At 36.6% G+C, this 72,089-nt stretch overlaps 1 pseudogene; it reads right to left on the bottom strand.

Annotated features, from left to right (window-relative positions):
* Positions 1 to 37,315: 37,315 nt before the first annotated feature.
* Positions 37,316 to 38,008, bottom strand: LOC137240620 (uncharacterized; annotated as a pseudogene).
* Positions 38,009 to 72,089: the final 34,081 nt, after the last annotated feature.

The following is a 72,089-nucleotide window of genomic DNA, read 5'->3' as shown; positions in this document are numbered from 1 at the left end:
TCCTACACACTTTTCGTGTCTTCCATGGTAGCTTTATGCATTTATGCATACTTTTTAACAATGTTCCCGTTACATAAATCCGTACTCAAGGCTCGTGTGCTCGTGAAATTTATGGCTCATGTTTGAGCTTCGTGCGACCAGAAGGTCATCGTGCAACATTGGATAGGATTTGTGTTGTCACATCCTCCTGAATGGCAATTACGTACATTGTTGTGCAATAAAATGGCAAAAATTTAAAAAAAATTTAATTATATTTTTGAATTCCAGCCAATTCCTTTGGAACGATATGACAATCAATTTTAAAGTTTCTAGGTATAGTTTTTTAGAAACTGAGCATGCAGTATCAACGCCTATTTACTGTGGAACGTGTACGGAATATTGCTTTTTTGCATTGTCGGAAATATGCAGGGGCGTCAAGCCATGTTACGGAATTCTTGTCTGTTTGTCACAGTTCTAGTTTTTGGATAAAAAATCGATAAAAATCTATAGCTTTTCGATATAAAATCGATTACTTTTTGATAGTAAATTGATAAGAAATCAATAATTTTTCAATAAGAATCAAAAATCGAGACCGGAGGCTTCATGTAGTATAAACGTATGTGGCCTGTTCACCAAGGCTTTGGGGAACAGAACGCTCCTTTTGAAAACCGCACTCCTGAGACGCTTGTTAAGGGAAAGTGTTAAGTACAAATGATGATTAATAATTTTACAAGTTTACGCAGTGTTCGAACTGCATTCGATCTGTGTCCTTATTATCTTGCAGACCAATTTTAAAGTTGAGACGTTTATTTTGATACGACTGCTTCTGATGCTACTGAAGTAGTCTAGCGGCTATGACGGGAAAAATTTGTGATGCTACTGAAAGCAACAATGTAACCACGTAGTGCATACAGCCATGGGGCGACGTCAATTGGCCTCAATTAAGCCACCTCGTTGGCGTTGAACTTTGCCTTTTGGGACTTCTTTCGGCCTTCCCTATCATCTATGCGAAGGAGGCATATTTTGGATATATTTTCTTTAAGTCTATCATGGTGCAGCTTCTGCTCCATAGCTGAAGCTGACTTGTAGACGGAGTCTCTTTTCGGATATCAAATCTGCATTTTCACGCATTAGTACTAAACTAGTAGATGTCTAGTACTGAAATAGATGTCGCAAGGTTTAATTGTTCTTTGCCACGTCTATGACATGTTTTGAATAGAGTTTATGTGCGCCTTTACCTTAAAGAATTGATAAGCCAGCCGGGAAGGTACACCTTCCTCATGAAGGGACCTGACATTTTGGGCACATGTCCTTTAGTTGTAGGTCGAAAGTATTAAGCTGGCTGAAGAGTAGCAAATAAATCACTTTGGTCATTCCGAGACCTTTGATTCCAACAATCCCAGAGGTCAGGAAGGCTTGTTGGCTTTAGATCTCTCACACATCGATCCTATTCTTCTCACAATAGCTCGATGGGATGTAAATCGGGGAATTGTGGTGGCCACTCCATGGTATCAAAATCACCTGCGACTTTTTGCGTTCTAAATAAGAAGTACGAAGTTTTGGTGTATGTTTCGGATCGTTATCTGGTTGGTAAATGAATCCACGACCAATCAAATGAATGCCAGATGGTATTGCATGGCATTGGAGTATACTGTGATACTGCTCTCTTTTCATAATTCCTCCAATTTTTTTAGTTGACCAACGCTAGCGCAGCTGAAATAACCCCAAACGATCACTGAGCCACCGCCATATTTCACAGGTGGCATAGTGCAATTTGCTTTGAATCGTTTATTGCCGTGCGAACATATTGACCGCTATGGCTACCGAAATTTCGAATTTTGATTCGTCTTGCCATAAAACTGACTTCCACTGATCAATCGTCCAGTCAATATGTTCTTGAGCGAACTTCAGTCTTTTCTGTTTATCTACTGGCCGTAGAAGTGGCTTTCTGATAGCAATGCGTCCAATCATACCGTTTTCTTAAAGCCGGCCTTTGACTGTCGTGAGCGATATTGGTGAATCCAAGTCTTCATTGATCTCAGCACGAATTTGTGATGCAGATTTCCGTCTATTGGCCTTACTTATTGCATATATAATGTTGTCGATTATTTGATTTGTCTTTCTTGGTCGACCAGATCGTTTTCTGTTAATATTTTGTCCAGTTTCCCGATATCTTCTAATGGCCGTATAAACGGAACTTAGAGATATTCTCAAAAGTTTGGCTATTTATCGATTTTTTCTCCTTGTTTTTTTGCAAAATAATGATTTGGGCTCGTACTTCGACGTATACTTTTTTTTCGCTTGACCATTTTCAATCTGGGAGGCTATTTCAACATCATCAGACTGTACTGTAACTATTTTGCTGTTTGTAGTAATATCCGTCCCTATTTTTAACTTTTTTTAGGTAAATGTTACAATTGCTATTGTATAAACCAACACTGTAGCTATGTTGTACAAAGTTAAATACTGCGAATATATTCGTTCATTTCATTATAAGCACTTGGTGGGCACAAAAAAAAAAAAGCCGCCTTTATAAGTATGTACATAGCTGGTTGTGTTTTACTGTGTCGTACTTATTTATGAGCGCGGTATGACCTGCGAGCGTAAATGTCTGCCAAAAAGGAAGCACTTTTGAAGTCATATATAGAAGCGTTCCTTATGCCTTAGTGACATGATATGGCCGTGTACGTGTCGGCTTATTAGTACAAGAATTTCCTTACACGTTTCAATGTAAAATTAGCTCATACGCCTTCGTCCTTTTTAATACACTTTATGTTTCAGAAAACATAAATTGGCATAATCCTTGTTTGTTTTAGCTTATATTCGTACCATGCGTCTGTGAATTGGATTTGTGTTAACCAAAAAAGAAATTATTTTATCAAACACTAAAAATTAAGATTTATGTCTGAAACGTTTGGGCGTTTTAAGTTATCGTAAAAAGCAAAGTTTTAGCAGGCGTTCATTTCCTTAATATTTCCAAGGCGGATGAAGTGCTAGCGTTTAAGTTTGTGTTAAACTTCAATTAGGAACTAAACAAATCCTGCGACCTTTTTTATCGAGTTATGTATGAGGGGTACTTGAGCTACATAAAATGTTCTTAACTTTATAACAAGAAATGGATTCGATTAAAAAAAAGTTAGTTAGACTACAATTACAATATATATATATAAAATTCAAATTATGTATTGTAACGAATATTAGCAACACTAAGGCATACTACCATCTCTAAGCCGATACTAAGCATTCACTTGTATCTAAATAAACAAATCAATCATTATGTCTACACATATGTACATACAAGAAACGGAGAGATATGCACAAACACATGCATATATCTGAGATGCTCACAAAAGTATGCAATCATCGGTCGAAGTATCACTCACATATACACCCGCATATGAGGAGCTATAAACGTGCATCTGTAGTTTATAGCTGGTGGGTTTATAGCTGGTATACAAGTAGTAAATTCTAGAAGAAGAAACGCCCAGAAATATGCGAACGAGACATCACAGAGTATAAAAGGAGTTAAAGCTGAGTAATCAGATCAGTTTGGTTTGAACACTCTATCAGCTGCGAAGTGAAGTTTAATTTTGAAGTAATTTCAAGGCAGTCTAATAAAGACCACTTTGTCATACAGAATGTTGGAGTATTTTATTCAACAATTTAGCGATGCGAACGTTAGTAGAAGGTTGCAAATAAGCGGAATTGCACTAAATTTGTTTCAGTATGTATGTAGGTATATATTGGGTCGGGTCCTAAACGGTTCGACCGATTGCAACCAAATTTTCACCACCCACTAGACATCTTCCAAAGACGGTCATAGGCTAAAAATTATTTCGATATATAAAAGGGACTGGGAACCTCCCCTACAAAAGGAGTTTTTGGTACTGCATAACTCTGAAGGTATTCATGCTAGAACATTGAAATTCAGTAAGGAGTTAAATGAGGTCAATCCCTAACACCACCAAGAAAATGTGGGGTAAAGGATAAGGGGGCGTGGCACCTCCCATACAGTAATATATGGAATTGAAAAAAAAAAAAAATAAATGGGATTTTGCAAAACTATGGCTGCCGTAAAAACATAAGTTATTCAATACACAAAGTTTGATTGCTTAACTGTGTTTGGCTGATATTCCTTTAGTATTCTTCTGGGGTATGTATTCTTTAGGGTTGGTATTTTTGGCTGCGCCTTGAAGAACCGGAAAAAACATTTCTGCCAAGTTTGATATTAATCGATGTAAGAGCAAAAAGAGAAATCACTATGGCAGTTGCTTCCTCAGGTACCGCGGATACCCTTTGTGTGGTGGACATACAGCTCCCTCAGCATTTAAATTGCCACTGTCCGCATACATCTGAAACACCGATGTGCAACATAAGCAAACGGTAAAGCCAAAGTGAGTGTGTGGGATAAGTGCACCATGACTCATAAACAGTCACTGCAAGTTTTAGACCGAAACCTTAAGGATTTGAGGTGTAATTATCATCCCAAGGGTAATGCTTTCCTCATATTTGCTTAAACAGCCGCAGATGAAATAAATTCGTGCTTTTTCGTCTTCTTTTCTTTTGAAATCTGAGAGCCCATTTTGGCGGAAACACTTCAGCAGCAGCCTTTTCTAATAAACTTCTTAAAATTGATTATTGCAAAATTCCTATTTCCTTACTATCAGATTTGATTTCTTTCCTTCAAGTTTCTGCGAAACTGTGACATCACCTGAAGCTTTAGTTCCTAAATTTTTTTCCAAATATTGAATCTATCTGTACAAACTATAAATGGCTTCGAGAAAGCGCATTTTTGGCACCTTAAAATGGGGATGGGAATATCAAGAGGTCCGAGGTTTCTTAAATCTTTTGTTCCATCAGGAAATCCTCCTCATCGATTGGTCCTTAAAAAAGGGCCCATAATATGTATGCTTCGTTATTTGGATTTTCCGCGCTTATGCAGTGGGACAAGGCCTTTCATAAAAAATCTTTTATGAATGTCATTCAAGCAATTCATTTTATTCAAAAACAAAAAAGGTTAAAAACCAAGGATTTCGTTGATACCAATATATGTGACATTTCAATTTTAAATGCCTCCAATTTCTTATCCCTCTCAATGAAGCTCAAGAACGGTCATTAGCTGGGATTCAAGAGATTGATAAGCACAATACAAACATCTGTCGCCTTTTATACTCTTTGGTTTCCTCGTTCGCATTTTCCTAGAATCTACTAGCATTTTCCATGAGCTCTCAAACTTCTCAGTTATAACTAAAATTGCACAATTTTATACATCTTTTAGGCGCTTCCAGAATCTACTAGTCCAGTAGCTCTCAAACTTCTCAGATATATACATGTGTTAGTGCATTGACTCTCCGCTGCTCGTATATGCACATGTAGACGCAGTTATTGTTTCGTTTATGTAAATACATAATGATTGAATTATTGATGTGCATTCACGTCACTGCTTAGCATCGGCTTAGAGATGACAGCATCGCTCAGTGCTGCTAACATTCGTTACAATATAAATAAATATCGATCAACTATTGTACCGTTTGCTTTGAGAGTGCGAGGCCAACATAATTCATAGCATGCTGTAATAATTGTATATGTTTCTATACAAAAATCGATTTGTTCGCTCTTGGGAGCCAAACGAAGCGAAACTGATATGCTTATGGGCCTTAGAGAAAAACTGTCGGAACATTTTTGTCTTCGACACTGCTTCGAATTGTGGGAAGACACACTTCAAAACAAGAGTCCTTGGAAGTTACAACCATCTCTTCAGCGAACACCAGCTCAGAAAGTACTCTCCGGCTATCGCATCGTATCAGAACCAGCTATAGATATGACCCCAAAAACAATCCTCTCGACCTATTAGCGTTGCCAATAAGAAGATATATGGTAAGGATAAAATCAGACGGATGAAAAGCAAAGTAAATTTGTTAGTCAGGAAAGTAAAGAGAAAACGTTCAGGCTTTGGCAAGTCCGCTACGAAAGTTAAGAGCGTTCCAGATGGATAGTAATACTAACCCCAGAACTCTAGAAGATCGTGGTCATCCATATGTCCATTGTGGTGGACATGGGTTTTAGCCATGTATTGGCTAGAATGCGGCTTGCTTATTTAAATTGTGCAATTGCTTGCACTACTTTCGCACGCGCCTAGTTTCTACTTGAAAAAAATTGCTCGGACACCGATTTATTTAAAACGTATTAAAATATTATATAAATTATAATGAAAAGTAGCACTGACTATATACTAATATATTAAATTAGTTCTTGCTAACGTGATATGCGTCCGGTCGGGTTGAAAGCGCGAAAAATCTGGATTCTTTCATTTTGACAGGTAACCCTCATTGTGAATGTTGGTTGTGTTTAATAAGCATTGCTTGCCTTTATGGTCAATCAACACTTACCATAGGGGTTACCTTACACTATACACAAATGCTCTCAGGTTACGGGTATCTGGGTAGCGTTGGTCGAAAGCAACGTTTCCAAAAGGACGACAGGACGGCGGTTATTAAACGTCATTTCACATGTTCAATATCTGAATTGATATTTAAAAATTTTTCTGAATCGGAATACGAAGAAAACTATTCTCCGTAACAAAGCGTAAAAACGAAGGAGTAAGGAGCATATAGAGGGCCTTGACATCTGGACAATTTCGTTGCCTACAATCCAATGAACAGCTAAAAGAAGCAGCCTGCTTCAATTATTTTAATAAGAGAAGCAGAGAAAGCATTTTTAGGAAGAGCTTTATAGATGTGGATTGCTCTTGACTACTGGGAATAGCGGGTTTTTGGTAGAAACTCCTGAGTAGCAATTAACCCTAATCTCCTAAAGTGTGCCTTTCAGTCTCACTTTGATATTTAAGTATTTATTATTCCCGCACCAAATAATATTTTAATTTGAAATTTTGGGCATTCCTTTATTTCCTTTATTAAGACGTATTTACTATTTTTTGGATTGCGTACGTATTTTTACCATTTTCTTGCAATTGTAACGTTAATCTTAAAGTGAGCCTGAAGGACTCCCTCTTCGTATAGTAGGCCTATCATTTTTAAATAACATGAAAATTTGAGTTCGTAAAATGCAGAAAGTTATAGCAGGCACTGCATTTTTGAACTTTTGCAAAATTTCAAATCAAAATATTATTTGGTGCGGGAATAATCAATACTTAAAATTTAAAGTGAGACTGAAAGGCTCACTTTAGGATATTAGGGATTACTTTACAAACAAAATTTTTTTAAAGCTGTGTATTTAAAAATTTTTTAAAAATGAAATAAATATGATTGGAAACGTTTTGGAATTCGGTACTTCATCTATACATATAAAATAAATAACCAAAACTATATTTTTAAGCAATTTTCTCTATACGAGCTTCGGAGTCTCACTTAAGGATTTCTGTAACTTTTTAAAATTAGGAGATTAGGGTTAAGCTGAGTTCTCATAAGCTTCTGACACTTGCAAAGTGAACGAAACTATTATACAACGTTAGCCTTGAGTCGTCATACAAATTCTTAGACTACTATGTACACATTTAGGATATTTTTTAGATCTTTACCATTCATCCTGGCAACATTTAGAGAAAGTGATAAGATTTCAGTTTTCTATATGAGCTAAATACGTTCTGAGCCGCAAAACTCAAAGGGCAGTCCGCGTAAAAAAAATACTTGGCGTAATTTACTAATTTGCGGCATGCTCCTTCTTAATTTGTAAACCTTTTAATGAAAATGAAATATTATACATACGTGTCTCTCAATTTTGATATATCTTGATAAAATTTGGTGAGCGGTTTTAATTTTGGTCCCCAAATAGACATTTGCCGGAATCGACCACATCGGACCACTAAAGCATATATCACCTGTACAACCGATTTTTCAGAAGAGGTTTTTTTTTTGAAATATCCTTCTTTAATTTGCCAGATAAAAGCTTTGAATTTCACCAAATGCTTACGTAAACGGTGTATTCTGTTGTTTGAAAAATCGTAGAGATTGGTCTGACAGGATGTTCAAGATGGCTACTTTTTAGCATTTTGGCAGCGTTTTGACAGGATGTTTAATATGGCGGGTGGTAGAAACTGATACAGGATGAGATCACGGTAGTCACTTTAAAAATCAGGTGACCCATTATATTTGTCTTTTTTACGTCTATGCAGAAGATATCACAGTTATCTTACCCACAATGCGTAAAACTTTATGTGAGGGCTACCGATCTATTATGTATTTGACATTTATCGAAAAGAACGCTTTAGTATGTATCTCTGTACTCTATATACATATATCTTATACAGCCGCTTAATCGGATATTACGAATAGAATAAGATTGTTGCTATGCCCCTATGCCCCTATGCCTATGCTATGTAGAGTGAGAGGTATGACGCCGAGGGATGGGGCCTATCTGTTTTATGCCGAATACTAACGGCAGCGGTGTTTTCACTGATATTATGTTTGTAGCAGCAATACACCCGGCTTTGGCTTACCAAATCACTTCCGAATGGTGACCGAACTTAGACAAAATTTTATTTTCTAAAGGCTGATTTTGTTCTGGCCGGGCTGAAACCCAGGACTTTCGGATTGGTATGACGAACACCAGTCCACGCAGTCAACACAAATTAGGTCCCTATGGATGTTGACATACACATGTATGAATATAAGGGTTTTCCTTATATCAAATTACTTATTTTCCAAACGTACCCTTTCAAATAGATATACCAAGCACCAAAATATCACACATAGATTTTGGCCGTGGTCGGGGCGATTGCGGGTGCCACACAGGAGTTAAAGTTATAATGCCTCTGTGGAGACTAAAAAAATTAAAAATTAACTTTTTGTTTTATAATTCATAAAATCGAAAAAACTATTGTTGCGATATCACATATGAATTATGGTCCTGAGTCGAATCGCTTAAGATGTATTGCACAGCGGTTGAATTTCGTATTTTAATATACATATCGTAGCGAATATTAGCATCACTGTGTTGTTAGTAAATAATCACATCAACAAGTACAGCAAGCAGCCAAACTTATGTACATGCACACACATAACCAGCAGCTCGAATTGAAGCGATATCTCACGCACACACATGTAGTCATCAGCCGAAGATGTTGAGGCTGAGCCCAGGCCAAGGGGTACCTGCCGGCAAAAAGTGAACGGCCTATTAATTTAGGTTAGCAGCGAATACTAAAATAAGCAGCCCCTAACCAAGAGCGGCTGGCGAGGGGGGTTTGGCTTAAAGGACCTCATGCACCTTGTGAACCTTCAGTGACGGGGCGAGTAGATGCTGCCCGTAATTTAAGCATCCACAACCCACATCGAGGCTGCACCGAGGGAATACCTTCCCAAGATAGGGAGGCAAGTACGCGGCGAGGGATACAAATTCAGGAAGGAAAAAAGCTCAATTCTTAATTATTAAGAAAGCTTATATTTGAAAGCTTAGACTGGGCCCAGTAAAGTCTTAATTAAGGTATACTGGAACAAAAATTTGGATATGTTTGCTATGGGCTGGCGAGTGTGACATTCCGAATTCTTAGTACACGGCTTGACACCCCATCAAAAGGAATTTCCGGCTAATGTGACATTCGTCTCCGTCCCGTTAAAACCTTGGCAGGCCATGGGGTACGTTCGAAGTCCGTCACCATTAAGTTGGTGGTTCAGGTGCAGTTGAGATTCTCCCGATTAACGTTGATTTGGCTCTGAACGCAATTGTCATAAGGAACTGCGTCAACCTTTACGTAGCCTCCCTGATTTCGCATAAATAACCACGGGATCATTCTAGGTGACTGTACATCCGACTAAGATAGCGGCCCCAAGTGCGGACCCAATCACATAAATGAGTAACCAAAATAAAATTAAAAATCAAGATAGGGAAGGTACATTCAACCCATTTATGGGACGAAAGCTACCTCGCTCCCCAGAAGGACCTGTTTTATCGGGCGGAGGTCAAAATATTTCGTCACACACGGGGACATAACCAAAAGCGGTGTAAGCTAACGGCAGGAAAGAAGCTTCTCCGGCTGTTACTCCAAGGGCAAGACAGGAGAAGGCTAAAACAAGCACACCTTCATAAAGTTACCTCATTAAGAAGGCTGCAGAAGATCTTCAAAATTCTCAGGCCTTAGGAGGGATCGAAAACAAGATGACCAAGCTAGGGAGATCAATTGATGATCTGTTTGAGTGTTCTAAAGGGCGTAGTAATATACACGCTGAAATTAAGCACTTATCCTATATAATCAAGTCATTGTACATAGAGTCCGCGCTGGAGGTAAAGGACATAAAGAAGAAAATAATTTCGAGTGATACGGCTAAAGATGGAAGCTCGTCACCCCCAGGAAAGAGACCGAGGAAGAATTCGACAACGGAAAATCAAGTAGTCAATCCCATGATCTCAGCCAGTGATATTACACCAAGACATGAGGAGAGTCACAAGCGAGTAAAATCGCAAGCGTCACTGAACCAGAAAAAGGTCGAAAGGACAGAAGACGCCACAACTCAAAAGTCGGAGAGTGCAGGTAGCCAAACCCAAAAAGGCGATTAGGAAGAAAATGATTAAAGCCTGGCCGGATGCAATCATAATTTCGAAGGCTGGAGATGCTACGTATGCTGACATACTGCGAAAATTGAGGAGTTGCGATGAACTAAAAGCCCTAGGGGTGATGTCAAAACTATTAGAAGAACGGCAAATGGAGATTTGTTGCTGCAGCTTAAAAGAGCCCAAGAGGGAAAAACAAGCACGTACCAAGCGGAGATTAAAGCAGTGCTAAAGGAGTCAGCGAAGGTCAGAGCAAAATCTCAAGTGATCACGCTTCAGTTCAGAGACCTCGATGAAATAACTACGCCGGATGAGATTTGTGATGCGATCCATCAGCAATGTAGGATAGAACGGCCTGATTCAACTGTCATAAAAAGTTTACATACAGGGTACAGCGGTACAAAATCGGCACTTGTAAGCCCTCCAGCGGATGATGCTAAACTTGTTCTAAAGGCGCAAAGAATAAAAGTAGGATGGGTATCTTGTCGAATTAGAGAGGTGAGACAGGAGAGATACTGTTATAGGTGCTGGGCCTATGGACATATAGCACAGAAGTGCAAACAGAGATTGTTGCAACTCAATTTAAACCACTGTGAAGCAGCCCAAGACCTCTTATCCCAAAAAATGTTTGTAGGAGGATTTGACTTAGCGGTACTCTCTGAGCTATACAAAAATAAGCATGAGCAAGGCTGGCTCACGGACTCGGCTGGGAAAGCCTCAAGTTGGATACCAGGAAGACTTCTTCCGCAGGGAAAGATGGCACCAACAGTGGCAGGATTCACGTAGGCAAAAATCAAAGGAATATACATATTTAGTTTCTATGCACCTCCGAGCATGAGTAGCATAGAGTTTGAGAACATGATTGTTGGGATGACCATACAAGCACAGGGTAGACACCCGCTTATAATATGTGGAGACTTCAATGCATGGTCAACTGTATGGGGTAGTAGTAGAACTATCGATAGAGATAGATTTCTCCTCGAAAGCCTTACAACCCTGAGGCTAGAACTTCGAAATGAGATAGGAATATGTACATTCGACATTGGCAATAGACGCTCCATTATAGATCTCACGTTTGCTAGTAGCGAAATAGCCAGACAAGCAAAATGGTCCATCAGTAACGTCTACACACACTGCACCAAGGAACGCCTCCAACCAATTGCAAAGAATAAGATGGAAACAACACCTTTTTGAACCAGAAGTATTTGATGTTGTATGGAAGGATGCCGTAATACGAAGGACGCATGCGGATGAAATTTCGTTTCAAATATCTAAGTCATGGTATGGCGTGTGATGCTGCCATACCCATAAGTCGCGCAAAAGTAAATCGGACTCCGGTATATTGGTGGAACGAGGAAATAGCGGAGAGCGTAGAAAATGCCACAAGGCACGTTGAAGGGCACAAAGGGCACGCTCGTCGCCACGATATGATGAGATACACAATACCTACATAGCCCAAAGAACAACGCTAAAAAATACTATAGAAAAGAGCAAGAGAGCCTGCTTCAAGGAACTGATGGATAGTGCTGATCTTGATCCTTGGGGATCTTACAGAACGGTAATGGCGAAAATTAAAGGGCGGAAATCAGAGCAGCCTACATGCCAGATACTAATGAGAAGAATCGTAGAAACTCCTTTTCCGACACAAGATTACCGGACCTATCAAAGTGAGGTTTTCGAAGGAATGCAAATCCCAGAAATAACAGAGCAGGAGGTACTAGATGCAACACAAAGAGTTGCGGACAGTAAGTCTCCAGGACCTGATGGAGTGCCAAATATAGCTCTTAAATCAGCGATAAAGTCTAGAATATCGGTATTTACGGATGTCTTCAACGGATGTTTCCAAGAAGGCGTCCTTCCTCGCTCATGGAAACGTCAAAGACTGGTTCTATTACTGAAACCTGGTAAGATGCCCGACCAGCCATCTTCATACAGGCCACTTTGTATGTTGGATTCAATAGGAAAGATTCTCGAACGTATTATTAGTGGGCGTCTGCCCAGGTGACTTGTTAAATAGTCAGTTTGGATTTCGAAAATCGTGACCCACGATAGAGCCATAACCGGAGGCCAAAGTAAAAGGAAGCTCTGTGCACTGATAACTTTGGATATTAGAAATGCTTTTAACACCGCGAACTGGATGCAGATAATGACAGCGCTACGAAACTTTAGCACACCTGCTTACCTGCTCCGAATATTTGGTAGCTATGTAAGCGACAGATTACTCCTTTTTGATACGGATGAGGGACCAAGAAAGCACAACATCACGGGCGGTGTCCCTCAGGGATCTGTTCTAGGTCCAACTCTTTGGAATGCGATGTATGACGGGGTGCTACAAATCGACCTTCCCGGAAGCGCGGTAATTGTCGGCTATGCAGATGATATTGTCGTAGTAGCAGTGGCCAAGAAACTTGATCTGCTCCAAGCATTATGTAATAACGCCGTGGGAAGAATAAAGGAATGGTTGACGAACATGGGGCTGGAGATAGCTAGCAATAAGACAGAAGTGGTTCTGGTGAGCTCAAAGCGGACTGTGGATGAGTTGGTCCTAACCATAGGAGATTATTAAATAAATTCAAAGGCTTCCTTAAAATATCTAGGAGTAATCATTGACTCAAAACTAACTGTTAGGGAGCACTTAACGGTGGGGGATAGAGTTTCTAGAGTTAATGGAGCCCTAACGCGAATAATGTCCAACATCGGCGGCCCAAGCGAAGCTACCCATCAGCTATTATCCAACGTAACTAGCTCTATAATATTATATGCAGCAGCAGTATGGCACGTATCTAAAGTGGTCCACCAAAAAGATATACTAGCAGCGTACCGCATTACTGCTATACGAATAGCATGTGCTTATCGGACGGTGTCCGACGACGCGATCCATGTTTTATCCAGGAAAATTCCATTAGATCTACTCTCAGGTGAAATGGACGATCTGTATGGCATTGGAATCAGCCAAACATCTGAAGATGCAAAGAAAAGCGCAAGGTCACGAACAATAGTTAGGTGGCAAGAACGGTGGGAAGATTCGAGAAAGGGCGCTGGACCTTCATGCTAGTCCGGAATATAGCGGAATGGTACGAGCGAAAACACGGCGAACTAAATTACCACCTCACACAGATATTGAGCGGGTACGGCAGCTTCAAGTAATATCTACATAAGCGTGGAATAGAGGAGGATCCTTTCTGTACAAACTGTCCCTCCGAATTGGAAAGCGCAGAACATGTAATGTTTCACTGCCCTCGTTTTCACGGCGAAAAATTGTCCGTAAACAGAGTTTTTGGAGAGGAGCCTTCCATTAGGAATTTAGTTCCACGAATGTGCGGATTGTTGGATTGCTGTGAGCAAGATGGCCTTTATAGTAATGACGAAATTGATGCATACTGAAATGGAGCGCAGAGAAATGCGCATACGAAGTAAAATAAAAAAATAAATAAATGTAAGGCGCGATAACCTCCAAAGGGGTTTTAGGCCGAGCTTCTCTTCCAATTAGCGTCGTACTCCTTTTTAATTTTTCCTACAAATTGGCGGTACGGGACCTTCTTGTTTTTTGCCGACTCCGAACGGCATCTGCGAGGCAGATGGGTTTTCACTGAGAGCTTTTTCATGGCAGAAATACACTCGGAGTGCTTTCCAAACACTGCCGAGGGGCGACCCCACTTAGGAAAAGTTTCTTCTAATTGAAAAACCTCATTTCTAAAATTTTTATGTTGCTTTGCCCGGGGTGTGAACCCAGGGCATTCGGTGTGGTAGGCGGAACACGCTACCATCACACACACACACACACACCCCCCCCCCCCCCCCCGTTATGCCTAACGGTGGTCCCACGGGGTGCCGACACATGAACAGGATTAGCCTGGTTTCATTGGGCCACTTGATGGTAGTGCGCTACCCCAACGTCCAATAAAAAAAGTTGTTACTCACACATACACACGCATATAGCTAAAATACCAAGCAGGAGATACAACAGTTCTAGAAGGTGAAACGTCTGGACCTTAGGAGACATATGCGGACGGGGCAACAAAGAGTATACAAGCAGCGCAAGCTGATGAATGACTAATCAGTTTGATTTAAACACGCTATTAGTTGTGAAGTGAAGTTCAATTGCGAAGTACACGCAAAGTAATCTAAATAAAGACCAGTTTGCAATACTGAATATTGGAGTTCTTTATTTGACAGTTCAGCGATTCGAACGTTAGCAGAAGGTGCATAATTATCAGAAATCCCCAGAATTCGTTACAATATGTAATCTTCATAGCATTATCTGAACATTAACCAGCACCTTAATCGGTTTCAATAGGCAACGTACGTGATATTTTTGGCCTAGATTTTACAGTCTGAAGGGGTGAGACTGAAAAAATTGTTTCTTTGATTTAGGTGTAAGGAGCACCTTAATGCAAAATATCGATTTCTTATAATGGTTTTTTTTTCGCCACCTTTTTTCGCTCTTATTAGAATTGAGGCCATGCTCAAATATTCAAAATCAATTCAATATTTTGTTTTGCCCTCACCGTTTTGCTTCCTCTTTATTTGCTCATCACTTTATGGCCTTAAAGGCATACGGAACAGGATGCATGCCGCCAAACAAAGCAGCCATCTTCTACAATAACAATAACTGACCAGTGGTATGTGAGAAAAGCTTTGCACAAATATATATATACATACATTTATATGTTGATATAACTCAAATAACATTACAAAAAATATCTAAATTTTTACATATGTAAATACATACACGGGCAAATCTTTCTTATTATAAGCAACGGTGGGCGTATGCGCGTTTGACAGGATGTCAATTGTTCACAATTTCTTGCCTGATGCTTTCCTCTCCCCACTAAAATCTCTTACAATGTAGTTATGTGTGTATGCAGATATATCAATTCATTTAGCTGCCCAGCCGACTGACCCTTGGCCTCCCTGCATAGCTTTACTTTGCATTTTAGTGTTTCGCTAGTAAAATCTTTAAATATATTTATTTATTTATTCAATGTGAAAAGCACAAAAAAAAAAAGAAAATATTTACTCTCCCATTGGCAAAATAATTATTGTTATGTTAATAGAGGAAAGTATTGGTCATTTGAATGTTATCTCATGCGTCTTAGTTTCGTTTGGAAACAATTGGGTGCCTTACGCTAGAAAACACCATTCAATGGTTGAGAAAAAATGCGTTTTGTATTTGGGCGAAAAATTAATGAAGTTGATGCGGAGCTGTAATACCTTAAATGGAAATTATATTGAAGTATTATCAGGGTTGTGCAATCCATGGGGACAATTTCCATATTTACGTATTGGCATGTGTAACGGCATATCAACTGAGTTCTCTGCCGTTAAACGTGTGCTGGTATAATGAATATCGGAATGAAGGAAAAAAATAGTTTTCAGCTTCAGTCCATATGATATCAATAAGTAAATAGAGGGTGTTTAGCCTCATATCCATATTCTCAGCTCAAGCAGGTAAATGGACTTGGCCGAAGTGCTAAGGTTGAAAATACTTGCTCAATGTTTTTCACCATTTATATTCTCTATTTCGCAGTTTATATGGAGGGGTGACATAAGGTCAACGCTCATAACTTAAGTTGACCATATGACCGCTTCAAAAGGACATATGGTCAATTGAAGTTATGACCCGATGAAATGGTCTCAACGTCAAGCCTCAAATGGTTTAACATGTTTAATATATTGGCACTATAACCATTCTGCTTTTCTGAAATAGTCAGCAGATGTGGTATGCTATATTGGGGAATATAGCATATAAAGAATAGCGTAAGCACCATAGACACATTCAGTCTTTGTGAGGTCTTTACTAACCGACTAATTCAACTTTAGTGTGAGTGTAGTATGGAGCAGGCTTGAAATAAGTGAAGGCGTAGTGTGTGGGATTTGTATGCTGTATGGGGAAATACAGAGTGTAAGCGTAAGTGTAGTCACTACACTGAGATGAGTTGATATGAACAAAATCGGGCAGGAAATCAATTAATGGGTATTAACGAAGACAGAAAAAAATTTATCTCACGTTTTATTGTAAATAGATGAAAATCAAAATTTTCAATGTTCGGCATTTTGTGATGCAGGTGAGATTATGATCACATATATATTTTACTTAAGGGCACAAAAATTACCACCTTAGCTGTCCTTGAATCTCATTTTTTTAATTAAACTGTATAAAAAAATAGAACTTCATTTGCGTTTTCCAAAAAAAATAAAAGGTTTGGCTTACTTCAGTTTGCAATAAAAAGAGCGATATAAGTATAAAGAGATAGAAAAACGACAATATAAAGGACGGAAAAGGAAATGAAAAGCGGGTAGGGAAAGCAAATATTAGAAGTTAAAAGCGAAGACAAATCGGAAACCGTATAATTCATTTCTTGTCGGCAAGTTATCGGTTATTTACAGGTGTTCAATTGGCTAAATTACTAAAGTTTTATAAACTTCCTATCAAAAATAAAATTCATCACGGAGTTATGAATATTGAACAAGGAGTAATCGATCTTTTATCGAAAATGTATCGTTTTACTATCGGAAAGTGATCGATAAATTACCGAAAAGTTATCGATATGTTTTCAAAAACTATACATTTTTCATGGAAAATTTACTGATTTTTTATCCAAACGTTCTTGATTATTTATCGAAAGTTATTAACGAATAATATCATTTTGCTATTGAAAATTTATCGATAGGTTATCCAATATGTATACTTTTTTTTATCAAAAATATAGCTATATCTTCTCGAAAATCTATCGAATCATTTAATATTTATTTTTAATGAAATGTATACCAATAAAACTTCAATATTAAATCGATGACACCCGTCGATAACAAGCCGATAACAAACTGATAACTCGATATAATTTCGGTTGCTTAACAATTAGATAGTAAAACTGTAACTTGTTGGTCAGGGATTTTGTTAAAACGACCATATCTCAGAATTTGTTTGCAGAATTTTTGTCATTATCGCCGAATCTCATGTCAAAATGCATACCCAGTTAAAGAGTTTTAGAAAAAAATTCTGAGAAAGGACCTTCTTGAACAAATGTCTGAAGTAGGACGTTCTTCAAACCAAACACGAAAAAGGTTTTGTTTTTCAAAATATTTTTGTGATAGGGCATTTTCGCATCTGTAGACGAGATAGGGGGATATTCCACTCAGCAGTTGGTATAATAAGTTACCAAAGCACACTTTTGATAAGACGATAACTTTTGTTTGTAAAAAAAAGGTTATCTCTTTAGTTGAGACATGTTTTCATTTGAAATGAACAACGTTTCATTTGATATGAAAAAAATTTTGGAAAAAAATAAATTCAAGACGCGGTAACCTCCGAAAAAATTGAGGGCCGAGCTTCTGTTCCAGTTTGCGTCGTGCTCTTTTTAATTTTTCTTATAAATTTGCGGGACGAGACCGACATCTTTTACACCGACCCCGAACGGCATCTGCACGGCAAATGAGACTGAGAAGCTTTCATATGGGAGAAATACACTCGAAGTGTTTGCCAAATCACTTCGAGGGGCGACCCAGCTTAGCAAAACTTGTTTTCTAAAATTTGTTTCTAAATCTGTGATGTTGCGACTTGAATCCAAAATCTTCGGTGTGGTAGGTGGAGCGTGCTACCACCATAATAATAAAACTACCCGAATCATTCTCTGAAAAGATGTCGTCATATTGTTTTATCTAGAAACTTTCTTTTCAGAATATCTAAAAATCATGAGATATGTTCGTTAACTTTTTGAAGTGTTCCGGACTCGAAAGTTTCAAAAACTCCTGCGAATACTTTCCCTGTGATTTTTGTGATCAAGCGGAATATGTTATCTTACACGCTTTAATCTATAATTAGCTCTACTCTAGAATGTTAGATTTTTTAGAATATTAAATTCACTTCAGTTCTCTAATAGCGCTGAACTTAAACGGCTGGCGTCGTATTGAAATACAATATATATCCTTTCGAATTTCAAACTCCTCGTTCGACACACAATAACAATTTATTTCCAAGTACTATATTTTCATAGCCTCGGATTGTTACCGCTTTTGTATTTTTCTACGATTTTTGATTAATTTGCTTTTGATCTGACGGCTTTTTGCTACTTCACTTACATCACCCATGACGCGTTCGCCGTGTACCGCTCTCTGCTCACCGCCTCATAATCATTGATTAATAGGCCCTTTAACAGTAACGACGAGTACAATTTCAAGTACTCGTACAGCGATCGGATGTACCGCTGTTTGTTTTATTATTTAGGCATTTTACCTTATTTGCCACAAATGGTGGCACTTACGCACGCACACATTCATACACGAGTGATATTGCAGCTAGCATATTTGTTGTTGCATTTGACGCCCCAGAAGTGATTTTCTATTTTGAGACGTGCACGCACTCAATGGAAAAAGATACAAATGCGTACAAATGTATAAATGTATATGTGTATGTGTATGAATGCATGTGGTGCATAAATATGCAAGTTCTTCAATTCATTTGTACTCGTACTAATACCAATTTGACTAATGACCCAACGTCCGAGATCGATTAATTTTAAATGTCTGTCTTATTTTAAAATCTCTTATGCGTATGTGGCTCATATGATTTTTGTTGTTCTGTTTTTTTTTTTTTTTGTTGTTTTTTACAACAAAATTGTTGACACTTCAGTTCATCAGCTAAATGATAACAAATGTTTGGCAACCGTTGCAAAGTGTTTCTGATCTGCTCCTGATCCTCCTCGTATGTTGTGATTTCCTATTGCTATGCTGGAGTGTTCGGCATTCCTAAATTGCTCAAGCAGATGTGACAGCCGATGAAAAATCGAGCTAACTAATTGTTTAGTTGTTGCATCACATTTTAGAAGAAAATCAATTGTTCGATTACTCTCACTTTACGTGCACTTCGTAGGTAATGTAAATATTTTTCACATTAAATTACATTACGATCGTCAGAAAGCTCATTCAATTAAATGTAAATCCAATTTTTTCACTACTTAATTGAATGGTCGGCAGTAAAAAAGGGATTTATATTATCAGTTAATAAAATCGAAACTTTTTTTAAATGAAACGTATGGTTTTTTTCAATTAAAACGAAGTCACATTGATTCGTGTAATGAAACAAGGACTCGTCGTACCATCGTTCGTAATCCCTTCTGGATTATTTTCGGTTTCGTATCGGTATAATATCGGGACCAATTTGGTAAAATTTCAGGAACACTTTGATATTACTTTAAGATATTGTAACGATTTTACTTGCAAATCTTCTTATTTGCCCTTCTGCTAAGTTCAAATCACTAAACTGTTGAATAAATAACTCCAATATTGAATAATGGAAAAATGGCCTTTATTAAAGTACTTCACAATAACACTTATACTTTGCAACTAGCTGGCTTAATAACCAAACTGATTGATAGTTCAAATGAAATTCCACTATTGCCCGCCAGATTGCGTGCTTAATCAATAACTGCTTGATAGCCCAACTCAAACTGAATTCCAGCGCCTCTACATTTGCTGCCTTTTATACTCTCTGATTTCAACATTCGCATCTTCTAGGCGCTTCCATTTCCAGAATCTTCTAGTCCATCAGCTCTCAAATTTCTCAGCTGTAACTACAATTGCACGATTTTGTAGCTTCTCTCATTGCATACTTTCAGGAGTATCTGAGATATATGCATGTATTTGTGCATTGATTCTCCGCTGCTCGTATACGTACATGGTACATATGTGTAGACGCAATTATTGTTTCGTTTATGTAGATACATAATGATTGATCTATGGAGATAGCAGCACCCCTTAGTTTTGCTAATATTCGTAACAATATCAATATTACTTTCGAGACTATTTCATAACCATTTTAGTAATGTTATATGTTCACTTCGTCACAGTCTTTGGAATCATCTCGAAGCTATTTTGGGGCCAACATGGAACAATTTCAAGATCACTTCGGCATTATTTTATGATAATTTCGAGACTAGTTCAAAAATATTTTGCGACTATAATAGGATGACTTCAATATTATTTTGGGAATCATTTCGATACTATTTCGGGACCAGTGTGAGACAATTTCGGGATCACTTTCGGATTATTTTAGGATTGTTTCGAGATATTGCGAGACCATTCGACACGGTTATATAATCACTTCGGGACTATTTCAAGAATCATTCCGATTTTATTTCTGGAGCAATTTGGTACAATTTTAGTATCACTTTCGCATTATTTTAGGATAATTTCGATACTATTTTGGAAGTATTTTTTTTATTTGTATAGCAATTTTGGTCTTATTTTAGGACACATTTCGAGACCATTTAAAGATTTTTATATGATCACTTCGGGATTATTTTCGGAATCAATTCGATTTTATTTCGAGGCCAAGTTGGAAAATATCCAGGACCATTTCGGATTTACTTGAGGATAATTTCGAGACTATTTCATGTGGGGTTGTCTGTATATTTAACTTCGGTCATCTGATCACTCTAACTTCGTCACTGTCTTCGGAATCATTTCGAGACTATTTTGGGGCCAAATTGAACAATTTCAGGATCACTTCTCCCTTTGAAAACGTTGGATGACTTGTGGTCTCGTTCTCGAAAAAACAACTGCGTAGGTCACCAACAGGCTAAACACTTTCCTGCTAGGACTATGCTAATATTTATAGCTTTGTTGAATCCCTCAGCCTGTGTGGGAAAAAGTTGATACCTACTTTCTAGAAGCCATTGCAAATGAAACACATGGAAATTATTGGGATGTGAACCATGTCAAACCAAAGCTTATAATTTGAGTACATTCCTTCGCACATTTCCAACCCCTCTAACTTGCTAGTGATGTTCTTCTGAGATCAAAAACTGTACTGGGTGGTGCAAGTCATGAAATCAATAGGGTCCTCCGTCTCCTAAAATATGTGTCATTTGAAATAAGAAAAAAAGGGGTTATGCGGTTAAATTGGTATTGAAAAAAAGTGCGCCTCCCAATTCGAACGAATGCACCCATTGGGAAATGACTCCAGATTATGCGCGTCAAAACTATTGGTCAACAGTTATAAAACTTAGTGCCATTTTGAAACAGCTAAATGACTTCGAAGGGATTGTCATTTGTGAAGCTAAGACTCTTACTATAAGGAGTGATGTAGCTGTTAGATCTAGAAGCAGCAAGTGGCATAGGTCCTAGAAAGCTTCTAGCATTTGCCAAATGGACGGGGTTATTTTATAACATAGGTCCTGGTTTTTGATAGAATTTTTTAGTTTGGTCGTTAAAAAAAACTTCTGGTTACACTACGGACTCATTCAGTCTATGTGAGGTAATGATGGACCGGCCAGTTCAAGCTAACCTAAGGTAAATCGACGATCGAGTATCCGTCCTGCCACGTCGTATAAGTTGTGATTTTAGTCAAATGAAATTTGATATCCTCTCTATTTCTTACGGCTGGGTATAAAAGTATAAAAGTATTGGAATTCCACAAAGCACATGAAATCAATTTAGAAAACCAAGAATCAGTGATAATATTTCAGTATAAGAAAAACTTTATTTTTGGGTTTTGTTAATAGCCTTATAAGTTTATTTTAACTTTCTGGTTAATTATTGAGCTCAAGGCCGCAAGGATAAATAAAACACCATGTATTTTGTGGTATTATAATTTATATAATTGGTCGATATTTCGGTTTCAATCTGAAACCATCATCAGGAACAAATGAATGTACTTGATCGAAATACTTTATGAACACAGGGGTAAGGCAAGGCAAACAATCGAACACGCAGTTATGTTATGTAAAATTTCTAAACTATTGCGGTAACCCAAATTATAGTCAAAGTTGTGATGTTAGCAATTTGACTGGTTAATGCTTCGATGACAATTTTGAACAGCTATTGGAACATGTCCCTCACACTAGAATTTGGCATTGCTTATGAACATAAGTGAAAAGAACTGCTAAAATTTAAATTCGATTCGTTCCACAAAATTCAATTGTGTGCCAGGAAGGAGTTAACAAAGGATATCTATGTGTGTATATGACAGGAAGAAAATGTAAAAAAAAAAATTCAAAAAATGTATTGAAGCTGATATTGACTTTCTATTGTTGCCATTAAGCTGGCCAGGAGGCAGGGATAACCTGCTGAGCATCGCAGTTATTAAACCTAATATGCCTGTATGTGCATCTTAATGCTTCAGCGATACATACAAAGATCCAGAAATAAAATTAACTCACCAATGCTAGGCATTTTCACACCGAAAGAAATGAAGACAGTAAAATCAACAAATCAGAATTGATGTTCTTAAATTAACAGTTATTCAGAAAATTTATCGCATTATCGTTGAATCAACCAAAGAAGGTATCACCTTCTTTGACTCAACAGAAGAAAAAACTCAAGTTAACAATATTCTGCAAAAATGACAGATTGTCAATCAGTCTAACTAACTCTTTTGTGAAAATAATAGATTTCAATAGCGAAAAGTTGTGAATATTGAGTGTGTAAAATGCATCGGCGCTCACTCCTTTGTTCATATGACTATCGTGCTACAGAAATTACTGCTATATCAACAGTTTTCAATTGTATTTTTACGGTGACATTAGCTGTGTTTTTTACATGTATATACATATGCACTTAAACTTTATATGGATAGCCAAGTGCATATGTTTATCTATACTTATAAAATTGCTAGTACATATAAATTTCAGTGTGCATTATACTCAGTTGCAATTGAGATGCGTCTTTCCATTTTATCTCTATACTATTCTCAACTGCTATGCCCGAAAAGTGTGTGTGTCCACGATTCATCGCATTGACCAAAAGAGGTTCGGGTCTCCGCTATTGGGCACAACCCGTTTTGTAGCGAGTTATTTAACGACTTCAATAATTGTCGCTAGATGATAAGCATTTTTTTACCCGCAACACGGCTATTAATAATTGTTAGCTAACACACCGGAGGTAGGCGGCCACCGTGGTGTGATAAACGCTTACCGTACCGGATACCTTGGGATCAGAGCCTAGAGAAAGCTACATGAAAATCTTTAGAAAATGTTTTTTTATTTGTATTGGCTTACATAAGATCAGGGCTGCTCAAACCCTATTCAATTATAGCACTTTTTTTTTGCCCTGAAGAATATGCACAGATGCAAATTCACACTTTGAATATAAAAAAATTTTCATAGCCCCATATGCTCTTACAAATAAATTCGATTAATATGAAAGTGTCTGAATTTCATATAAAAATGCAAACAAAAAGCACTTCTATATGAAGCCAAGGCACTTCGGTATGATATCCAAAAATGAAATTCAGACACTTTCATATAAAAATGCAAAGAAAAAGCACTTCTATATGAAGCCAAGGCACTTCGGTATGATATCCAAATTTAAACTAATAAATTGGACACAAAAATTTTGACAAAAATATTGTAATTCAAAATTTATTCACTAAGGGATCAATATTCTTTAAACGTAAAAAATATATATATATATTTTTTTTTTTCAATTTAAAAAAGTTCCAGTGTACATATAATTTTGTATATGTATTGTGATTTGCACTTCAATATACAAAATTTTGAACAGTTGGTGAAGTTTTTTTTTATTTTATGTATTTAATTTTTTTTTTGTCGATTAGACTTAAAATGGTCAACTCGGAATCAATAATTTGATCGAAGTTTATTACACAGCGATGGATAAAAATTAACAGAAAAATATATTGGATTGACTCGTAACTCGTTTGATTTGGCCAGTTTTTTTTCAGTGTAAGTGCTTGTTCAACTGCTTTCACTTTCACTTCTTCAACTTAAACTCCTTTTATTCAGCACAAAATCATCAAAAAAAAAAAAACAAAGAAATAATAGTTGACAACTCAACGCTTTTACAAATGACGATTTTGAAGCATGTTAGCGTAACAAATTCTTCTTTACCCCTATCCCTTTCACAACGCATTTGACACCGTTTTGGAAGGGATTTGATTTTTATTCGTTACAGAGATTTTAACAATTTGATATTCTGTTTTTATTGTTTCGACCTATGTTTGCACCTCAATTTGTCTTCGTGAATGTAAAAAATGTGGAAATTAGTTAGTTGTTTTTTTCTGCACGCGTCCTGCCATGCCACTACCCGCCACATTTTTTTTTTTATTTTGAGGGTATTTGTTTTTTTTGGCTGCTCCTTGAACATCACGGACGCCGCTTATTTGCACTTTCACATGTAAACTGATTTTTGTTCAATTATGTTTATTTCCTTTTTTGCAATCGTCTGGTTGTTGTCGTCGCCGTCCTCTCTAATTTGATATGCTTTGGTTTTCACTGTTTCACTTTCATCAATCACTTGAAATGTCACACCTATTCGCGTGTGTTAACAGGAAGAAAGTTTTCCACGCATATGTATGTATGTAGTACTTATATTCACTATATCTTTTAACTCTCAAAATAAGTTTCAAGAATCCTTTGCAAGGAAAATGTCATCAACAGCAAATCCTTGAAGAATCTTTAGTTAATGTGACAACGATGTGACGGTGAGAAAAATGGTTTAGGAAGATGAGCTTTAACATAAATTGCAGACCATTTCAATTGCTTAATTTTCTTATGGTAATTTTAGATCTCGTTTAAGAGTGAGTAGCTTGAATGTCACGACCTTTGACTATTGGGTAATTTTGGCACTGACGTCACTTTAAAAGAACGGACGTTGGAAGTTTTTCTGCCACATCAAACGCAAAAATTTTGATTTTTTTGTCATTCAAAAAAAGTAAATAATAAATTTTTTATTTGAAAATGAAGATATTATTGAAAACAGAATCAGATTTGGCAAAATTAAAAGACTAATAAGAAATTAAGAGGCAAAGCCAGCAAAATGTAAGTTTTTAAATTCCTTTTTCGTAACTTTGGCGTACCCGTTGCGTTGCCGGTGGATTGAGAACGCATACACAAGACGTGTTTGTTCAAAATCACCTGCCGAAATAACAATTTCTTTTAATTAGAAAGATATGTACTTTCTGAAATGGTAAAAATTTGTGGAAATAGAATTTTACAAATCGAACGTCATTATAAAAAACGGACTATCAAAACATGCGAAAATGTAAGTTTTTGAATTCGCACATCAACAAATAAATCATTATGTCTATACATATGTCCATACAAGCAGCGGAGAGCATAAACACATGCATATATCTGAGATACTCCCAAAAGTAGGAAACCATCGGTGAAAGTATCACTCACATATACACGCGCATATGAGAAGCTATAACGTGCATCTGTTGTTATGTTATAGCTGGTAAGTAAGTAGCAAATTCTAGAAATAGAAACGCCTAGAAATATGTCAACGAGCAGACCAAAAAGTGTAAAAGCAGCACCAGCTGATGCACGACGAATCAGTTTGATTTAAGCACGATATCTGTCGAGAAGTAGAAGTGTTATTGTGAGGTACCTTAATAAAGGCCATTTTCCATTATTGAATAGTGGAGTAATTTATTCAACAGTTTAGTGATTCCAACGTTAGTAGAAGGTTGCAAATAAGAGGAATTTCACTAAATTCGTTACAATATTAAAAACATAGCCATTAAGATATGAGCGTTCAAAGTCAGCTGTTGATGCACCGTAAACGTCAAAACAACGCAAAAGTCGAATATGTTCGGACCTTAAAAAGCTCCCATTAATACTAAGTGGCATATACTTGAAACAACAACAACAACAACACGCAGTTCAAATCATATCTTAAACTATCCCATCCATATAAAACACCGGATCCAACCAATATTTTGGAAACCAATGTATTAGTCAATGATGTCGTACCATAACGCCCTGGCCATAAACCTACCATAGGCACCCAATTGATTTTTTTGGTATTTCCCCATATCCATAACCTATTAATATTTGAGTGGTTGAATCTATTAACTTTTTGAATAGTTTACTATTTATTTTGAGTATGTTTACAATTTAAAATTTGCTATTAATTTTTTTCACTTCTTATTTTATGAAAATTTCAGATTTAGTATTTATTTTGAGTATGTTTACAATGTAAAATTTACTATTAATTTTTTTCACTTCTTATTTTATGAAAATTTCAGATTTTTTAGGTTAAACCGATGACAATATGGTTAAGTAAAAATAGGGCTATGACTAACGGCAACTTTGTCAGGGCCCATAAACACAAATTTCAAACATCACGTTTATATAAAAGAATAAAAAAACCGCGGAAAAGGTGTTTTTAAAAACTAACACAATTTTGATGATTTAATTTTATAGTTTTTACAATATCCAATGCGCTCCACATTTGTAGTTTTACTTCTGATAAGCTGTTTAAAATATCCATTGTTAACATTTCAAAATTAAAATTTTGAGACCTTTTGCGCCGAATTTTGGTCCATGTGCGCCACCTAGCGAAATTTTGTTGTTGCGTTTTTTCGGTGCTCTAAACCACGTGAGTGGTTTCAAGATTGTAACCCAATAGAAAGTGTTCTAAAAATTGATTGTAATATACCCCGCTCGTTTTGTTTTTCAAAATATCTCCATCTGATCGCCACCTAGCAAAAGTTGGCGTTATAGGTATAAGGTTGACCTCTGAACCACGTTTATTGTATCAGGTCTGTAGCGTTTCAGAAATTGTTCTAAAAGTGCGTTAATTTTTACCATACTGAGTTTTCCGTATGGCAAGCAATCACACTACTCTACATAACATGGGTGAAAAAATACACTAATAAAATAAAAATCTCAATCTCCTCAAAGCCTTAGCGGGATGTAAATACAAGAATGTTTCACTTTGCAAAACTTGGATTGTTTAATTTATTTACTGATACTTATTCTTATTTTGTATTCGATTCCTAAAAAATCGTTTATTTTTATCTGCTGCAGAACCATCAGCATTTTACTGTTTTTATTTTTATCGTATTAGATTTATTAAAGTTTAAAACTCAAATATCTCCATGTGCCACACATTTACCGTGGCAATAAAAAGTAAGCCTATATCTAAAAGTTTTTTTACAATTGTTGGCATTACGTACATAAAAATTTAACAAATAAATTTTTATTGCTAATTTATGCCTATGTATTTTGTAAAAATCAGCAGTCAACTTGTACATGTAAACTTAAATACCTTTAATATAGACATGGGCAAATATAAAACTATTACAAAGAAATATAAATCCCTTATTCTGATACAGGACACGTTAGGTATGCATGTGTATTAGGGTGGTTCTTGTTAAACACATCAATTATTTTTTAATCAGCGTGCTTTGCACACAGAGTATATTAAGTTTGATTGGATAACGGTTTGTTGTACAGGTATAAAGGAATCGAGATAGATATAGACTTAAACTATAGATAGATATAGACTTAAACTATAAATCATCAGTGTCGAAAAAATTTTGATTGAGCCATGTCCGTCCGTCCGTCTACCCGTTAACACGATAACTTGAGTAAATATTGAGATATCTTCACCAAATTTGGTACACGAGCTTATCTGGACCCAGAATAGATTGGTATTGAAAACGAACGATATTGGATGATAACCACACCCACTTTTTATATATATTTTACATTTTGGAAAACACAAAAAACCTGATTATTTAGTAAATAATACACAAAGAATGTTGAAATTTGAAGTGTGGACTAAAATTGAGACTTTTGATAAAAATTTGAACAGATTTTTTAAAATGGGCGTGTGACCGCCCACTTGTGATAAAATCAATTTTAAAAATATTATTAATTATAAACCAAAAATCGTTAAACCTATCGTAACAAAATTCGGCAGAGAGGTTGCCGTTAGTATAAGGAATGCTTTGAAGAAAAATTAACGAAATCGGTTAAGGACCACGCCCACTTTTATATAAAAGAATTTTAAAAGGGTCGTGAACGAATAAAATAAGCTATATCTTTGGAAAAAAGAGCTTTATATCAATGGTATTTCATTTCCAAGTGAATTTTATAATAATAAATAGGAGAAACTTCAAATTTAAAAAAATGGGTGTGGCACCGCCTCTTTTATGACTAAGCAATTTTCTATGTTTCGGGAGCCATAACTCGAAGAAAAATTAACGGATCGTAATAAAATTGGGTACACAAATTTTCCCTATAGTTGAAAACATTTCTAGTAAATATTGGGGGATCTGTTAAAGACCACGGCAACTTAAATACAAAACAAATTTTAAAGGGTCGTAGACTAGACTAATAAGCTATAGCTTAGCAAAAATAGTTTTGAATCAATGATATTTCACTTATCAATTTTTATTGTAAGAGGAAATGGGGAGACATTTTTTTTTTAAACGGGCGGTGCCACGTGTTATGTAGAAAAGTAATTTATATGAAATGAATTGTGTAATTGAAATTCACGCTGAGTATATAATGTTCGGTTACACCCGAACTTATACACCTTTACTTGTTCCATCTCATTCCTTCAAACGGTAATACTAATTCCATTTTCCATTTTTCAGGAATGATAAAGGTGGGGAGAGGCAGGTTGAAGACATGTGCTAAATATTTGCAACCCTCTTTCCATAGGCTTTTAAGCATCGACATGGCTATGCCCTGAGCCCACTGCTTTGGATGGTTTAGCATGACTGATGGCCTCCTCAACCTCTTTGGCGGTGATGGTAATTGGAGACGTGAGGAATTTATGTTTATATGCGCGTCTGTTGGCCCTCCGTCTATCTTTGTCGACCGTGGAATGCATTATATATTGTCGGCAGAAAACGCTCGCGCATTTTTTCTCATCCGACAGCACTTTATCGCCAAAGGCGATGGGAATTTTGTCACTGTGCTTAGACGGATTCGATAGGGACTTTACGGTGGACCAAAGTTTAGCTACACCGGCAGAGAGGTTACAACGGCTTAGGATATCCCTTATTTGGGGTTCGCCGGGATCGAGCTGTCTTATAAGGTCACGTTCTCTCGCTAAGTTTGCGGCCTTCGCCGGAAAATGAAGCCGAATTTCGGGAATTCGTCCGGCGGGAATGAAGCGAGCCGAGACGGATTCAATGACCTTGCGGAAAGCACGCTCCCCTTGGCGGTCATCAGTTGGGATAGGGAGGGCAGCAAAGCGATTGTATGTAAAGGATTTGTATTTGTCCTACTTTCCTTTTTTAAAGTTAATGAAAGTGCGTTTTCCTGCGACGATGAAGTCAGCGGAACGCTTGAGCGAAATAAGTATAAGCAGGTGATCGGATGCCAATGTTACCATCGGCTGCCAGTTGACGCAGTTTACGAGTTCTGCGCTCACGATTGAAATATCCGGCGAACTGTGACGGCTTCCTACCATACGTGTGGGGCGTCTCCATTTGTTGTGCAGAACGTCGCTTCTTCTATTTGATCCGCTAATATTTACCCCCTACTGTCCGCCCGCAAATTTGAATGCCATAGATCGTGATGGGCATTGAAATCGCCCAAGATATTGCGATTGTTGCCAGCGAGGAAGGCGCTGATATTAGGGCTGTATCCACTGGTGCAACAGGTAGCAGGAGGGATGTAGATGTTGATGAATTCTAGGTTTGCATCGGCTGACCGGACAGATAAGCTTTGATGTTCTAAGGCACTGTCCCTGAGGCCGATGTGGGGTTCAAATTGCACAGAGTGGTATACGATAAACGCGAAATCGCCTCCATTTCCGCTCTTGCGATCTTTGCTGTGCACATTATACCCAGAACAGGTCTGCAGAGCAGATCTTGCTGTGAGTTTAGTCTCTTGAATCGCAGCAATGCGGATGTTGTGCCGCTTCATGAAATCGACTATCTCCGTGACCTTCCCAGTTAATTCATTACAGTTTAACTGCAGAATTCTGAAGTGCAACGGGGGAGACGTCGTCACTCTGGGAGCAACTGACGGGTGGCTACGCCTGGGTTGTGAAAGGCTAGGACGCAACTGCTGTTGTGGCCCTGGGACTGGACGTCTATGGTTAAGCATTTAGGTACCCGGTGTATTTGGGTATGCGGCCTGGCAGCATAGCACAATGAAACCCGTCGGGGGGTTGCCGTCGCGGAGACCAGAACATCTAGGAAAGTGGCACCATCCAAGGCAGGAGCTGCATTGGGCGGATGTCGCAAACACATATATTCTGTGCTGGCAAACGGTGCAAAAGGTGGTAGGGACTAAGAGTCTGTTTCCCTAACCTACACGACTGCTGCTGGAAAAGAGAGGGAGCGAAGACGGGGGCAGGGGCTGCTGCATCGGGTACTTGTTGTGGCTTGCTGAGCAGCGGGGCTGCTGGAAGGTAGTAAGGGCGCACTAAGGCGTAGACTACGGGACGCCCTTGGGCGTGCACGCAAGGAGCCACATAAGATTTATAGAAGTTACGTAGACCTTTGGTTTTGGGATATAGCCCAGAACAACCTGTCCAATGCAACCATCCCTTACACGAGACACACTGACAGGAGTATGACCGTCCTAAAAAGATTCTTTTCCGGCAGACGCAGCAAAACCATTTCTCAGGACCGCGGTCAGGAGACGGACCCGGATTGGATTCCACAACTTCCTGGAGCAAGAGAATATGGAGCAGTCCCGCTGCAAAGAGCTGCTGGGAGGCTGACAATTTGTGGGAGGGACGCAAAAAATTAAATGTGGTTTCACTGAAATGACAGTCCTTGGTCGCGAAAAATCCCGAGTCGCTCCGGCACATAGAACCGACTGCCTTGGGAAACTATGATAGTTGGTTGTTATTGCAATGCGGGGACTACCCATTTGTCTTTAAATACATTCACCAAATTTTTTTATTTTTGTTAACCTTCATGTGCCTGATAATCTACAATTGTAGCAATTTTGGGGAAAAAAGTCAAATAAAACAAAAAGTTCTGAAACAACAATGCCCGATGTTTTCAGTAGCTTCCTAGTTATCAATTCTAAGTCGATTAAGAGCATGATATCACTCGAGCTACTATTTGCCTGACCCCCAGACCCTACTTAAAAAACATCATCTTGCAGCCGGTAGTCTACTTTTGTAGTCACCATATAAATGTATGCAAAATATCATTATATTGTTGAGTTCAGCTTGTTGCAACATGATTTTTTGCAACTGTCACTACCCTTGCTTTACCCAAGTATGTTTTCTTTACCCAGTACATACCCTCTAAGCCTCCCTAGTATGGGATAAAGGTTTGGTTTGCGTGCGATGCTAAATCGTTCTATTTACTCGAAAGTAAGATATTTATGGGAAAGAACTTAAATGCTAGTCGAGCGACCAACGTAGGAGAAGGTGTTGTGCAAAGGTTAGTATGCCACTGGGAGAATACCGGAAGGCCTATAGTTTGTGAAAATATTTTCACATCGCTAAACTTAAGTAAGTATTTAATGTCCAGTATTTAATGTCCGAAGGTCATGCTCTTCTTGGTACTGTTCGTCAAAATAAGAATTTTGTACCAAATGAAATGAAGGCTGACCGCAATCGAGCAGAAGAGTCTACCATTTTCAGGTTTCTAGATGGAAAGTTTTCTTTGGTATCTTAAGTCCCACAAAGAGACAGATCAGTCGTAATTCTTGCCAGTACCCCTTTGACAGATTCAATTGTAGTTGAAAACAAAAGCAAGCAACAATATATCCTTGATTACAATACAAACAAAGGAGGCGTCGACGCAATCGATAAACAACTTTCTGCATATTCACCGAAAAGCAAAACTTTGCGTTGGCCTTTGGCCATGTTTTATAACATGCTAGATATAAGTGCACTTGCAACATTCATCATTTACTCGGAAAACAATCCATACAGACACGCGACGAAAGTTCTTACGGAGCTTGGCCAAGCAGCTTTTTATGCCAGCAATTGAACAACGCTCTAAATATCGCGGGTGGTGGGACACATCCAAACACGTAAAGCTATTGAAATAGCACTAGATGGATCCATTGCTGCCACTTCTAAAGGTGATTTATCCATTTTACCTGATATTTCCAGCGACAAACAACCAGCATATCCTGTACGTTGTCAACACTGTGAAATGGGAAATCGTAAAAGTGCACGCAAAATCTGTAGTTGGTGTAAAAAAGCAGTGTGCGATGCTCATGCCGAAACATATACTTTGGAAAAATGCTGTTCAGTTCCTGAAAACTAATACATTTTTTGACTTAATATTATTACCTGAATTCAATATTTTCAAATAAAAACGTTAGTACACACGTACATGTCAAATAATCACCATACAAGTATTTTTTTCTAAATATTATCGTGGTTTTACATGCAGTTACATGCTTGCTACAAATGTAGACTTCCGACCGTGTACGTAAGTTTTATATCCCGGGCACATGAAGGTTAAATGTTTGGGAAAAAAATTTAAGAACTCAACATCAGGACAGACAAGGTAACAGCTGTTTCCATTATACTTTGCAAATCTCTTCAAAGCCTTTTCCAGCTGAAATGGGACTTTACCCGCACTCCTGCGATGATTGGACTATTTACAAACGCAAGCGACCAATCTCGGCTTGCTGTTATATAAATTTTCCCTATTGCCGCCTCACCAAATTGTTGCCGGTGTGTGTTGATTGTTTTCCGAAAATTTATCGATTTGTCATCGCTATTTACTATTTTATTGTGAGTTTTAAGTTATTACGAAAGCATCAGCGCAAGTTCGCCTTTAATCATCTATAACAATGACCCAGTACCCCATTTAATTTGAAAAAAATATATAATAAAATTCAAAAGTACCATTCGTAAAATCTCAAACAAATACAGTATGCCTCCACTAACCCAATTCGCCAAGCCAATATGACCTTCTTACATACATATACATATGTTCATAAAAAGCAATCGTTAAATTAAGAAAAAAAATTTTAATTTTTATCGCACTTAATTTTGTTTTTAGTCAAGATCTTCTATTTTCTGACACAACACATTCGGACCATTTCCCCAATTATAGATTGGCATATTTTCATTGTGTTAAATATCATGTTTATGTACTATATATGGGGTATTCCATCCCATTTCGACCAATTTTGAACTCGACCACTTTGGAATTGGCTGAAAGTTTTTCTTCTTTTTCTAGCTTACGAAAGACGTTTTTCAGAATTTTTTCAAATTTTTTCATCCAACTCAAAAAAAGTTATGAATTTAAAAAAAAAACACCGTTTTTGTTTTCAAAATGCTATAACTTTTTCAAAAATTGACCATTTGGGATCTTTTTTTTAAATTTGTTTTTAAATGTACTTTTCGGAAAAAATACAAAAAAATGTTTAAAGTTTTTTTTTAATTTTTCAGTTTTTCATGATTTTTCGAATTTCGCCATTTTTTTTCTCATAAAAAACTTCAATCAATTCTGCAATCATCCCCACTAATCCCGGAGTGGGCCGATTTTTTTTTATATTTTTTTTATTTAATTGAAAATAAATTTTCAAAAATAAATTTTTTTTTATCAATTTTATTTATATAACAAAAAATGTAAGAAAATGATTTTTAAGTATTCTTTTCTTTATATATTATGGTATACCGGCCTAATGCAGTTGCTGGACAGCGAAAGCGAGTCATTTTAATCGTAGATTACCATAATATATAAAGAAAAGAATACTTAAAAATAATTTTCTTACATTTTTTTGTTATATAAATAAAATTGATAAAAAAAAATTTTTTTTTGAAAATTTTGTTTTCAATTCAATAAAAAAAAATATTAAAAAAAATCGGCCCACTCCGGGATTAGTGGGGATTGCAGAATTGATTGAAGTTTTTTATGAAAAAAAAGTGGCGAAATTCGAAAAATCTCGAAAAACTGAAAAATTTAAAAAAAATTTTAACAATTTTTTTGTATTTTTTCCTAAAAGTAAATTTAAAAACAAATTAAAAAAAAAACGATCCCAAACGGTAAATTTTTAAAAAAGTTATAGCATTTTGAAAACAAAAACGGTGTTTTTTTTTAAATTCATAACTTTTTTTGAGTTGGATGAAAAAATTTTAAAAAATTCTGAAAAACGTCTTTCGTAAACTAGAAAAAGAAGAAAAACTTTCAGCCAATTCTAAAGGGATCGGGTTCAAAATTGGTCGAAATGGGATGGAATACCCCATATGTATGTAGGGTTGTGAGTTTCCACGAAATTTGACTGCTTTCGAATGAATGTACTTCAAGTGCGAATTTTTTTGCTTCAGATCGAACTTTATAATTAAATTATAAGACAACACAAAAAATCAAACGAATATGAGCAGCTGCAAAACTTTAGAGGGAACTTCATTATGGATCATAACAGAAATTCTACTTCGTATTTTTTTTCACAACAACACAGTCACTAGTAAATAGGCTGTCATGTAGCAACCACAAACACATCATGGCCAATGCTTGACTGCCAATGATGGCCATAAAACACTTAAAAATTTCGATATGAGAAAGTAAAGAGCAAACAAGTGATCAATATGAAGGGAAGAGAAGTGGGTGGAGCATGTGCGAGTCTACATACATACATATATGAATAAAAATGTTTATTTATTGAATGTTTCGTGAAATGCAACTTTTTGTGAGCAATTAATAAAATTTCTTGAAAATTTGTATTTGAGGCATCAGAAGCAACAAAATTTTGTTTCCAACAATAGCAATGCAAAAATAAATGTTAAAAAAATCATTCATACATCTGGATCTTGTATAAGTAAGCTAAGTAAGCCAACCTGTGCGTGTCGAGGCGTCAAACAAACAACACTTGAAAACATTAACTGTTCGTATTGATCCTAAGGCATGAGCTGTCTTCACCAGACACCTCTCTTGTATTTGCCTAAAGTGTTGACTGAAGTCCATTTCGGTGCGAATCTTTAGCAAGATTAGGTTAGGTTTAACTGGCCGCTCCGTAAGGAGCTCACATAGACTGAATGAGTCCATAGTGTTACCAGCAGTTTGTTTAACGATCACACTGGAAAAACACTATCAAGAACCAGGACCTATGTTTGAAATAGCACGTCCTCTTGGCTAATACCAAAAGCTTTCTAGGACATACACCACTTGATGCTTCTAGATCTCATTCAGTCCCTTCTTTTAAGCTGTACCCATTTCTAATAGGCGAAGTCTTAGCCTGGCTTAATTCATCCGCTTGTTCATTCTCATCCATTTCCATATTCCATGGGACCCAATATATATGCATGCTTCTCCCTTTCCCGATTCCTTCGAGGTATTTCTATATCCTAACATACTTAGATGTTGTACTATGAGAGATTAAGCTTAAGCTATTTTCCTCTTGCGCAGTATACCGCAGGCTCTACATTTTCTATTACTTTATCTGTATCTGCCGTTTCAGTGCCCTTGCGCAACTTCCCACCTCTAACGTGGCTCTAAGACACCCACGTCCGCCTAATATATAATGACGCCATAATACAGGTCACACCTCCTAGCTTAGGCCTAGACCAATTCCGGACCTTACACCTCCTAGTAAGCAAGATGATATCTGTCTTCTCCGCGTGGGCGCTCAACCTGACATTAGATGTCCAGGTATTTATATCCCAGTGAACCGACCCATCTATAAGGTGTTATCTATTTCTCTTCGGGACTATTTCAAAATTATGTTGTGATCATTTTGGAACTAGTTTTGGTTTACTTCACGGGTTTTTTTTTTCAGTATTACTTGGGGATTATTCTCCGACTGTTACAGAATAGCGTATTGGAACTATTTTTTGAGCCTTACAGGGCCCATTTGATATTGTTTTCAGTACGATATCCGGGTTATTCCAGTTCTATTTCGCGATCATTTCGAAATACAGAATCATTTCGTGACTATTTCATTTATGATTATTTTCGGGATTTATTTGGGCTGTTTCGATATTATTTTTTTAGATTTATTTTTATTTTTTTATTCTAAAGTATGGATCAATGTTTGCACAGGAGCGACAATAATTTTACCTCATTATATATAAAAATACATAATCTTTTGTAGGCCACATTAAAGGTGGTTTAAATACACGAAAGGTAAATTACGGCAGTAATGTCTTCTGGGTCACAGGTCAGAGAATAGCAATTGAAAATTAGTTACCAGAAATATGTACTGGGGAATGCTTTCGTAAAAGTAGGCATAGTAGCAATCATGGGTGTGAAACTGAATGGGTTATATTTCTTCATTCAGATGTTTCAGCGTATCAAACGGGATACAAGCTTAGACTTCCCTACGAAAAGGCAATATATTCAAATATAGTCTCAATTACTGAAATGGTCCTGAATGGATCTCTAAAAATTTCACGAAGTAGTTCCGAAAAGAGACCCAAGATGGTTCTGTATTAGTCCCAATAGATCTTGGAAACAATCCTGGAGTGATATAAAAACCAGTCGCAAACCAATCCTTAAATTGTCTTGAAAAAGTCCCAAAACCACCACAATATGATATATAAACCGAGTTGATAAAGAAATCCTGAATTCATACCGAAATAGTAAGACATAGAATTTAGGTCTGTAGTTAGACATAGATAGTAGCTCTGCAGATCAGCCACTAAGCAACTTCAGCTTTACAGACTCTATGCTATTTTAATATTGGCATGTCGTTGGACATGGGATCCTGGCTCACGTAGCAACCTTAATACCATGATGAATGTTACACCCTTACCCTAATAGTGATTGTGCACTATCACACACCGCAGACTTTAGCGTACACTTATTTTCAACATACCCAATATTATAAACTTAAGATATATTCAACGGAGAGGCTCGATAGGGGCATTTTAATATTGCCACGAAAAAATGCTAGCCGAATTGCGTATCTTACCACTGCTAGAACAACAGGGAAATGATTAATTGGCTTCACGGACGGTAAGTCCATCAAAATTGTAAAGCGATCGCTTCTTTGGTACATCACATAAGTGCAAACATTTATTTAACATACATTTTCGTATATGAGTATATATGCAAATGCATCTAATTTAAAGATTACACAGAAATACACTGCGAAAATACAATAACACCCACTGGATAAGAAAAGGACATACAGCATAAACTTGGTACATAGGCTCTTCGGCTTCGATTTCTCCACTCATCATTCACTTTCTTCTCTCACTTTTTGTGCAACTCACTGATAATGCGGTAAATCGCATGCTCATCACTAATATTGATTTTACCTGCACCAACTTTACTAATAAAAGCCTCCATAATAAAAGGTAATTTTTGTTTGGATGTCAAACGGTGCCAGAGTATGAGTGTGCGCTACCGTTGAAGTTTTGCACTGCGTTTAGTTGACTTCTTATCACCCTGATAAAAACGTTTGAAATTCTCGAACGGATCTTCGCAGAGTTTCTCATTTGAGAGCGCAGCCCAACATAAGGGTAATTTTTGCCATGTCTTTAGCTCCCACCAATTTGGAAATTTTCCACAAGGATTATTACCCATATGCGTATTTAATGTATCCCACAATTTATTTGCGCGCCTCTCAATACATTTCAGTTCGAGTAGTGTTGAAGATGAGCACTTTTCGGCAATTTTTGATACTACGCGCTTGCATACAGCATCACAAGTGCAAACATCACCACCTGCTCGTCTATCTTCACAAACTTGCTATGCACATTCATTTTTGAGACTATCGAGAAAAGTTTGACGTTGTGACCTTTGTTGACATTCGTTGCCTTTCTCTTGCAGTTGATTTGATTTGAAAACAGCTATGCAACAGAGACAACAGTCGCTGTCTTTTCCAAACATTTTGGCCACATCGAATTGTAAAAATTGCAGAATGTGATCGATAATGACATCCATTGTGCCAATAAAAGCTTCAATAATTTTAATTAGGCTAAAATTAACTACGCGTGCATGATGGAATTATTATCATTACATTATGTACGCGTGGTCGCAATATTTTATATTTTTTGTTTTCGTTTATATTTATATTTTACTTATTATAATTTTGATTTTTCTTTAGCTTTTTTTGTTTATCTCACAAAAATTGTCTTATGTAAATTCGAATTTTTATTACGAAATCTATAATCTATCTTCAATATATCCCTTCCTCAACTCGAGGAAATTCACCGATATTTGCAGACCACGCCTGGCAAACAGTCTATTAGGACACTGAGCAGACAAATCGACAGACACTTTCAAACGTCAACTCACAACGGAAGTCCAGACTGGTTTCGAATGCTAAGAGGTATTGCTTTATGCCTTCTTAGACATGAAGAAAGCCACTGAAAAGAGTGCCCATAATAGTGTTAGTAAGCTCCTGTGGAGAAGAGCGGTTCAGCGGTTCAGCAAAAAGGATAGATGCTCTGCCTAGCACATGGATAGCCTAAGTCTCAATTGGGAACGATATGGTACAACTTAGGACTACAAATAGCTACACACAGGTAGAGTTCCGTGATACTAAGGGCATCGAGGTTGTCGCCGGAAAAATCTGAATAGAAAGAGATCACTTTTTTCTGTGCTTGATGATGCAATACTCTAGATTTTAACCCGATATTGGACTGCCTAGGTTAACTTTTTGGAGGCGTGGAAAAAGATCGTTGGGCCAAAATGTTTTGAGAAGTCATACTGTGGATCCTGGAGAAGTAGTTAGATCTGCCAAAGATAATTCTTATTTTTAAGTTAACAAATACGGGTATTTAACGAGAAAAGTGGATGGCGCAATGTTTAAGGCATCTGGGTATCACATTTGATTCCATGTTATTATGCAGGCAACATGCCATCAACTTTGTTTCCTAGGTTACAAAGTAGATACCTAATAATGTACAGACGCATAAGAAGTTATTCTTGAGTATGCCACCCTAAGGTGGGCACGCACTCACGGGCTCGAGGATAGCAAAATTTGATAGTCCATACCGCCAAAGCATACATCTTTACATCGCTAAGAAGAGCAGAGGTATTCAGTCCCTGAATATTGGGAAACCGAAGAGTTTGGCTACCATTGATGCAGCTTTCCAGACACAATATTTCTAAAGTAAATTGATTCCAATATAATTTCCATTTAGAGTTATGGGCGAAAGCGCCAGGTATATATAATGCACTTTTACTTCTTTTTAACACCTGTAGTTTCTCAGGAAGCATGCACACTCTATTACACCCTTGATACTACTTTTGTATGCATATGGTTGAATGGATACCGAGTGCATACAAAAGCACAAGAAAAACGTGTATGCATCCATACGCATGTATGCTTCATACGTACGAACGCACTATCTCTGCGTTGATCAATAGGAATTTATTCTTCATATGTGACTCGGCCTATGAAAAGGTGGCTTATGACTCAAAAAAAAATAATGCAGAAGAAAAATTAATAAGAAACTGAAAAAATGCATTGTTTATCTTTAAGACCTGTTTTTTTTTTTTGAGTCATAAGCCACCTTTTCATAGGCAGGGTCACATATATTATAACAAAAACAATAACATTGAAATGACGAAAGATAAAACATCTTAAAGCCATCAACTGGGTTGGTCGAACTCCAAAATCCTGTAAATAGTCTTCACAACAGTTCAATGACGGCAAATAATCCTTGGCCAAATGGTCAGCGTTCGTGATTAATGCTTGACATATTGCCCCCTATCTCTCATCAGTTATTCATATAATGGAACTCTTTTCGCAAAAAATGTTCTTTCAAGTACATACATTTCGTAAATACAAATAAATTTTTCAAGACAACAAAGAAAAACCAAAGAGTTTAAAATTATATCAATACGTTTAGACAAAATACAGAAAACTGTATTTTTACAAACATACCATCATCGGACACCAATGAATTGTCAGCACGCATACTTTTTGTATGGATAAGTATGTTTTCCATTTAGAAATACAAATCTTACATACTTTTTCATGAATTTGGCATGCATACATTCTGTATTGCATGCACAAATTTATTTCAACTGGGGGTTGGAAAAGATCTCAAAATTTTTGGGAGCGAATTGGAAAATTGGAATATAAAAAGTACAGGGTGACCTAGTGCTACATGAGTAACCTTCTATAATCAAAGCACGAAGGACTATAAAATATATATATTTTGAGCTGAGATTCAACTAAATTGTAAGTTTGGAACTAGTTTACTCATAACGAGATTATATTCATTTACGTACTAAATTCCTAATCCGTAATTAAATAATTAGATTGCGCATATAAATTTTCCCTTCGGTGATGGGTGGTTATGGACCAGTTTTGGAGACAGCGATTTTTTTTTTCTGGTCTTAGAAACATATCTAAGTTGTTATCTCTAAATGGAAGAGACACGTTAAATTTTTGGCAAGTTATAATCTAGTTTCTTGGTATGGAACGTATGTGGACCCGTAGATTAAGCATTGTGTAGTTATTGTAGAATAGTGCATAAGTAATTCATTGAAATGACCATAAGGACAATGAACATAATTGCAGTTGACCCTATGCCACCCCACCAAACTATTCACGGTTTGTTCTAGGTATGGGCAATTCGTTTACTATTTAAAAGCAAATAATTCAAAACTTAATTGGGACTAATGTAATTGTACGCCAGACGAAGTGCTGAGATTTTTCGCTTAAATTGTTCTACAATCACATTTTCAATGGCTAAAAATGAAAATTTACGGTTTATATTTAGAGCAACTGGATAAAGTCGCTGGTGTAAAAATGTGTGTAAATTGTGTTAACTTATATACAAACTTATATAGTACATACATATGAAATGTTTGCACGTAGATATATGGGTTATCACTTTTGTGGCATTGATCTCTCCGACGTGTGCATTTATGGCAAAAAGCTTTTTGTCTGACGAAAATCCATTAAAAAAAGCCAAAGTCAGCAACGCAGCGACACGGAAATGTAAAATGCTTTGCAACAAAGTTCGGCGACTTATAACGATGTGCTGTTTATACCTAGCGGGTACTCACGCTTAGGCTCATTTAACTCTCACTTAGCCTCTAGTTTAACTAGTACTAGTTCTTTGTTATTCCTCTGTCAATATCTTCAGCCATCACTTTTCGCTATACATAAGCATAATTGCAGAATTATCAGTCCACACGATAACATTCCGTATTACAAGCTTCATGGTCTTTCGTCACTATTTATTCAGCTTCAGACCACACGTTAAGTTTTTAGACTATCCTTCAGGCTTGATTTAAAAAAATTTCTTTTCAATATCCAACTGTTTGAATTCTGGTCCTTTTGTGAGGATTAGCTGCAATTTTATTTCAGGTTTTATATGCAGATATTGATGCGTTACACACGTTTTAAATTGCAATTACACGTGTGTATGTGTGTAAGTAACTTTTTCCCATTGGAAAGTTTCCAAAATTAAATTTAAGTTTCTGGTCAAATAAATTTGGCAAGGTAACAAAAAGTCACACACTCACTTTTTATATATTAACAATGAGAGAACTTTGTTGTATTCTTTCCTACACCGCTTAACTTAACATTTGCATAAGTTATTATGAAAGAAGTACACAGTAGTAAATTGGTACTAACGCAACCAAATACCTACACGGGGTTTTAAAAGAAGTTGACTTACCCACTTATTTACTTACTTAATTGCCGCTAAAGCGTTTTACGGATATGTCCGTCCAACAAGTCGCGCCTGTCATTTCTTCGCTGGGTTAACTGACTCCAGTTGAAACTTACATCGTTTCCCATTTGGTCCTTCCAGCGGAGTGTTAGCCGCCGTGTTCCTCTGCTTCCATGGGCATAACATGACCTAGCTAGTGAAGGCGCTGTGTTTTATTCACTGGACTATGTTGATGTCTGCATAGAACTCGTACAGCTCATCATTAAATCTTCTTCGGTACTCGTCATCGTCAACGCGTAGAGGTCCATAAATCTTTCGAAGAACTTGTCTCTCGAAAACTTCCAGAGCCATCTCGTCCGATATTGTCATGCTCCACGCTTCTGCACGGGTATAATAACTGACTCGTAGAGCATGACTTCGCTTTACCGAGAGAGAGCTTAACTTTTCAATTGTCCACCGAGTCCAAACTAGTACTAATTGGCCAGAGTGATTCTTCGCTGCATTTCAAAGCTGATATTATTGTTTGTGTTAACACTGGTTTCCAAATAAACGAAGTCTTTTAATGTTTTGATATTGTGACTGCCACTAGTGTCGTGTTTCCAAGACTCAAAATCCGCTGACTCCTTTCTTGATGACAGCAGGTACTTCGTTTTGTACTCATTCGCCATCAAACCCACCCTCACCCACTTCTTCTTCCAATTTGGAGTAAGCAGAACGTACGGCGCGGATTTTCAAGCCGATGATATCAATTTCGTCAGCATACGCCAGTATCAAATTAAAGAAATCGCACAATATGGACCACCTTGTCTGAAACCTCGATTATTTTCAAACTCAAAGCTCAGAAAGGACTTCTTTCCAATTCTGACTGAGCTGATGGTGTCGCTCATATTGCACAGCCGTTTAAGTGTTGCGGAGAAACCAAAAACAGACATATACATACCGGCATTCGGCAGATCCGTTTCGTGCTGTCGAATGCGGCTTTTAAATCGACGTAGAAGGAATGATTACCAATTCCTTTTCGCAGGTTTTTTCCGAGATTTGCGCATGTTGAAAATCTGGTCGAAGTTTGACAAACTGAGTTTAAAAAAAGATCAATCAGTCGAGGGGCCCGAGGGGTAACGCTCCGAATTGCAATGACTATACATGTTCTATGGAGTTTGCTTATAAGGTCGAGTCTTTCTAACAAGATTAGACCCATTTTGTGGTCGTTGCGAAATTTCCTAAGTCTAAATATAATATCAAGAATCACAATTCTGCAAAATTTGCAAAGTAATATTTACTATTTCTGATTTAGGGCTTACAAAACTTTTAAATGTTCGTCTAATTAAAATGGGCGGGGCCGCACCAATTTTCCAAAATTGTATTCAAGTTTCATCAGAAAGTTAACCACCTGCAAATTTTATCACTTTAAGAGTATTTGGTAATGTATTGTCCTATTTTTTCATTTTTTATAATTTTCGATATTGAGAGAGGAGGCGTAGTTATTACTGTTTTCGAACATTTTCAAATGAAATATATTATAAGTTCATATAAGCTCGTGTACTACATTTGTTGAAGACATCTCAATTTTTTCTAAAGTTATCATATTAATGGACTGAGGAAAGGACAGACGGAAGGCTAGATATAAAATGTAGGCGTGGTTTCCAACCAGTTTCGATCATTCTTACAAGAAACAGTTTTTGTTATAAAAGCGATCCATATACCAAATTTAGTTTTTAAAATTGTTTTTGAAAATTATTTAATTGTCGTGTTTTGTCATACCACTACTGTGGGGAAATGTCAGTATAATTTAGTTAAATACCGTAAAGATATTAAACTTTGAAATTTTTGTTTCCTTAAAGTGTGCGTGGTCGCCGAACCGTTTTTGTCATAAAGTTAACCCCCATATGACTTCCATCATCACTTTCTCTATCTTTGGTACCGAGCTATCGCATTTTTCTATTTTACGAAATTTTCGATATCGAAAAAATAGGCGTGGTTGTCATTCGATTTCGGCCAATCTATTCAGTATCTCGATAAGCCAGTATACCAAATTTTCCAGGGATGTCTAAATTTTTGCTCAAGTTATGGTATTAACGGAAGGACGAACGTGTGGATGGGCATAACTCAATCATCTTTCAATCAATCAAAAATCGTTTTCTATATAGATATGTTTATATCTACATCTATTCCTGCTGAGCTAAACAGGGTGCTATAGCAACATCCTATGTTACAGAGCCCTTCTGCGGACTCACAAAAGGCACACACTAGGGAAACCATAAGTAACTGGGAATCAAAGCAGTTCAGACAACACTAGATTGAATGCACAGAGCAAATGCAGGACAAACTGATTATACTCCCTGCAATGTGAGTTTCAACTCATTAGTCTAAGCATCGAGAACCTACGAACTCTCCCCTTTAGTCTATGAGGCCACCTAAGTAAGTTAAATCTATCTAAAACACAAGCCTGTCGTTTTTGTGAGCTGGAGGATTAAAGGCCGGCTCACATTATTTGCGAATGCGTCGCTCTGGCAAGGCAGAGGCTCTCTCATCTAGGTAGTGGGCCTCTTAATCATTTCATGATATGGAGTAAAAAATCTTGAAAGGTACTTCAATATATTTAAAATTACTTTTCCAAAAAATTTCACAATTTTTTTTTTCTTCAAAAACCTCAAATTAATTGGTAATGTGTCCAATTGGCAAACGAACTCAGCAAATGCAGTTTTCTCTACTGAGCATACATGATCGCATCCATTCGCCATGACGAGCCAGGCACTATCAGCTCAGTCCACACTCAAACCACTTATATGTCATCCTTGCAGTTAGCTGATATTTTCTGTCAAATTTAAGGTAACAAGCAGTTTGAAAATCGTGCCAAAATTTCAAATAATTTGACAACCAGAAAATTTACGATTTTAAAAGGAATTGCTTTTGATAACGTTTGTAAAAAATAATTCAAAAATTTGTGGCCCTTATATTATATTAACCCGCAGAGGTTTTCATCCAATTAGTAGCATCTTGTTTTGAAACAAATCCTTTTAACTTTGTATTATTTTAAGTTATTGAAAAGCTTCTAGAAAGCCTTAAAACATTTTTTACTTGCCTCTTCGCCGTCTTGCACATTTTTACCTCGCTGTGCATGCAAAATTGGTGTCGTAAAATCAAAAAGTGCCATCATAAAAATCATTTTCATCAAATGCATTAAATAGGATTTTGACAAGCTATAAAAATGTTTTGAAGTAAAACTTTTGCACACCTATCCCCGAACGTGCCTATGTACAAAGCCATACGAACTTTGTGGCTTATTAAGCATGTGTAATTTTTTTTTTTTTTTGTGAAATGGATATTTTATTGTTTAGTGCAATGTTTTTCGACATAAAAGAAAGCGGACTATATATTTATGGAAGAATATTCGTATGTGCATATGTAATACATACTATGTATGCTTGTGATCCCAAATATTTCAGGGATTCATCTGTAAGAGCTAATTTGGACCGTAAGGCAAATATTTTCCACTCATTTCGTGACGTTATCTAAGACTTAGTACCTTTTGTGAACAATTTTTTATATTCTGGCTAATATAAGAAATTTCGACACGTCAATATGGCGCTGGTAAATAAATGCCGCACAACAACAACAGCAATATATGCAGAGAGACAACAAACGGCTACGCAAGCATGAATCCAGCAACAAAGAGCGCAGACGACATTACAGAAACTACAGGTACACATGTACTTACATATATATCCAAAGCCAATATGAGATATAGAAACGGGAAGTAAAGAGCAATTATTCGGGAAGGCTGCTCGAGACGGGTCATGATCCTAGCGGTGAAAATAAAAAGCATTTGATATACTGAACATTGGAGTTGTTTTATTAAACATTCAAGTGATTCGAACATTACTAGAAGGCAGAGGTTTATTTAGAATTCCTTGAGACTCTCTACAATATATTTCACATCAAGGATTGATAAGTTTGTGCAGTTGTTTATGTGGATTTTTTTCCAAACGTAAACAAGGACTGAAAGACTAGGAACTGCTTTATTTTTCTATGAATTTTATAAGAGCTTGCTTTTTATCGACGAACCTTACAATTCCATTTCCAAAAAATGCCATGTTACCTTCCAAAAATTAAATCGAGTTTTTATTTGAAAATCCATACACTACAAAAAAGTCAATGGATCAGTTTTTAGGAGGGTCTTGGAAATCTTCCAAATGAACAATCAACAGTTATTTTCTGGTTAGTAAAACCAAACATGAATATGCCTGGAAATCACAGTTTACCATAGTATTATAACTTATGAACTTCGGACACAGATTACTGATAACTTAATATAGATGCCCTCTTCATATACCTATGTAGACAGAATTGACTGAAATACATACTAGAGTTGAGAAAATGTTATTTCGAAATTTTCTTGTGAGTAGTTTCCAATCAGCGTTTAACGAACATATCCCTGTATCTCCTAAAGGCTCATCGAGTTCGTGGTATAATGAAACGGTACACCTATTACGTAATAAACTCTACGCGTAATGTAAGAAGACCCCCTTCACTTGAAAATTTGCGCCCTTTCAGATATGCTAGAAATAGAGCATCTCTAATTACAAAGTATGCGAAGTGGGCGATCTTTGGAAGACAGTTAAGTATTTTGCTAACACCACGTTTCTTTAGGGTCAACAATCGTTGTTTTAGTTTTCGTACTAAGGACAATGCGCCGTACAAGTTATCTCCTGGAGCTTTCATTTGTGCACTTCATTAGTCACGTATGTATATATAGTCAATCTTATTTCTTATTCGTTCAGTGCGGTGAATTGTTTTTTACTCAGCTGAGCAGAGCTCACAGAGTATATTAATTTTGTTCGCATAACGGTACCTCGTAATGGCATAAACTAATTGAGATAGATAATTACATTGAGATAGATAAATATATCAAAATGATCTGGACTAAAAAAGAAATTCATTCATTCCGTCCGTCCGTCTGTCCGTAAACACGATAATTTGAGCCAATTTTGAGGTATCTGAATGAAATTTGGTATGTAAGTTCCTGGGCACTCATCTCAGATCGCTATTTAAAATGAACGAAATCGGACTATAACCACGGCCACTCTTTCGATATCCAAAATTTCGAAAAACCGAAAAAGTGCGATAATTCATTACCAAAGGCGGATAAAGCGACGAAACTTGGCAGGTGGGTTGACCTTATGACGCAGAATAGAAAATCAGTAAAATTTTGGACAGTGTGCGTGGCACCGCCGACTTTTGAAAGATGGTAATTTAAAAGTTTTGCAAGCTGAAATTTGGCAGCTGCGTATGTAATGTTCGGTTACACCCGAACTTAACCTTCCTTACTTGTTTAAATATAAATTTATTTATTTTTTATTTAATCTGCAACGCATCTTTTTCCATTAATTTAAAGGAGTCATCGTTCGGTACTAACCTTCCACGGCTAGAAATTTGACCACGAATTTTAAACCATACATCGGTTTAAGCAATTTCTGAAACTTTTTTGTTTTAATTGGAAACATCTCAGTTTACTGCTATGTTTTTTTTAATTTTCTTCAGTTTCAACAAAAATCAAAAACAGAGACTGGTAGTCACTTTTGGGTTTGAAACAAATCCAATCCAAAAGTTTTAAAAAATTTAAAAACAGAAATGTGTTTGCATGTTTGGTTTTAAAAGAAACCCCAAGAGTTTAAATCGGTGCTTAAAATTAAAAAATTAAAAGTTGCATTTGTGAAAAGTGATGTAAGTCATAGATTCAGTTTCCAAATATATTGTTATATATATGAAGTGTTATGATTTGTTTTTTTACAAAGATGAGATAGGCTCAATAGGTACATCAAGCTACTAGAATCCGTGGCTCGTCGATTCGGCACCAGGCCGCTCCTCTCAATTTTTTTTTTTTTATGGCCGCAAGTGTAGGCCTTTCTAGTTTCTAATTTAAACCCAGTTCTACGTACTCATTTTCAGGAAGATCGGTATAAACAATATTTGAAACCAAATTTGATTTGAACATGATTGTATTTCGAATAAGTTTCATATTTAGGCTCAAACTTTTAACCGTGTGCTTTTTTCCGTTAGGGCAAAAACGTCGCTGATTTTTTATTAAGGAAAGGACAAAAATAATAAGGAGACAAATATACATAGATTAGAAGGGTATGCGAAAAACAATGATAATTATGGGACGATGGATCATTTTCCAAGTCTATACAAGCCAAGTTTTAGGCAGAACAACTTCGGCCGGGTATACTAGTATCATTCTAGTACGTATGTGCATAGGGCTAATTATACGTCTTGCACCATTTGTTCTATTGTCTTTCCCGTCCTCTTCGAAGGGTAGTTTTTTTCTGCCCCATCAAATTGGGGTATCACTTATCCCTTTCCAGTGTTCCATTTCCCACATTTAGTGGCCATCAATAAAAAATTATTATTGTTGTACTTACTTTATGAATGAATATTTACTCCATAATAATTATTGTTTTTGTTATTAAACACGCATATGTATATTAACAGTTAAGGTTTAGAGCACAATGAAGGCAATGAAAAATTTAGCGGGAAATATTTTTTTACTTTCTTTGTACATTCATATGTACATATTTATATATGTGTATCTACATTTGTACCATATGCATTTATAAGAATAAATTATATTCCACCTAAATAGATAATTTGTGGTATCTGCATAAGCCATAACATTTAACTCGTCATGCAACCCAGCAGGAAATATTGACCACTGTTTTGAAAGTAAATTTTTTTTATATTGTTGCGTAATTTTGACTATAACTATATGATCAACTTTTATTTTCTTTGATAAAATTATACACCAATACTTATTTTAATTTTCCCTGAATGATTTTGGAAAAAGTGGAAATAATATGAAAATTTATATTAGAGCTATAAACATATTATTAAGCTGGGTTTACATTTTAGACCTTTATCTACATCATTAAAACGTCCTTTTAAAATAATATTTAGATAGGGGCTAAACGTCTAAGAAAAATTTAATGATGCGATATAAATATTGCCTGAATAATTTTTGTTTATTTTAAGGCGAGCAATGTCCTTCTGAAAAAAAAAAAATGATGCTAACATCCAGAATAAGCCTTTCATGAGAGAGCGGTCTTTCTACTGGTTCTGATGCCGTTGCGAATTTTGTATGCAATTGGGCCATCGTTATATCCGTTTATTAGTTGAAACCGAACTTTAGAAACTGATTGTTGTGGATCTTTCACTCGTACTTTTATGCTGTTCTGATCTGATCAACTCTGTTGGAATTAAGTGAAATTTATATCTCGAGTTCGAACAAAAAATCGCGAGAGTCATTGCACAGTTATAGTAAAATTTAGAGTGATTTGTTTGTTCTTCTATCCTTATATTCTCCCGAAATCCTCTACAAGTGTGAGTGCGTGTTTTAAGCGACACACAAAGCTGCCTTTATAGTCAGCAATGGGATGAAAACTGTTTTATAATTTATGGTTAGTCTTAATCATAATGCAATAAACAAGACAGGTGAAGTCGGTATTACAAAATGGAGTCGCATTTGACAATACTCGCCTACATAAATTTGAGTGTAGCTTCTTGACTTATCTGAAGTATTGATTTTTTCAGTATCATAAAAAATACTACAATAATGATTTCCTGAAATATGAAATAACATGAAGGGAGATAGTCTGCATATCATATATTTTTTGGAAGGGTGTTAATTATTTTCCATAGTAACAATGGAAAAGTGTTAGTGAACGGAACTAAATGGCCGAATCTTCAGAGTATCCCATTGTGCACAACTAAGGAAAAGGGAAACAGACTGTTGACCCTAATGAGATGGTTGACGATCTGGAACAATTTCGTAAAATTGCGAATATCTACGAAAACTCGATATTGACGGTGTATGCTCCCAAGATCCAACATGTATCTTTGTAAACCACACGTTTAAAGGTAGACTAATTGAGCATAAAGAAGTGGCTGGTTTAAACATATATAGCGGCAGAGATTTTACAGAGGGTGGGGCCGTGTGTAGAAGTCCACGAAAGTGGGGAAAGCTTCTGACCGCCATTCACCTGGGAATGGCCAGTGCGATTATTTTGCATGCGGTTCAAGCAGCTCACTACTGCCGGTCGCTTGCGGCCAAGTATCCTCTGGGTAGCCGCTAAACACCCGTTTAGCGGTGAGCTAATGTGAGAAGGCGACAACCTGGCTAGGCCACTCTGACATAATCGGTTTAAGGGCTAGCCGGGGGAGATTTCATCGGCAGCGTCTGTACACCTCTAGGTGCGGCTGCAAGCGGGCGTCTGTCTTGGAGCAAGCGGCTCGCTATATAAACGTGCCAAGTAATATTTTCACCCCCGCTGAGCGGGTTGTGCGCTGGGCTTGGGACCCGCCACGTAAAACCATACTCCAATGAAATATAACAACAAGCCTCGGATAAATACACTCTCTATTGATGACGACCATGGCAAACGTTTGAAGGACAATGAATTGAGGGCATGCACCGGGAACGTCCGCTCCCTGAATGGGATTGGTGCAGATGCCCGGCTGGTTGATGTCCTCGTCAAAGCAAAATCTGACATCACCGCCATCCAAGAAATGCGTTGGACGAAGCAAGGAAGAAAGAAGATCAAAAATTGTGACATATATTGGAGTGGACATGCGAATAAGCGCAGTTTCGGCGTCTGATTCGTGGTGGGAGAGAGACTTTGTCGCCAAGTGCTGGCGTTCACGCCTGTGGACGAGCGTCTCGCCGCTATTCGAATAAAAGCAAAATTTTTTAATATATCATTCATCTGCGCCCATGCGCCGACAGAGGAGAAAGACGATGAGGTGAAAGACACTTTTTATGAACAATTAGAACGCACATACGAGCGCTGCCCCCGTCATGATATAAAAGTCGTGCTTGGCGACTTTAACGCCAGGGTGGGCAAAGAAGGTGTTTTTGGCCCTACAGTCGGAAAGTTCAGCCTACACAATGAAACTTCTCCTAACGGACTGAGGCTGATTGACTTTGCCGGTGCTCGAAACATGGTCATATCAAGCACGAGGTTCATGCATAAAAAGATACATCAAGCTACATGGCTGTCTCCTGATCGAAATACTCGCAATCAGATCGATCACGTTGTGATAGACGGACGGCATGCCTCCAGTGTTTTAGATGTGCGAACGATCCGAGGACCTAACATCGATTCGGACCATTATCTCGTTGCAGCCAAAATACACACCCGCCTCAACGCGGCTAAAAACAAGGAACAAAAAACACAAGGAAAGCTAGACGTCGAAAAGCTTCAATCACAACAGACTGCCAATGATTTCGCAACTCGACTCTCACACCTGCTCTCTGAGGGCACAACTCATCCTGAAGGAATACAGGAGCAGTGGGAGCATATCTCCAAAGCACTTCATACTGCCGCCGAGGAAAAAATTGGTTACCGGCGGCCACGAAAAAACAACTGGTATGATGAAGAATGCCGCGTTGCAACCGAAACAAAGGACGCTGCCTACAGGGCTACGTTAAAAGCGAGCGCGACAAGAGGAGTGTGTGAACGCTATCGTGAGTTGAAAAGGGAAGCGAGACGCCTTTTCAGGAAGAAAAAAGCAGAAGCAGAAAGGCGTGAGTGCGAGGAGCTTGAGCTGCTAGCCACCAGGAATAACGCCCGAAAATTCTACCAAAAAATACGGCGACAGACGGAAGGTTTTAAGACCGGGGCAAACTCCTGTAGGAATGAAAACGGCGACATTGTAACTGATGTCCAGAGAGTGCTTAGATTATGGAGGGAACACTTCTCTGCTCTCCTAAATGGAGGCAGCAATTCACCGCGCAGAGATGAAGAACCCGATCCCGCAATCGATGATGATGGAATATATGTCCCCCCGCCCGATTATGACGAAGTTAGAATAGCAATAACCAGATTGAAAAACAACAAGGCCGTGGGCGCTGATGGATTTCCTGCGGAGCTATTCAAGTTCGGCGGCGAGGAGTTGGTAAGGCGCATGCAGCAGCTTCTTAGCAAAATATGGGCGGACGAAAGCATGCCCGACGGTTGGAATCTAAGTGTTCTTTGCCCAGTCCACAAGAAGGGGGATACTGCAAAATGCACCAACTATCGTGGAATCAGCCTTCTTAATATCGCATATAAGGTCCTTTCAAGTGTATTGTGCGAAAGATTGAAGCCCACCGTGAAGCGGCTGATTGGACCTTATCACTGCGGCTTCAGACCTGGTAAATCTACCATCGACCAGATTTTCACAATGCGCCAAATCTTGGAAAAAACCCGTGAAAAGAGAATCGACACACACCACCTCTTCGTCGACTTTAAAGCCGCCTTCGACAGCACGAAAAGGAGCTGCCTATATGCCGCTATGTCTGAATTTGGTTTCCCCGCAAAACTTATACGGCTGTGCAAAATGACGTTGAGCAACACCATCAGTTCAGTCAGAATTGGGAAGGACCTTTCCGAGCCGTTCGAAACTAAACGAGGTTTCAGACAGGGTGACCCCCTATCGTGCGATTTCTTTAATTTGATGCTGGAGAAAATTATACTAGCTGCAGAACTTAACCGCACTGGAACAATATACTATAAAAGCGTGCAATTACTGGCATATGCTGATGACATTGATATCATCGGCCTAAACACCCGCGCTGTTAGTTCTGCTTACTCCAAGCTGGAAAAAGAAGCGGTAAAGATGGGTTTGATGGTGAATGAGGACAAAACGAAGTACCTGCTGTCATCGAGCAAAGAGTCAGCGCATATGCGCCTTGGCAACCACGCTACTGTTGGCAGCCATAATTTCGAAATAGTAAAAGACTTCGTTTATTTGGGAACCAGCATCAACATTAGCAACAACATCAGCACTGAAATCCAGCGAAGAATCAATCTTGCCAATAAATGCTACTTTGGACTAGGTAGGCAATTGAAAAGTAAAGTCCTCTCTCGGCGAACGAAAACTCTACAAGTCACTTATCGTACCCGTCCTGCTATATGGGGCAGAAGCATGGACCATGACAACAGCAGATGAAGGGGCTTTGGGAGTGTTCGAGAGAAAAGTTCTTCGAAAGATTTATGGACCTCTACGCGTTGGCGATGGCGAGTACCGAAGAAGATTTAATGATGAGCTGTACGAGCTATACGCAGACATCAACATAGTCCAGCGAATTAAAACGCAGCGGCTGCGCTGGCTAGGCCATGTTATGCGAATGAAAGATGATGCTCCGGCCAAGAAAGTGTTTCTATCGGAACCCGCCTATGGAAGCAGGGGTAAAGGGCGGCCCCCACTCCGTTGGAAGGACCAGGTGGAAAACGATTTAAACTCCCTTGGTGTGACCAATTGGCGCCGGTTGGCGGAGCGAAGGAGCGACTGGCGCGCCTTGTTGGACGGCCATAACCGTTTAGACGGTTAAGCGCCAATTAAGTAAGTAAGTAAGAGATTTTACAGCATTGATGTTTCAAAAAATCAGAGCTTATCGGTTACGTAATCGAAGAAAAGAAATTTGGTATTTATCGGTACCTTATTCCAAAACAGTAAACGTTTTTCGAACACGATAAACATTGTTCTGACACTCTCTATCTTCCTACCTGCCTATCCTCTATCTAACCTTTTTCTCCCGTTCTTATTATTTCTCCCATACGCTTTTTCTAGTATACCTTAATCGGTTTCAGTTAATCTTCACACGTTTTCTTTTATTCTTCCCGCTCCACTTCATAACCAAGTGTAACTCTCACTATTACCCTTAATCTCATCTTTATGTTCAGACCTCTTTTTCTGAAGCAGTTTCGAACTAATTTCGAATGCAATGAGCTTTTCCGCTGTTTGTGTCAGAATTATAACTCTCAGTATGCCACACTTGAATTTTGTACTCACTTTTCAATATTCGGAAAATGTTCTTTCCTCGGAGGCCTTGCCAGTCTGTGTCCAGTTACGAGAAAAGTCAATGTCGGTAATGGGATGTGAGCAATAAAATATCAAGAAAATTATCTAATTTTGAAAAACTGAAACATCTGTAGCTGTCAAGGTTTTATCGTAATATTCAAATATAGTAATTTTGCGTACTGGCATTTATAATATTACTAGCACACCCGGCAGACGTTGTTCTGCCCTAAATTTGGCCTATCTGCATACATTTTAATAAGCGTTTTCCGTCTAACTCTGCCCTACCCCTCTAAACTTTTTCCTAACCTTTTTATTCACTCCTCCCTCCGCGTTTTTCGCTTCACCTCCATCTTCGTCTAATTCTATCTCTTTTTCAGTCTACTCCTCTCTTTTCTCTTCTCTCAAGTTTTTCTCCTTCTTCTTCATCTCTTATTGCCAGTCCCAGCGGGTGGTATGTATTTTCTTCCAGTCCCATTCTGAGTCTCAGCCCCAGTCCCACCTCGAGTCTCAGTCCCAGTCCTAGTCCTAAACCTAGTCCCAGTCCGTCTCTGTTATACTTCCCGGAAAAAAGCATCGTAAATACTAATATAGGCAAATTTATTAATGAAATTTCCAGCAAATTGAATAGGACGTATGTAAATAGGTATGTGGGTATTATTAATTCTTGTCTTTATTTCGGCTTCGCATGCATATTTATCAGTTTTGCCAGGTTGATGCGACTAAATCGAATATCACAATGAAATTTAGAGCTCTCAGCAACAGCTTTCATTTGATATCCATAATACACACACATTTTAGGGGTGTCCGGGTCCATGTTTTGGCCTATATCTCGAGACCGTAGTCACCCAGCGGTGTAAAACTTACTCTGTACTAAAGCATACATCAACAGCTTCAATTTGATACCCATAATGTAAAAACACATTCTAGGTGTATCCGGGTCCACGTTTTGGCCTACATTTCGAGACCCTAGCCTCCCAGTGGCAAAAAACTTACTCTGTACTAAAGCGCACATCAAAAGCTTCAATTTGATACCCATAATGTAAAAACAGACCCAGGTGTTACCCTGATCCACGTTGTGGCCTATATCTCGAGACTCTAGTCACCAATAGGTATGAATACTACCCTGTACTAAAGCATACATCAACAGCTTCAATTTGATACCCACAATGTAAAAAAATTGTCTGGGCGTTCACGGGCCCACGTTTGGCCTATATCTCCAGACCCTAGTCACCCAGGGGTATAAAAATTATCCTGTACTATAGCACTCATCAACAGCTTTCATTTGATATCCATATGGTATAAACACATTCTAGGGGTACCCGGGTCCACGTTTTGGGCTATATCTCGAGACCCTAGCCTCCCAGTTGTATGAAAATTATCCTGTACTATAGCACTCATCAACAGCTTTCATTTGATATCCATATTGTATAAACACATTCTAGTTGTACCCGGGTCCACGTTTTGGGCTATATCTCGAGACCCTAGCTTCCCAGTTGTATGAAAAGTATCCTGTACTATAGCACTCATCAACAGCTTTCATTTTATATCCATATTGTATAAACACATTCTAGGGGTACCCGGGTCCACGTTTTGACCTATATCTCGAGACCCTAGCCTTCCAGTTGTATGAAACTTATCCTGTAATATAGCACTCATCAACAGCTTTCATTTGATATCCATATTGTATAAACACATTCTAGGGGTACCCGGGTCCACGTTTTGGGCTATATCTCGAGACCCTAGCCTCCCAGTTGTATGAAAAGTATCCTGTACTATAGCACTCATCAACAGCTTTCATTTGATATCCATATTGTATAAACACATTCTAGGGGTACCCGGGTTCACGTTTTGATCTCAATACCCTAGGCACGAAGCGAAAAAAAGGTAGACGTTGGCCGATTCTCAGACCTACCCAATATGCTCACAAAATTTCATGAGAATCGGTTCAGCCGTTTCGGAGGAGTTCAGCCTCTAAAACCGTGGCAGAAGAATTTTATATATTAGATTTGTTAAAGGACTACCACCCATTAAGTCAAATTTGATTCATGACGCTATAAATAAGTAAATCTGCTTTCCTTTCGCGCATCCCTCAAAAGTTATGATTTTCATTTACTGCATACTTTTTATTTAGCATTATTATATCTTTAATATTGGGATACATTTTTGGCGATTAAGCAGTTTTCATGGTCGCCAATAAGCGTATAAAAACTGTAGCAAACACTCGCACATGCATACATAAGTACTCATTACGATATAGAGCTTATAAACTGTGTTGTTGTGCTGTTGCATGGCACAATGGCCCAAATAATATTTTCGTATGTGCAAACTTTCTATAAAAATACGAGAATTATGAACCAAAGCGCTATACTTCTACAAACGTTTATGCACACATTTATTGGTCATCGCTTAATCCATTCTTATATAAACCATATTTTCCATTGGCAATTAAACGAATTAATTTAATTTATAACATCGTCAAATTATGTATTTTATTTGGTAATGTTTTGTATGTATATTATTACTATGAGTATATTATCGCATAATACTCAATTTTAAATGTTATTGTTGTAATATATACGATGTAACGTCTGATCAAGGCATATGTATATTTGAATCTTTAGTCGGCATAGGCAATTATTTTAATCGTTACTCCGCCTGCCTTTTAATCCCGAAATATTTTGTTATATAAACACTCAATTATGCTAAGGATATGGTCGCTTATAAATTGTTTTACATATTTATTACCTATAAAAAGCAATTATTATTTTACAACAAATTTATTGGTGCATTGATTTATTGGTTGCCTTGTTTAGTGGAGATAATAGCGATATGCTGATTTTATATTAGGATTATAATTTGGAAAGAACATTTTTTTATTATAAGCAATTGTAATGATGCAAATTTTAGCGTTATTCACATACAAATTTACATATCTATTTCACGCGTGCAGTAAAAGTTATTAAATATTTATGAATTTATTGTTCTTGTGGCTATCGCTAACAAACGGATAATTCGTCGACATCGATTGTTAAAAACAATCTATTGAAGCTCTTCTCGAACAGATAATGACTATTTTAAAAGGGAGTTGGCCTTAGTTCTATATGTAGGTGGACGCTTTTTCGAGATATCGCCATAAAGGTGGACCAGGGGTGAATCTATAATTTGTTTTTACGTTACGGGTATCAAATTAAAGGTATTAATGAGGGTCTTAAAAGGGAGTGGCCCTTAGTTCTATATGTGAAGGCGTTTTCGAGATATCGACCAAAAGGTGGGCCAGGGTGACCAAGAACATCATCGGTTGGGTACCGCTAATTTATTTATACATGTAATACCACGGTATTCCTGCCATGATTCCAAGGGCTTTTGATTTCGCCTTGCAAAACTTTTTCGTTTTCTTCTACTTAATATGGTAGGTGTCACACCCATTTTACAAATAACATCAAACCACATTTAAAAGTAGCAATGTTTGGATTACATGTTCCGGAATCCGCCGATCCTTCACCAAATCGTTCTCCGAAGCTGCGATTTCATCCCATGCACTTACATTACATCTGATGCTTTTATGCGTGTGAATGAGCGTTTGGTTTTCTAATACTGGAATTTTATACTTTTACCTCTATTCACTTGTTTACCCATGTAGTTCATATCCTCGTCACGATCATTTTGTAAATGAAGAAGTATCCGAGAAGGATCTGATGGAAGGTCAGTGCACTTCGAGACATGTAATTTAAAACCAGAAAAATTACTCTTATATATACTAATTCCTTATATTTACTAATTTAATTTTTAGATTATTCTCACAAATAAATTCGTTACTTTCCAATTTATAGTTTTATATTTCAACTGCCGAGTGGAATATCACCCTATCTCGGCTACTGTTTCAAAAACGCCCATCTCGGAACTCGGTTTAAGAATGCCCCCGCTCAGTTTACGAAGCTAATTCTGAATCAGGCATTCTGAAATTAGACGTTACTCAAAAGTTTTCTGAGACAGGGCGTTTTCGAAACGACAGCCGAGATAGGATTATATTTCATGTATCACTTTCGGTTGCTTTATTCTTATTTATTCTCCCTCTAATTTTTATTTTTACTATTTATATTTTCTTTTATTTTATTTTATTTTCGTTTCTTTTCTCTTCTTTTCTTTTCTTTTCCTTTCTTTTCTTTTATTTTCTTTTATTTTCTTTTCCCTTCCTTTCCTTTCCTTTCCTATCCTTTCCTTTCCATTTCTGTTACTTCCAAAACCAACACAACCCCTCTTAGAAACGATGTGCAAAGCAGATTTAAAGTATTCCCTACTAAACCTACATCATGTTACGACGCACGAGCTCCCCTCCGATCGAGAGCACATACAGTCGCTGATACAAGAGTGGAAAATGAAAGCTATTCATGGAAGACACGCATACGCTCTGGAGCATACAGAAGTGGACAAATCAGCATCCAATGAGTGATTAATTTACTCTGGTAACTACGCTGAAACCCAGGGGTTCATGCTGGCCATCCAAAACCAGGTTATTGCAACAAGGAACCACTGGAAATATGTAATGCGAACTCCTATTGAAAATCGTAATTGTAGACGATGCCAAAGACATCCCGAAACAATTAACTACATAACCGGTGCATGTGTTACATTGGCGGCTACCGAATATTTAACAAGACATAACCAGGTAGCAAAGATCGTACATCAAATACTAGCTCTGTGTTATGATCTAATTACAGCGGAATGCTCATACTACACATATACCCCACAGGCAACGCTAGAAAACAGCGCCTTCAAAATTTATTGGGACCGGTCTATTCTAACAGATCGTACCATGACACATAACCGACCTGATATAACGATCGTAAATAAGTAGTAGAATCAGGCTTACGTAATAGACATATGTGTTCCAAACACACAAAACCTACAGGAGCGCTTTGTGGTAAGCTCAGAAAATATCAAATCTGGCACAAGAAATTAAGGATATGTGGAAGCTGCACAAGGTCGACATAATTCCCATAATAATACCCTAAACTGGAGTTATCCCAAAATAACTAAACTGTAGCCTTGAGAAACTTCAACCCACCGAAAAGCGATGAGCGATACAGAATGCTGTTATTTTATCGACAAGCTATATAGTTAGTGAATTCTTAAGCATACACTAATCTACGATGATATGTATGTAATTATTTATAGAAAATCTTACCAACAGCTGTATAACCAAACCAATGTAACTAGTTAATAGAATTAAATAGCACTAAGTATCTTGCTCTTTATAACCGATATTTAATGTAAGCCTTAAAAGGAGAAAATTTTATATAAAACAAATAAAATAAGATAAATCAAATAAAATAAATTAAAATAAAATAAAACAAGTAAGAACGGGACTGTCTTCGGCTGTGCCGAAGACTTCATACCTTTCATGAATGGGGCTGAACAATAATCTTATCCCGTTCGTAATCTCCGAATAATCGGATGTATAAGATAAGAAATATATAGTGAACAGATCTACATACCTTAAAGATTTTTAAGATAAATATAAAATAAAAAACGGGTAGGTACTTTGTGTGAGGATGCAAAGTTTCAGGTTTTTTGTGGTCTGCGTGTAAAAACTATGACTACGAATCACGTATTTCAAAAATATATGACGAAAACGTAACTATTTGATGAAATTTGATGAATTTTGAAGATTCTAGCCGTAAAAAAGGGGTCAAAATGACAGTTTATATGAAGTATATAATATATATACGACCGATCTCTATGATTTTTTCAGACAACAATATATGCTATATACGTAAGCATTTTGTGAAATTTGAAGCTTCTAACTGTTAAAACGGGGCAGAAATTGTGCAAAGTTTCTTATCTGAACAATCGGTTGTATGAGATATATACTATGTGTACCACCGATCTCAATGATTTTTTCAGACATCAATATATGCTATACACGTAAGCAGTTGGTGAAATTTGAAGCTTCTAGCTGTTAAAATGGGGCCGAAATCGTAAAAAAAATATATATATACTATATATATATACTATATATACCATCATATATATATTATATATATCACCGATCTCTATGATTTTTTGACACAACAATACATATTATATACGTAAGCAATCGGTGAAATTTGAAGCTTATAACTGTTAAAATGGGGAAGAAATTGCGCAAAGTTTCTTATCTGAACAATCGGTTGTACGGGATATATACTATATATACCACCGGTATCTATGATTTTCTCAGACAACAATATATGCTATACACGTAAGCATTTGGTGAAATTTGAACATATCTAAACGATTTTTAAGATAAATATAAAATAAACAAGTAAGAACGGGACTGTCTTCGGCTGTGCCGAAGACTTCATACCTTTCATAAATGGGGCTGAACAATAATCTTATCCCGTTCGTAATCTCCGAATAATCGGATGTATAAGATAAGAAATATATAGTGAACAGATCTACATACCTTAAAGATTTTTAAGATAAATATAAAATAAAAAACGGGTAGGTACTTTGTGTGAGGATGCAAAGTTTCAGGTTTTTTGTGGTCTGCGTGTAAAAACTGTTGAAATAATAACTTGGAGTTTTAAGTTCAATATTTCCTATTGAGAACATATTTCTAATAATTAGAATGAATAAGACATATTACATATATTGATGAGTTAACTATATGTACACATGAATTTTATCTTTTAGTCCTCATTAAATCGTTGAACTAAGAAGTGCTTTTCTTTTATTGTACCGGACATTCACGCAAGTATACAAATCCCCTTCCAAATTCCTACCAACAAAGGTTATGGGCCCAGATCGCGTGTGAAGTTATTTAAAATTTAATAATTAATCGGGTTTTACAAAACAAAATTTTAAAAATGAATTCGAGTTTGCAAATCGAAAAACTGAGCGATAATAACTATGATGTGTGGTGCATGCAAATGCGCAGCATATTGGTTAATATGGACCAATGGCGCATCGTTAATGAAGATTGTAAGCGCAGTGATGAAAATGCAGAAAAGTGGGATCAAGATGATCAAAAAGCGCTAGCTAATATTATTTTATGCGTAAAACCGCCGCAACTCAGCAATATTAAGGCTTGTAAAACTTCAGTGGAAGCATGGAAGAGGCTTCGAGATGTTCATGTGCCGAGGGGACCTTTACAAAAAGTTTCGCTTTATAAAAAGTTGCTTGGTTGCAGTATGTCTGCTGGTCAAAGCATGTCAACTTATCTAAATTCGTTTGTCGAAGTCGTAGATAAATTAGCCGAAGTGAACATCGAGTTAAACGAAGAGCTAAAAGTCATAATACTATTATCTAGTTTGCCGTCCGAGTACGAAAACTTCGTGGTAGCTATCGAGACTCGTGATGAATTGCCGAGTTTCAGTACTTTAAAAGTAAAGCTGTTAGAAGAGGGTGCTAGAAGGGAACAACAAGCAGATCAAAAAGCTCCTGCGCAGGCTGTTTATACAAGTGTAAGAGAATCAGCGCATAATGGTAATAAAATAAATACAAAAGCAAAAAGTCATGTAAAGTCAAATGAGTTCAAGGGTAAATGCTTTAGTTGTGGCATGCGTGGCCATACGGCTTCACAATGCAAAAGAAAGGGCAAACAACAATATGATCGTGAAGATAAATAAAGTTCTAAAATTAACGAGCTTTCTTACGCTGTATATGCTGCTGCTGTGGGGGATGAACGAAGTAAATACAATTGGTGTGTCGACAGTGGTGCAACGACACATATGTGTTGCGACAAGAATATGTTCGTGTCATTCATCGAAAAACGAGAAAAAGTTATGTTAGCAGCAGATAATTTCACTTACTCACAAGGTATAGGTACGGTCAAAATAAAAACAAATGAATGTGAAATAGAGCTACGTGATGTATTGTTTGTGCCTTCACTGAAAATGAACTTTTATTCTGTTAACAAAGCTCTGCAGCATAAACATACAGTGGTATTCAAAAACTATGTTGTGGAAGTAAAAAATTCCATAGGGTTAACATTGCTTAGAGCTAGATTACAAAATGATTTGTTTATATTCAATGCACAAGTACAAGGTTCAAAAATTTATTTAAATAATTTAAAGTGGCATAATCGATATGGTCATATAAACTTCGAAAGTTTAAAGAAAATTGCCGACAAAGGTTTAGTGCGAGGTATGGACACAAAAGATGTAAAAACAAAAACAAATTGTGACACATGCAACAAAGCAAAATTAAGTGCAATGCCTTTTCCAAAAAAATTTGAAATTGAGTCAAAAGAAATATTAGAGCTTGTGCATACAGATGTATGTGGACCCATAAACGTAAAATCAGTAGGTGGTGCACGATACTTTCTCACATTTATTGACGATTTCTCGAGAATGATTTTTGTTTATTGTATTAAAGAAAAAAGCGAAGTATTTGAAAAGTTTCAATTATTCAAAAATATGGTCGAATGTCAAACTCAGAAGAAAATTAAAAAGCCCCGAAGTGACAATGGTACGGAGTACATAAACAATAAATTTACCGATTTTTTAAATGAGTGCGGAATTAAAAGGCAGTTAACTGTGCCATATACTCCCCAGCAAAATGGAGTGGCAGAGAGAGTTAACCGCACAATTGTAGAAATGGCTAGAAGTTTGCTGGTGCATGCAAATATAGAACAAGAATTGTGGGGTGAAGCTATACACACAGCTGTATATTTACGTAATCGCGCACCTACAAAACTACTTAGAGATTGCACTCCTTATGAGATTTGGTACAACAAAAAGCCGTCGGTAAAACATTTCAGGGTTTTTGGTTCGCGCGCATTCGCGTTAAATAAAACGCAGCGTGGTAAATTCAGCGCAAAGGGCAAAGAGTATTTGTTCGTCGGATATTCTGAGGTTGCAAAAGCTTATCGCTTGTATGATAAGGAAACGAGGCAAATTTGTGTAAGGCGTGACGTAAAATTTTTAGAAGATGAAGTCAACTTAGCTGTGCCCGAAGGTGACACCAAAAACAGAGATGAAAATGACATTGCTACAATTTTTGTAAAAATCGACGATCGTAAACATGTTGAAGAAGAGCGGAAAGAAGATGAAGAGTTTGAAAGTTGCACCGAAGACGAAACAGAGGTAGAAGAGGCAAATGTAGGCAATGTTGCAGAGAATGGAATCGTTTCGGATGAAATGCAAATAATTGGTGAGTCTCATAGAAATGGAAACGAATCACGTCGCGGTCGAGGTAGGCCAAAAATTATTCACACTGGTCAAGTAGGGCGTCCCAAAAAAGAGTATCAGATGCTAAATTATCTACAATATGGTGAAGATGTAGACACGCCTCGATCGGTCAAAGAAGCATTGTCAAGCGAATACTCCTTTGAGTGGAAGAAATCAATGGAAGAAGAATATTCGGCGCTTCTTGCTAACAACACTTGGTCAGCAGTAGATCTGCCTGATGGTCAAAAAGCGATTGGATCGAAGTGGGTTTTTCGAATAAAACGTGATTAAGATGGCAATATTCAAAAGTTCAAGTCGAGACTAGTAGCAAAAGGCTGCAGTCAGCAGCTGGGTTTAAATTACTGGGAAACTTTTTCGCCTGTAATACGATATGAAACAATTCGTATGCTACTTGCTATTGCCGTCGAGAAAGAGCTTCACTTACATCAGATCGATATTTCCAATGCATATCTCAATAGTAAGCTTACGGAAGAAATTTACCTTAAACAACCAGAAGAATTTGTAGACAATAAAAATCCTAATAACGTTTTAAAGCTAAATAAAGCCATTTACGGCTTAAAGCAGTCTGGGCGACACTGGAATAGTACTCTTGATGTAGCATTGAAAGATATGGGTTTCAGCCCATGCAAAAGCGAACCGTGTTTGTATGTCAAACAATACAATGGCAGTTATAGTTACATCGCCGTTTATGTCGATGATCTTATCTTAGCATGTCCAAGCGAGAAAGAGATTGCGAGCATTAAAAAATCATTATCGTCTAAATTTCAACTACACGATAGCGGGGCAATGACATTTTTTCTTGGCTTCGAAATAGAACGTCAGGGTAAGACAGGTGCGATTTCTGTGTGTCAGAAGAACTATATAAACGAGTTATTGAGTATGTATAGTGTGACATCATGTCGTACGGTAAGCACACCTCTAGATCCTGGTTTTCAAGTAAGCTGCAGAAATGACAAGTGCACTAAAATAGACGCAACAAGCTATCAATCGTTAATTGGATCTTTAATGTACTTGGCCATTTCAACGCGGCCAGACATTATGCACGCAGTAAGTTTATTAGCACAAAGAAACCAAGAACCCCACACCGAACATGAGGCTGGTGCAAAACATGTCCTACGATACTTATCAAAAACCATCAATTTAAAGTTACACTACTGCAAAAATGGTAAACCGGTAGAAGGCTATGCGGATGCGGATTGGGCGAGTAACGATTTAGATAGGAAGTCATACACCGGTTATTCGTTCTTTTTGGCGGGTAGCGCTTTTTCCTGGCAAGCAAAGAAGCAAGATGTAGTCGCATTGAGCAGCACAGAGGCTGAGTACATCGCTTTAAGTACGGCAGCAAAAGAGGCTGTATATCTGCGGCGCTTACTTAAAGAAGTTGGTTTTATTCACGACATCGGTCCTGTTAAGTTAAAAGGCGACAACATGAGCGCAATACAAATTTCAAAGAACCCTGTGTTCCACAAGCGAACCAAGCACATAGATTTGAAATATCATTATATCCGAGAAGTTGTCGAACAAAAAACAATAGAATTAGAGTACGTCTCCACAAATGAAAATGTTTCTGATATTTTTACAAAAAATCTGCAAAAACAGAAACATGTAAAATTTGTTCAAATGCTTGGTCTTAAAAATTAACTGAAGAAATATTTAACTTAAGAAAGAGTGTTGAAATAATAACTTGGAGTTTTAAGTTCAATATTTCCTATTGAGAACATATTTCTAATAATTAGAATGAATAAGACATATTACATATATTGATGAGTTAACTATATGTACACATGAATTTTATCTTTTAGTCCTCATTAAATCGTTGAACTAAGAAGTGCTTTTCTTTTATTGTACCGGACATTCACGCAAGTATACAAATCCCCTTCCAAATTCCTACCAACAAAAACTATGACTACGAATCACGTATTTCAAAAATATATGACGAAAACGTAACTATTTGATGAAATTTGATGAATTTTGAAGATTCTAGCCGTAAAAAAGGGGTCAAAATGACAGTTTATATGAAGTATATAATATATATACGACCGATCTCTATGATTTTTTCAGACAACAATATATGCTATATACGTAAGCATTTTGTGAAATTTGAAGCTTCTAACTGTTAAAACGGGGCAGAAATTGCGCAAAGTTTCTTATCTGAACAATCGGTTGTATGAGATATATACTATGTGTACCACCGATCTCAATGATTTTTTCAGACATCAATATATGCTATACACGTAAGCAGTTGGTGAAATTTGAAGCTTCTAGCTGTTAAAATGGGGCCGAAATCGTAAAAAAAATATATATATACTATATATATATACTATATATACCATCATATATATATTATATATATCACCGATCTCTATGATTTTTTGACACAACAATACATATTATATACGTAAGCAATCGGTGAAATTTGAAGCTTATAACTGTTAAAATGGGGAAGAAATTGCGCAAAGTTTCTTATCTGAACAATCGGTTGTATGGGATATATACTATATATACCACCGGTATCTATGATTTTCTCAGACAACAATATATGCTATACAGGTAAGCATTTGGTGAAATTTGAACATATCTAAACGATTTTTAAGATAAATATAAAATAAAAAATAGGTAGGTAATCTGTGTGAGGATGCAAAGCTTCACGTTTTTTGTGGTCTGCATGTAAAAACTATGGCTACGAATCACGTATTTCAAAAATATATGACGTAAACGTAATTATTTGAAGAAAATTTGATGAATCTTGAAGCTTCTAGCCGTAAAAAAGGGGTCAATATGACAGTTTATATGAAGTATATAATATATATACCACCGATCTCTATGATTTTTTCAGACAACAATATATGCTATATACGAAAGCATTTTGTGAAATTTGAAGCTTCTAACTGTTAAAACGGGGCAGAAAATGCGCAAAGTTTCTTATCTGAACAATCGGTTGTATGAGATATATACTATGTATATCACCGATCTCAATGATTTTTTCAGACATCAATATATGCTATACACGTAAGCAGTTGGTGAAATTTGAAGCTCCTAGCTGTTAAAATGGGGTAGAAATTGCGAAAAGTTTCTTATCTGAACAATCGGTTGTATGAGATATATACTATATATAGAACCGATCTCTATGATTTTTTCAGACAACAATATATGCTATATACCTAAGCAATCAGTGAAATTTGAAGCTTATAGCTGTTAAAATGGGGTAGAAATTGCGAAAAGTTTCTTATCTGAACAATCGGTTGTATGATATATATACTATATATACAACCGATCTCTATGATTTTTTCAGACAACAATATATGCTATATACGAAAGCATTTTGTGAAATTTGAAGCTTCTAACTGTTAAAACGGGGCAGAAAATGCGCAAAGTTTCTTATCTGAACAATCGGTTGTATGAGATATATACTATGTATATCACCGATCTCAATGATTTTTTCAGACATCAATATATGCTATACACGTAAGCAGTTGGTGAAATTTGAAGCTCCTAGCTGTTAAAATGGGGTAGAAATTGCGAAAAGTTTCTTATCTGAACAATCGGTTGTATGAGATATATACTATATATAGAACCGATCTCTATGATTTTTTCAGACAACAATATATGCTATATACCTAAGCAATCAGTGAAATTTGAAGCTTATAGCTGTTAAAATGGGGTAGAAATTGCGAAAAGTTTCTTATCTGAACAATCGGTTGTATGATATATATACTATATATACAACCGATCTCTATGATTTTTTCAGACAACAATATATGCTATATACGAAAGCATTTTGTGAAATTTGAAGCTTCTAACTGTTAAAACGGGGCAGAAAACGCGTAAAGTTTCTTATCTGAACAATCGGTTGTATGAGATATATACTATGTATATCACCGATCTCAATGATTTTTTCAGACATCAATATATGCTATACACGTAAGCAGTTGGTGAAATTTGAAGCTCCTAGCTATTAAAATGGGGTAGAAATTGCGAAAAGTTTCTCATCTGAACAATCGGTTATATGAGATATATACTATATATACAACTGATCTCTATGATTTTTTCAGACAACAATATATGCTATATACGAAAGCATTTTGTGAAATTTGAAGCTTCTAACTGTTAAAACGGGGCAGAAAACGCGAAAAGTTTCTTATCTGAACAATCGGTTGTATGAGATATATACTATATATAGAAACGATCTCTATGATTTTTTCAGACAACAATATATGCTATATACCTAAGCAATCAGTGAAATTTGAAGCTTATAGCTGTTAAAATGGGGTAGAAATTGCGAAAAGTTTCTTATCTGAACAATCGGTTGTATGATATATATACTATATATACAACCGATCTCTATGATTTTTTCAGACAACAATATATGCTATATACGAAAGCATTTTGTGAAATTTGAAGCTTCTAACTGTTAAAACGGGGCAGAAAATGCGCAAAGTTTCTTATCTGAACAATCGGTTGTATGAGATATATACTATGTATATCACCGATCTCAATGATTTTTTCAGACATCAATATATGCTATACACGTAAGCAGTTGGTGAAATTTGAAGCTCCTAGCTGTTAAAATGGGGTAGAAATTGCGAAAAGTTTCTTATCTGAACAATCGGTTGTATGAGATATATACTATATATAGAACCGATCTCTATGATTTTTTCAGACAACAATATATGCTATATACCTAAGCAATCAGTGAAATTTGAAGCTTATAGCTGTTAAAATGGGGTAGAAATTGCGAAAAGTTTCTTATCTGAACAATCGGTTGTATGATATATATACTATATATACAACCGATCTCTATGATTTTTTCAGACAACAATATATGCTATATACGTAAGCAATCGGTGAAATTTGAAGCTTATAGCTGTTAAAATGGGGTAGAAATTGCGAAAAGTTTCTTATCTGAACAATCGGTTGTATGAGATATATACTATATATACAACCGATCTCTATGATTTTTAAGACAACAATATATGCTATATAAGTAAATATTCGGTGAAATTTGAAGCTTCTAGCTGTTAAAATGGGGCTAAAATTTGCGAAAATATATATATATATACTATATATATATATACTATGTATACCACCATATATATACTATATATACCGCCATATATATACTATATATACGACCGATCTCATAAATTTTTTCAGGCAACAATATGTTCAATATACGAAAGTATATGGTGAAGTTTGAAGCTTCAATCTGTTAAATTGGGTAAGATATTACAAAAATCCTCTTTTTCTGAAAAATCGGTTGTATGGAGGATATATGCTATAGTGGTCCGATCCGGTCGGTTCCGACAAATGTCTAATCGGACACCCAAATACACCTGCTCACCAAATTTTATCAAGATATCTCAAAAATTGAGGGACTAGTTTGCATACAAACAGACAGACGGACAGACGGACATGGCTAAAACAACTCAGCTCTTCATCCTGATTATTTCGGTATACTTAATGGTGGGTCTATCTATTTTCCTTTAAGGACTTACAATTTTCGGTTTCGTGACGAAATTAATATACCATTTCATTTTCATGAAAGGTATAAAAATAGGTAGGTAATCTGTGTGAGGATGCAAAGCTTCACGTTTTTTGTGGTCTGCATGTAAAAACTATGGCTACGAATCACGTATTTCAAAAATATATGACGTAAACGTAACTATTTGAAGAAAATTTGATGAATCTTGAAGCTTCTAGCCGTAAAAAAGGTGTCAATATGACAGTTTATATGAAGTATATAATATATATACCACCGATCTCTATGATTTTTTCAGACAACAATATATGCTATATACGAAAGCATTTTGTGAAATTTGAAGCTTCTAACTGTTAAAACGGGGCAGAAAATACGCAAAGTTTCTTATCTGAACAATCGGTTGTATGAGATATATACTATGTATATCACCGATCTCAATGATTTTTTCAGACATCAATATATGCTATACACGTAAGCAGTTGGTGAAATTTGAAGCTCCTAGCTGTTAAAATGGGGTAGAAATTGCGAAAAGTTTCTTATCTGAGCAATCGGTTGTATGAGATATATACTATATATAGAACCGATCTCTATGATTTTTTCAGACAACAATATATGCTATATACCTAAGCAATCAGTGAAATTTGAAGCTTATAGCTGTTAAAATGGGGTAGAAATTGCGAAAAGTTTCTTATCTGAACAATCGGTTGTATGATATATAAACTATATATACAACCGATCTCTATGATTTTTTCAGACAACAATATACGCTATATACGTAAGCAATCGGTGAAATTTGAAGCTTATAGCTGTTAAAATGGGGTAGAAATTGCGAAAAGTTTCTTATCTGAACAATCGGTTGTATGAGATATATACTATATATACAACCGATCTCTATGATTTTTTCAGACAACAATGTATGCTATATAAGTAAATATGCGGTGAAATTTGAAGCTTCTAGCTGTTAAAATGGGGCTAAAATTTGCGAAAATATATATATATATACTATATATATATACTATATATACCACCATATATATACTATATATACCACCATATATATACTATATATACGACCGATCTCATAAATTTTTTCAGGCAACAATATGTTCAATATACGAAAGTATATGGTGAAGTTTGAAGCTTCAATCTGTTAAATTGGGTAAGATATTACAAAAATCCTCTTTTTCTGAAAAATCGGTTGTATGGAGGATATATGCTATAGTGGTCCGATCCGGTCGGTTCCGACAAATATCTAATCGGACACCCAAATACACCTGCTCACCAAATTTTATCAAGATATCTCAAAAATTGAGGGACTAGTTTGCATACAAACAGACAGACGGACAGACGGACAGGGCTAAAACAACTCAGCTCTTCAACCTGATTATTTCGGTATACTTAATGGTGGGTCTATCTATTTTCCTTTAAGGACTTACAATTTTCGGTTTCGTGACGAAATTAATATACCATTTCATTTTCATGAAAGGTATAAAAATAGGTAGGTAATCTGTGTGAGGATGCAAAGCTTCACGTTTTTTGTGGTCTGCATGTAAAAACTATGGCTACGAATCACGTATTTCAAAAATATATGACGTAAACGTAACTATTTGAAAAAAATTTGATGAATCTTGAAGCTTCTAGCCGTAAAAAAGGGGTCAATATGACAGTTTATATGAAGTATATAATATATATACCACCGATCTCTATGATTTTTTCAGACAACAATATATGCTATATACGAAAGCATTTTGTGAAATTTGAAGCTTCTAACTGTTAAAACGGGGCAGAAATTGCGCAAAGTTTCTTATCTGAACAATCGGTTGTATGAGATATATACTATGTATATCACCGATCTCAATGATTTTTTCAGACATCAATATATGCTATACACGTAAGCAGTTGGTGAAATTTGAAGCTCCTAGCTGTTAAAATGGGGTAGAAATTGCGAAAAGTTTCTTATCTGAACAATCGGTTGTATGAGATATATACTATATATAGAACCGATCTCTATGATTTTTTCAGACAACAATATATGCTATATACCTAAGCAATCAGTGAAATTTGAAGCTTATAGCTGTTAAAATGGGGTAGAAATTGCGAAAAGTTTCTTATCTGAACAATCGGTTGTATGATATATATACTATATATACAACCGATCTCTATGATTTTTTCAGACAACAATATATGCTATATACGTAAGCAATCGGTGAAATTTGAAGCTTATAGCTGTTAAAATGGGGTAGAAATTTCGAAAAGTTTCTTATCTGAACAATCGGTTGTATGAGATATATACTATATATACAACCGATCTCTATGATTTTTTCAGACAACAATATATGCTATATAAGTAAATATTCGGTGAAATTTGAAGCTTCTAGCTGTTAAAATGGGGCTAAAATTTGCGAAAATATATATATATATACTATATATATATACTATATATACCACCATATATATACTATATATACCACCATATATATACTATATATACGACCGATCTCATAAATTTTTTCAGGCAACAATATGTTCAATATACGAAAGGATATGGTGAAGTTTGAAGCTTCAATCTGTTAAATTGGGTAAGATATTACAAAAATCCTCTTTTTCTGAAAAATCGGTTGTATGGAGGATATATGCTATAGTGGTCCGATCCGGTCGGTTCCGACAAATGTCTAATCGGACACCCAAATACACCTGCTCACCAAATTTTATCAAGATATCTCAAAAATTGAGGGACTAGTTTGCATACAAACAGACAGACGGACAGACGGACAGACGGACATGGCTAAAACAACTCAGCTCTTCAACCTGATTATTTCGGTATACTTAATGGTGGGTCTATCTATTTTCCTTTAAGGACTTACAATTTTCGGTTTCGTGACGAAGTTAATATACCATTTCATTTTCATGAAAGGTATAAAAATAGGTAGGTAATCTGTGTGAGGATGCAAAGCTTCACGTTTTTTGTGGTCTGCATGTAAAAACTATGGCTACGAATCACGTATTTCAAAAATATATGACGTAAACGTAACTATTTGAAGAAAATTTGATGAATCTTGAAGCTTCTAGCCGTAAAAAAGGGGTCAATATGACAGTTTATATGAAGTATATAATATATATACCACCGATCTCTATGATTTTTTCAGACAACAATATATGCTATATACGAAAGCATTTTGTGAAATTTGAAGCTTCTAACTGTTAAAACGGGCAGAAAATGCGCAAAGTTTCTTATCTGAACAATCGGTTGTATGAGATATATACTATGTATATCACCGATCTCAATGATTTTTTCAGACATCAATATATGCTATACACGTAAGCAGTTGGTGAAATTTGAAGCTCCTAGCTTTTAAAATGGGGTAGAAATTGCGAAAAGTTTCTTATCTGAACAATCGGTTGTATGAGATATATACTATATATAGAACCGATCTCTATGATTTTTTCAGACATCAATATATGCTATACACGTAAGCAGTTGGTGAAATTTGAAGCTCCTAGCTGTTAAAATGGGGTAGAAATTGCGAAAAGTTTCTTATCTGAACAATCGGTTGTATGATATATAAACTATATATACAACCGATCTCTATGATTTTTTCAGACAACAATATATGCTATATACGTAAGCAATCGGTGAAACTTGAAGCTTATAGCTGTTAAAATGGGGTAGAAATTGCGAAAAGTTTCTTATCTGAACAATCGGTTGTATGAGATATATACTATATATACAACCGATCTCTATGATTTTTTCAGACAACAATATATGCTATATAAGTAAATATTCGGTGAAATTTGAAGCTTCTAGCTGTTAAAATGGGGCTAAAATTTGCGAAAATATATATATATATACTATATATACCACCATATATATACTATATATACCACCATATATATAC

Source organism: Eurosta solidaginis, chromosome 1 (genome assembly GCF_040869045.1).
Source record: "Eurosta solidaginis isolate ZX-2024a chromosome 1, ASM4086904v1, whole genome shotgun sequence".
In the NCBI taxonomy this organism is placed as follows: domain Eukaryota; kingdom Metazoa; phylum Arthropoda; class Insecta; order Diptera; family Tephritidae; genus Eurosta; species Eurosta solidaginis.
Note: the sequence above shows the minus strand (reverse complement) of the source record. Positions and strands in the feature narration are given on the sequence as shown.